The sequence below is a fragment of the Chiloscyllium plagiosum genome, unplaced genomic scaffold, assembly GCF_037043375.1.
Source record: "Chiloscyllium plagiosum isolate Xiang-an unplaced genomic scaffold, Cpla_swu_hap1 HiC_scaffold_3, whole genome shotgun sequence".
Taxonomy (NCBI): Eukaryota; Metazoa; Chordata; class Chondrichthyes; order Orectolobiformes; family Hemiscylliidae; genus Chiloscyllium; species Chiloscyllium plagiosum.
The window spans coordinates 42020026-42084930 of NW_028270141.1; the positions used below are offsets into that span (position 1 = coordinate 42020026).

Here is a 64905-nt window from a genome sequence, read left to right on the forward strand (position 1 = left end):
TATTAATTCACCAATCCAATCTCCATGCTAATATACAATCTCCATGCTAATATACTATCTCCAATACTAAAGGCTCTTATTTAGTAGCCTTGTGTGGCATAAGTAGTACCTTATCGACTGACTTTTGAAAGTCCAAATATATTGCATCTATCTGTTCATTTTTATTTATCCTCGTTGCCTCCTCAAATTGAGCACGATTTCCTTTTTGTGAGGTTATGCTGACTTTGCTTGATCATATTTCTAAATTCCCTCCTATTACATTCCATTTGATGGACTCTAACAATTTCCCAATAACAGCCGGTAAGGACATGTTGGATCTTTTTCTGTGCTGTAGGTCTCTGTGAATCTAAGATAGGTGGACTCTAAGATTTTCCTAATGACAGGCTTCCTATACCAGATTCCACTTTTGGTCAATTCTCTCCTGTGAACTCTGTCACTGCCAGAATTTATTTATGTAACCGCTGATTGCTCCACCATATTTCCTTCTATTCTACTTACAATTATGGAGGGGTAATTATTCTCTTAATGACTGCTCCAATGAATAGAGTTTCTGAGGAACATTTGAGGGCAGATTCATCCACCCCTACTATTTTTGACCGTTAGATTAAAGTATTTTCTAACAATGTGGAAATCCATTGTTTCATAATTACTATTTATCAGGGGATCCTTTCCTTTGACGTTACAGATGAAACTGCCTTACTATGCAATACTAGATCTAAAATAAGACCATAAGAAATAGGAGTGGAAGTAAGGCCATTGGCCCATCAAGTCCCCTCTGCCATTCAATCATGGCTGATGGGCATTTCAACGCCACTGACCTGCACTCTCCCCATATCCCTCAATTCCTTGCGAGATTAAGAATTTATCAATCAATGCCTTAAAGACATTTAACGTCCTGGCCTCCCCACTGGGCTCCATGGCAGTGCATTCCACAGCCCCACCACTCTGACTGAAGAAATGTCTCCTCATTTCTGTTTTAAATTGACCCCTCTAATTCTAAAGCTGTGCCCACAAGTCCTAGTATCCCCGCCTGACAGAAACAATTTCCCAGTGTTCACCCTTTCTAAGCCGTGCATTATCTTGTAAGTTTCTATTAGATCTCCCCTCAAACTTCTGAACTCTAGCGAATACAATCCCAGGATCCTCAGCTGTTCATTGTATGTTAGGCCTACCATTCCAGGGATCATCCATGTGAATCTCCGCTGGACACACTCCAGTGCCAGTATGTCCTTCCTGAGGTATGCGGCCCAAAACTGGACACAGTATTCTAAATGGGGCCTAACCAGAGCTTTATAAAATCTTAGTAGCACCTCACTGCTTTTACATTCCAACCCTCTTGAAATAAATTACAACATTTGCTTTCTTAACCATGGACTCAACCTGCAAGTCAACATTTAGAGAATCCTGTACTAGCACTCCCAGATCCCTTTGTACTTTGGCTTTATGAATTTTCTCACCATTTAGAAAAAAAAGTCCATGCTTGTGTTCTTTTTTCCAAAGTGCAAGATCTTGCATTTGCTCACATTGAATTTCATCAGCCATTTCTTGAACCATTCTCCCAAACTGTCTAAACCTTTCTGTAGCCTGCCCACCTCCTCAGAACTACCTGCCTGTCCACCTAACTTTGTATCATTGGTGAACTTCGCCAGAATGTCCCCAGTCTCTTCATCCAAATCATTTATATTTAAAGTGAACAGCTGGGGCCCCAAGACCAAATCCTGTGGGACGCCACTTATCACCAGCTGCCATTTTGAAAAAGAACCTTTTATCCCAACTCTCTACCTTCTGTCAGATAGCCAATCCTCATCCATACCAGTAGCTCACCTCGGACACCATGGGCCCTCACCTTACTCAGCAGCCTCCTGTGAGGCACCTTATCAAAAGCCTTTTGGAAATCTAGGGAGATAACAACATCCACTGGATTTCCCTGGTCTAACCTACTTGTTACCTCTTCAAAGAATTCTAACAGGTTCGTCAGGCACAACCTCCTCTTACTAAATCCATGCTGACTTGCTCTATTTCGACTCTGCACTTCCAAGACCTTAGAAATCTCATCCTTAACGATGGATTCTAGAATTTTACCTACAACCGAGGTTAGGCTAATCAGCCTATAGTTTTCCATCTTTTGTCATGATCCTTTCTTGAATAAGGGGGCAACAACAGCGATTTTCCAATCATCTGGGACTTTCCTTGACTCCAGTGATTTTTGAAAGATTACAACCAACTCCTCCGCTATTCCTTCAGCCACCTCCCTCAGAACTCTAGGATGTAGCCCATCCTGGCCAGGAGATTTATCAGTTTTAGACCTTTTAGCTTATCAAGTACTTTCTCATTTGTAATGGCCATCATACTCAACTCTGCCCCTTGACTCTGCTTAATTGTTGGGATATTACTCATGTCTTCCATGTGAAGACTGACACAAAGTATTTATTAAGTTCCTTATCTCCCATCGCTAGCCTTTCTGCATCAATTTGGAGCAGCCCAATCTCTACTTTTGCCTCTTGTTTGTTTCTTAAGTATTGAAAGAAACTTTTACTATCATTTCTAATATTACTGGCTGGCTTACCTTCATATTTGATCCTCTCCTTCCTTATTTCTCTCTGTTATCCTCTGTTTGTTTTTGTAGTCTTCCCAATCTTCTGATTTCCTAGTGCTCTTGGTCACTTTATAGGCGCTGTCTTTTTCTGTGATACATCTCCTGAATTTCTTCGTCAGCCATGGTTGTCTAATTCCCCCCCCTGGGTAATCTGTCCTTTCTTTGGGGTGCACCTCTGTATTGTGTCCTCAAGTATACCCAGAAACTCCTGCCATTGTTGCTCTACTGTCTTCCCCACTAGGCTCTGCTTGCAGTCAGTTTTAGTCAGTTTATTCTCATGCCCCTGTAATTACCTTTATTTAACTATAACACCATTACATCCGATTTTGCCTTCTCTCTTTCGAACTGCGGACTGAACGCTACCATATTATGATCGCTGCCTCCTAAGTGTTATCTGACTGGAAGATCTTTTATAAAGTCTGGCTTGTTACATAGCATTAAGTCCAGAATAGCCTGCTCCCTTGTGGGCTCCTACACAAGCTGTTCCAAAAAGCCTGTTCTTCAATTTCCTTCCTAGTGTATGATACTCCCCAAACAGGTCCTCCTTCCTAGCCTTGCCTATGTTGTTTGTGCCAACGTGGACCACAACAACTAGATTCACCACTACTTCTCCACAAGCCGTTTGGAGATGTCCTGCACCCTGGCACGTGACAGGCAACACACATGCAAGGACTCACAAAGGATACTATCTGTCTCCCTAATTATAGAATCCCCTATAACAAGTGCTTGTCTTTTTGCTCCCCCATCTTGAATGGCCTTCTGCACCATGGTGCCGTGGTCAGCTGGCTCATCCTGTCTACATCCCTTTTCCTCATCCATACAGGGAGCAAAAATCTTATACCTGTTGGACAAGGTCGAAGGCTGAGGCTCCTTCACTCCTGAGCTCAGAATCCCCCTACCTGCCTCACTTACAGTCACACCCTGTTGTCCCTGATCATTAACTGAATTTGAATTATTTAATCTACCGGGTGTGACTGCCCCCTGAAATAAAGTGCCCAGGTAACTCTCCCTCTCCCAGTGTGCTGCAGTGTTTGAAGCTCAGATTCCAGATCATTAACTCTTCCAGCAACCAACACTTGCAGATGTGGTCACTGCTGTTCACAGTCGGATCAGATAGCTCCCACATCATACAGCCACAGCACATCACCTGTCCAGCTGTCTCTACTTATTTAATTAATTTATACAAATTTGAGTTAAACAACCGTTAGTACTTCTCTATGGTCTTGTTCAGCTAACCAATTAATGGTAAACTTTTAATCAATCACACGAAACACAAGAAATATTAATTGAAATGCCTTACCTTTGCAATGCACAAGTCCTTTTTTTTGGTTAGAGGTTGGCGGCGGGTAGTGTCTCTGGATTCGGCCACTGCCAAAATATGTACCTGAAACTCCCGAGGTAAGTTTATATGTTTAAAAGTTACCTTCCCGTCGTGCCACTGGAACTCGCAGTCACTCCTCCCACTTGAACCACCGCTGAAACAATCAAAATAGATTTATCTCTTGTTGATTCCACCAATATTGCTCCAGGAAACTGTCAAAAAAGCATACTATAAATTCACCTTGCAGCAGTGCACAGGTACTCGGTGGTTAGCACTGCTGCCTCACAGTGCCATGGAACCGGGTTCAATTCCAGCCTCAGGCAACTGTCTGTGTGGACCTTGCCCATCCTCCCCAACTCTGTGTGGGTTTCTGCCTGGTGTTCCAATTTCTCCCCACAGTTCAAAAATGTACAGGTTAGATTGACCATACTAAATTGACCCGTAGCGTCGAGATTGGTTGGGTTTGTCATGGTAAATGTGGAGTTATGGGGTTAGGGTTGAGGGCTGGGTCTGAATGGGATGCTCTTTGGTCGTTGTAGACTTGAGGGACTGAATAACCCGTCCCTGCACTGTGAGGGTTCTATAACTACCTTGGCCAATTTGATCGGTCCTGTCTATGTGAAGATTAACATTATTTATTTCAACTCCAATAATCTCTTGTTTAATACTCTGTCCAAATAAGTTAGGACTAGTGGTAAAACAGTAGCTTTCTTATTTCAAGGGATTGAAATATAATTGTAGGGAAGTCTTACTGCACTGACCAAGGTACGAGTGACTACATCTTCAGGCTCAACAATCTTCAGCTGCTTCAACAATGAACGTTCCTCCAACATAAGATCAGAAGTCAGGGTGCTCGTTGATGGTTGTGCAATGTACAGCAACATTTGCAACTCCCCTGATACTGAAGCAGTTCATGCTCAAATGCAACACGATCCACACGATATGCAGGCTTAGGCTGACAAGTAACATTCAAGGCACACAAATGCTAGGCCATGACCATCATCAATATGAGACAATCTAACCACAGTCTCATGACAGTCTCATGGTATTAGCATCACTGAAACCCCAGTATCAATATCCTTGGGGTTACCATTGACCAGAAACTCAACTGGACTTGTCATTTAAATACAGTAGCTACAAGAAAAGGTCAGAGGCTAGGAATGCTGTGATGAGTGACTCATTTTCTAACTCTCCAAAACCTGTCCATTATCTACAGGGCACAAGTCGGGAGTCTGATGGAATACTCCTCTGTTGCCTGGAAGGGTACATTTCCAACAATACTCAAGAAGCTTAACACCATCCAGAGCAAAGCAGCACACTTGATTGGCACCACATCCACAAATGTCCACTCCTTTCACCACGAATGCTCAGTCATAGCAGAGTATACTATTTACAAGGTGCATTCCAGATTCACTAAAGATCGTCAGACAGCACCTTCCAAATCCATGACCACTTCCATTAGAAGGCCAAAAGCAGCAGATACATGGAACACCGCTACCTTCTTAGGGGCAACTAGAGACGGGCAACAAATGCTGGCTATCCAGTGACATCCACATCTCTCAAATGATTTATTTTAAAATCTGGAGTACTGAGAGCAGTTTTGGTCTCCTTATTTAAGGAAAGGTATTATTTCATTGAAAGCAGTTTAGAGAATGCTCCCTGGTATGGATGCATTATCTTATAAGCAAAGGCTAAACACGTTGGAACTCCACTCACTAGCATTTAGAAGGATGAAAAGTGATTTCATTGAGACGTATAGAATTCGTAAGGGACTTGAAAGAATAAATACTGAGAGTCTAGGACCAGAGGACCTATTGAAAGTGTCTCTCAAAGTGCACAAATTTAAGACTGACATGGAGGCACTTCTTTGAGTGTTGATGCTGAGGGAACTGTGAAAGCCAGGTTCCTGTGTATATTTATGGCTGAGATGGATTGTTGATCAGTAGGGGTATCAAGGATCATTGGGAAAGACAGGAAAGTGGATGTGAAGAGTGTTGGCTCAGCTGTGATCCGAATGAATGGTCAAGCAGGAATACAGGCTAGAGGGCCTACTCCTATTTCTATTTTATAAGATCTCATTGATTGAGAAATTTGATATAGGCACATTAAGTGTTTGTACATTAGCTTTGCAGGTACTTCATTGATTGTTGCTTACTTGCCCTTTAGCTGTTCATTTATAAAACCTTTCAAATGCTTAAATCTTATCTGTGGACCCAGTAAACTCCTTTATTCACATGTACGGGCAATTTTTTACTGTAATAATTAAAATGACAAGTCAGCATTCTTACTTTTGAACATTTCTATGCCATTCAGGCTGTGGAGTACATGGGACTTGAAGCCTGTTAGGGAAATTGCTTTCCCGAAATCAAATCGGCCTATTGTCAGGTAAGATTGAGAAAATACATTTGTGTTGTACAGAATTGTAGATGCCATGTTTTATGCTAATATTGTTTAAGTATGCTCATGTGTATCCAGTCATTCTAAGAATAAGATTTTCAGATGAACAGAACAATCTCAGCAGGCTATATCCAAGATTCACTTTCTAACAGGTTTCTATTTCAGACCACTCTTGTATTGCTAGTTGTATTTGTCCCTCATTGGCATCTATACCTCCAGTGCCCAAGGTGTATAACTTGTGAAATTCTAAAATTCCTTTCCCACTTCTATTCTTTCTCTCCTTTACAATTTTCTTTAAAATATATTTCCTTGGCCAATCACAAGCTTTACTGAGTTTTTTGAAGAAGTAACAAAGAGGATTGATGATTGCAGAGCGGTAGACATGATCTATATGGACTTCAGTAAGGCGTTCGACAAGGTTTCCCATGAGACACAGGTTAGCAAGGTTAGATCTCATGGAATACAGGGAGAACTAGCCACTTGGATACAAAACTGGCTCGGACGTAGAAGACAGGGTGGTGGTGAAGGGTTGTTTTTCAGACTGGAGGCCCGTGACCTGTGGAGTGCCACAAGGATCGGTGCTCAGTCATTTAGAATCATAGAATCCCTACAGTGTGGAAACAGGCCATTTAGCCTAACACGTCCACACTGACCCACCGAAGATTATCCCACCCAGACCCATTCCCCCACCCTATTACTGTACATTTTCCATGCCTAATGCACCTATCCTACACATCCCTGAACTCTATGGGCAGTTTGGCATTGTCAGTTCACCTAACCAGCCCGTCTTTGGACTGTGGGAGGAAACCAGAGCACCTGGAGGAAAACCATGCAGACCACTGGGAGAATGTGCAAACTCCACAGAGACAGTTGCCCAAGACTGGAATCGAACCTGGGTCCCTACGGCTGTGAGGTAGCCGTACTAACCGCTGAGCCACCATAAATTATATAAATGATTTGGATGTGAGCATAAAGGTATAGTTGGTAAGTTTGCAGATGACATCAAAATTGGAAATGTAGTGGACAGCGAAGAAGGTTACTTCAGTTTACAACGGGATCTTGATCAGATGGGCCAATGGGCTGAGGAATGGCAGATGAAGTTTAATTTAGGTAAATACGAGGTGCTGCATTTTGGGAAAGCAAATCTTGGCAGGACTTATACACTTAATGGTAATGTTCTGGGGAATGTTGCTGAACAGAGAGATCTTGGAGTGCAGGTTCATAGCTCCTTCAAAGTGGAGTCGCAGGTAGATAGGATAGGGAAGAAGGTGTTTGGTGTGCTTTCCTTTATTGGTCAGAGTATTGAGTACAGGAGTTGGGAGGTCATGTTGCAGCTGTACAGGACATTGGTTAGGCCACTGTTGGAATATTGCGTGCAAGTCTGGTTTCCTTCCTATCAGAAGGATGTTGTGAAACTTGAAAGGGTTCAGAAAAGATTTACAAGGATGTTGCCAGGGTTGGAGGATCTGAGCAATAGGGAGAGGCTGAACAGGCTGGGGCTGTTTTCTCTGGAGCGTCAGAGGCTGAAGGGTGACCTTTATAGAGGTTTATAAAATCATGAGAGGCGTGTAGGATAAATAGACAAAGTCTTTTCCCTGGGGTGGGAGAGTAGAAAATTATCAGAAAAGGGAAAAAAAAAATGTGTGTTGATGGTCAAAAAACATACCAAAGAATTAGGTAAAATCCTGAGTTAAATGTCTACCATATTTTTGATAATCGTGCTTTTTGACTTCGTTATATTCTCTTTTTTGTCCTACAGTCTCACGTTTTCCTGCGATGGCCATCATCTCTACACAGCAAACAGTGATGGCACTGTGATAGCCTGGTGTCGTAAGGACCAACAACGGATGAAGCTCCCTATGTTTTATTCCTTTCTAAGCAGTTACGCTGCCGGCTGAACATTTAAATTGGGTTTCTTTATACCAATCACTGTGCACATTTAGAATCTTCAGTGCTTTCGGGATAAGGTTGAGGTTGAGAAATGAAATGTTCCTCTCCTCAGTTGTGTATATATTCTAAATGAGAAAGATCCTCATAAAAGGAGCAATTGATTTTCAACAGAACAAGATGGAATATGGAAACAGATCTGCAGAGCAGCTTTTGTCATTGCGTTCTGTTGCCTTCCTGCCCATGATGGGAATCCTTGACTTGTTGCATATGCAGTTCTTCAATATATTAATGGTTTCAAATGGGCAACCTAAAACTCAGTTCCAGCAGTTTCAATTTGATGTAAATTATGCAATGTGTCTGGTTGATAATTTTACAGAGTGCAATATTTTTTACTTCTGAATCTATATCAAGTTTTGCATACAATGGGCATGAGACCAAGCAGTGTAATGAGGTACAAGAACAGAATCAACTACATATCGGAGCATGGAATTATGATATAAAGCACCTTAAACCAATTTCTATCTGCACACAGCATCTATCTGCGATTGCCTTGAATGTTTTTCATCTTTGTAAGTGCTACCATTTCTCATACTGTTTCTTGAAAATAATTCTGTCATCTGAATAATTTGATATGAATCAAATTGTTTCTTCCCTTTATTTTTCATAAGTAACAATGAGCAGATTGAGAGATCAAGTTTTATTTTGCCAGTGCTTGCCAGATTGCATGAAAAGATACATCTACCTTAAAGCGAATGGATAACAGAAATTCTACACAGAAACTATGTTGGCTTTATTGAAAATACAATACTGGCTGTTTATGGTCGAACTATAACCCACTTGTGTCAAATACATGACTGTTTATTTAACTGGGAAGCACATGGTCCCAACTTTGTCTGCCATTTTCTCTCTGAAAGTTGTCTTTTGATTATTATTCTTAAATATATTTAAAAATAAAGAGTTGAAAAGTATGCATTTTGCAAGTATTTTGACGAAAGTGAGATAGTTTCAGTGATTTTGCTGATATTTAAAACTTTAACAAATAAGTTTTAAAAAAATTATGAAACCATTGTTCCTCAGACTTGGAAAGTGAGCGTTTGCTGTCTTTTGTACTTCCACTCGTTACGTATCTGTACAAACTATTGTGATGAATATTTGAACATTAAATTAACTGTAATCTGTAAAGTCTTTCTGTTCTTGTCTTTTTATTCTACTAATTATGTTTTGCTGATATTTAATATTAAGTTAGTTTAAAAATTCATGAAATCGGTGTTCTGTAGATTTTGAAATGTTGCACCTATTTGCTGGCCCTCGTTGACATTGCTGATCCCCATGAGAAACTTTAATGGTATTTGGATGGGTGATTGAAAGAGTTGCTGAAAGGAAATAAAAATGGCAAAGGGATAAGGGCATCATATGGTTACAAAGATTTTGGTAGACATTTATGGTAATGTCAGTCAACTAATAATCCAAAGCCCCAAGTTTGAGTCCATGGATTTGAATTCCACCAAAGCAGATGGAAAATTTTGTATTCAGTAAAATCTGGAATTACAAGATAGCGTAATGGTAAACATGTAACTAATCATTGTTGTTAAGCATCAATTTGGTTCACCCACACCCTTTAGGGGAAGAAATCTATTGCCCTTACCTCGTCTGGCTTACGTATGACTCCACACCTACACCAATGTGGTTGAATCTTAATTGTTCTCTGAAATTGCCTAGAGATTCACTCAATTCAAGAACAACTAGGGATGGACAACAAATGCCAGCTTTGCCAGTCCTACAAGAATAAAGAGGTGATGGAAGATAGTCCCGTGGGAATATGTTATTTAGAAGAAGAGTGTCATCATTCCTCCACTAGATCTTCATTAAAGCTGTAGCATTGATATAGTCATCCACAATAATCTCATGGATGGCAAGGGCCTTATTAGCATGATAACAAGAATTGGGAATGGGGAGAATCATAATGTCCTTGAGCCACAGAATTTGTTAGTCTTTGGTCCCTTAACTTTCTTCAGTATTATTTCTCTACAATTACTTGCCTTAATTTCCACATTCATATTAGCCCCAGCTACCTTTTATTTCTGGTATGTAGCTTGTGTCTTCTACTGTAAAGGTAGATGCCAAATAATTGTTCAGTCCATCTTATTTCCTCACTTCCCATGATAATTGGTCCCATCTTTCCTTCTGAGAAACTAACATTTGCTACTTCTCTCATTTTTACATATTTGTGAAATCTCTGACCCCCCTGTGTTTAACTCCTGCATAGTTTACTTGTATTTTCTACGTTTACCGTTGTCATTAAATTTTTGGTTGCCCTTTATTGGTTCCTTCAGTACTCCTAATCCCCCAGACTTTATTACTTATCATTGCAAAATTGTAAGCTTCTTCTGGATCGTCTTGCTGGATATTTGGTTTCAAAGGAATTTATTTTTGAACATTCTTAATTATTTCTTTAAATATTTCCCACTTTATTTATCACCATAGTTTTTAATTTATTTAACCAATCAACCTTAGCTTGCTGTTCTCTCATAGTTATGTAAGTGTTTATTTAAATTTGATACATACCAACAGAAGATTACTGTTTCCTAGACAGAACTATAAATGGATCATTTTCTAGTCATCAAGATATAATGAGTGCCATGCCACAAGAATCAGTACTAGGACCTCAAGCTTTTATATTAATTGGTTTGTATGAAAGAACCAAATATTGTTACATTTGTAACAGGTATTGTTACATTTTATAAGATAAAAACAGGTAGGAAAGAAAATTATAAAGAGGATATAAAACATGGAAGACACGTCCATTATAGTAGTAAATATTGATTCCCACTTTTCGTTTTAGTGAGGAGACCTATACAATCAATCATAACCCACATGAAAGGTTCTTCAAATGTGGAAATTGGCACCAAAGACACTGGTTTTATTACTGACTGTGACTTTCCTACCATCTGACGTGTATGACAGGTACAGCAAAATTCAACCAGATCTTTATGTAATCCAGGCCAATACAAATGCTTCTGTATCTTAGCCTGGTCTTCCTTACTCCTAGATAACCTACAGGTCATTCATGTGCTACCCACAATGTATGATACCAGCAACAAAAGCTGGTGAATGTCAGTTCATTTCTCATCTGCACTAACCTGCCAAGGTCTCCATTTCTGCCTTAAGATTTTATCCTTAAGGTAGTAATATTCTGGAATACGTTCTGATTCCTTTTCAGAGTAGGCTTTATGATATAAATCTTTTATTGTCTTGTCTGTTTGTTGTAACTTCATTAGTCTTTCAGAACCAAACATCTCTGCCTGATCCTCTACCTGCTCAGGTTTTTTCTTTACCATTTCATCAAACAGGTTGTCAGCTAACTAGACCTCAACTCCTTCGTCTTTCTCTTTGGTTTACCCTTCTCGTTTTAACTTATGACTGTGGGATCTTGTCACCACACAGTGTGGAAGAATTCCAGGGTATTTTTTTTTAACTCTTTTATTTCCCTGATTTTCTTTCAGCTTCTCCAGTGCAATGGGCATCACTTCCACTTTTGATCTGGCTATATCGTTTCCAAGAACACACAGTATTCCTGGAATGGACACTCTTTCAATCACTCTCAGTATGATTTCCCCAGTCTTGATTGGACTTCCTAACTTTATCTTACACAGGGGAACACTAATTCCCTCTCCATTTATTCCAGATTATCTCACTCTCAGACATTTCCGAAGGAATGCAAATATTTTCATCTCAAACTATTAGAGACTGACGAGCTCCCGTAACCCTCAATATTTTAACTTCTTTACCTATTCCCCTATTCTACCTGAGTAAATCTTCCCCACACAGGTGATGACTTTGAAAAGATCAGATACTATCTTACTGTCCAGCCCCTGACTAAGCTGTGCACTCTGCTGCAGCTCCTCGATTTTTCTCAGGATTTCCTTCACTACCTCAACTAATCCCACTGGTTTAGCAATTTTTATCTCATCATTTTTCCCATTGCCTTTCTTAAACCACCAGCACTGAGACTTTGTGTCCCACTCTGTTACAGTGAAAACACCTGAGGTCTTTCACCTTTTTTTACACCCTCTTGGGTTTCCTTTTTCACTTGTGGTAGACTGCTCCCAGTGTGATCTACTTTTTGATTTTCATTGAAGGATCTACCTCTTGCCCAATTTCTATCCTTCACGGAATGAAATTGCTGCCAGAAGCTCTGTTTTGAATTATACACTAATATATATTCATCTACCATCTCTGCAGCTTTTCTCGCTATTTGAACTTTGTGCTTCTCAAAATGAGTTCTTATCATTTCTGGAAGTGAGCTTTTAAAGGTCCTCCAGCAGAATAGTATCTCTAAGAACCTTTATATGTCTCTTCTATCTTTAATGCTCTCATCCGTCTATCAGGTTTGCTCTGTTTAATTCTTTCAAACTCAATATAAGTCTGACCTGGTTCCTTTCTTATATTTCTGAACCGTTGTCTTGTATGCTTCTGGTACCAATTTGTAGGCACTTGCGTCACGAAATTGGTGTGTAAAAATGGGGAAAAGCTTGGGAAAGAGGAAGATCCTTCATTGAAAAGCATAAAGTAGGTCACACTGGGAATATCTTACCACAGGTGAAAAAAGAAACCCAAGAGGGTAAAAAGGAGGTGAAAGGCCTCAGGTGTTTTCACTATAATAAGTTGGAACATGAAGTCACAGTGTTGGTGGTTGAAGAAAAGCATTGGGAAAGAGAATGTGATAAAAGAGGCTAAACCAATGGGGTTAGTTGAGGTAGTGAAAGAAATTCTGAAAGAAGTCGAGGAGCTGCAGGAGAGTGCACAGCCTAGTAAGAGGCTGGAAAGTAAGATAGCACCCAATCTTCCACAGATTTCACCTCTGGGTAAGGTATACTCAGGAAGAACAGGGGGAGAAGGAAAAGAAGTCAAAATATTGAGAGATACAGGAGCTAGTCAGTCTCTATGAAGAAATGAAAGCATTTGCACGCCATCTGAAATAATAACCTGAGATAGTGATAATCTGTGGTATAGATGGAGAGAGATTTAGTGTTCCCCGGTGTAAGATCAGGATTTGTGAAAGAAGAATATGAAATTTTGGTGGTCAGATCAATGCCAGGTGGCATTTGAAAATTTAAAAGCAGTGTTAACCGCCAGTTTTAGACATATCAAATTTCTTGAAGTTCTTTAGTCACGATTAACACCAGCGATTTAGGGGTTGGAGCTATGTTGATGCAGAAAGCTGTTGTCAGAATTGAAAGGCCAATGATTATTTTTTCAAAGAAACTCAATATCCACCAGGGAAAATACTCCACCATCAAAACAGTTCTTGAGTTTGGCATTGGCCTTACAACATTTTAATGTTTATATTACAAACAATGTTTTGGAGATGGTTGTGTACTCAAGACTACAACCCTCTCACCTTTTTAGAAAGATTTCAGGACAAAAATATGAGACGGTTTTGTTGGGATCTTATGTTACAGGTGCTTAATTTACAAATTGTACACGTGAGTTGTAAAAATGTTCCTGCAGATGTGTTTACATTGGCTTAAAAGAAAACGTACAGATAAGAGAGAACTGGTACAGTGCAATGTTATGTATGTATGCAGAATCTGTATGAAAGGTATAACTTTAGATTAATGACCTATGTATCTCACAATAGTAGCATTGAGATTCAGAAGAAAGAAAACAAAATAAAGCCATTGTTTCATGTGATGGTTCATCTTTTTCTTAACGGGAAGGTATAACGAAATTGGTGTGTAAAAACAGTAAAGTTGTAAAATGGGGGAAAGCATGGTGTTGTCCTTTTAAGAGGTAAAGTGCTTTTTCAGCTGAGAGTTAAACAGACAAGGGGTCTGTGAGCAGATGAGAATCGTATAGATAGTTCTAAAATGGAAATGTGTAGCAATTGGCTTTGTTAATGGATACCTTAGGATTTATTTTGTTGATGAGTTTGACTTTGGCCAATTTATTTAAACCAAGCACTCAACGATTCAAAGCCAATTGAATCGAAAAACTGATGGTGTTGACAGTCTGAAACCAATAAGATTGTGCAAGTTTGCTGCATCATTGGTGGTATTTGTGTTTTTTGAAAATCAGGAGAGCCAACTGCCATCTGAGACAGAAATACCGAGCTCTCTAAAGTAGTTTCCATGCTCTGTTAAAAGCACTATCCATTTATAAAGTTAAACGGCACATTTAGTGAATATTGTTGACACTAGAAAATGACTGAGAAGGCATTTCGGAAAGAGGAAGATGACAGAAGAAGACACAGGAAGTTCATAAGGATCCATTCTGTGTGAACTTTGAGAGACTAAATTTTAATTTATTGTTGTTATTGGATTTTTAGAAGTGAGACCTGTATTATTGAAAGAGCACACCAGTAGGATCTTGTTTTATGTGGGAATAGGTAGAGTTTGGGAATGGGTTGTTAGGAATTCTGTTAATTTGATCACTGTGGGAGTTAGATAAATAAAATGTTACTTGTGAATTGTAGAGTGAGTGAAAGAATTTCATTTCATGTAACCACACCTTTTTAACAGATTGTGGGGGTGAGAGGTAGGTTATACCACTTATCACATTTCTTTATCAGATTACAAGGTAAGATGCTCCCCTCTGGGTGTTTCAGTTTTAATTATCAGAAGGGTGTCAACCTCTGCTTTGGAACACTCAAACTAGCCTATTTTACCTCTTCATATTCTCCTGACACCATCTCTGACAGTGCTATCTGTTATGAAGTGGAGGTCGACCTCCGTCTGACAACTCTGAATACATCTCGCCAGCCCTGCCTACCAACTTGGTCTGAATTCACATTAGAGAAAATGAGGTCTGCAGATGCTGGAGATCAGAGATGGAAATGTGTTGCTGGAGAAGCGCAGCAGGTCAGGCAGCATCTAGGGAACAGGAGAATCGACGTTTCGGGCATTAGCCCTTCTTCAGGAATGAGGAAAGTTTGTCCAGCAGGCTAAGATAAAAGATAGGGAGGAGGGACTTGGGGGAGGGGCGTCGGAAATGTGATAGGTGGAAAAAGGTCAAGGTGAGGGTGATAGGACAGATTGGGGTGGGGGCGGAGAGGTCGGGAAGAAGATTGCAGGTTAGGGAGGCGGTGCTGAATTTGATGGATTTGACTGAGACAGGCTGGGGGGAGGGAAAATGAGGAAACTGGTGAAATCCGAGTTCATCCCTTGTGGTTGGAGGGTTCCTAGCCGGAAGATGAGGCGTTCTTCCTCCAACCGTCGTTTCGCTGTGGTCTGACGATGGAGGAGTCCAAAGACCTGCATATCCTTGGTGGAGTGGGAGGGGGAATTGAAATGTTGAGCTACAGGGTGGTTGGGTTGGTTGGTCCGGGTGTCCCAGAGGTGTTCTCTGAAACGCTCCGCAAGTAGGCGGCCTGTCTCCCCAATATAGAGGAGGCCACATCGGGTACAGAGGATGCAATAGATGATATGTGTGGAGGTACAGGTGAATCTGTGGCGGATATGGAAGTTTCCTTTGGGGCCTTGGAGGGAGGTGAGAGGGGAGGTGTGGGCGCAAGTCTTGCACCTCCTGCGGTTGCAGGGGAAGGTGCCGGGAGTGGAGGTTGGGTTGGTGGGGGGTGTGGATCTGACGAGGGAGTCACGGAGGGAGTGGTCTTTACGGAATGCTGATAGGGGAGGGGAAATATATAACTCCCTCCGTGACTCCCTCGTCAGATCACCACTCCCTCCGTGACTCCCTCGTCAGATCACCACTCCCTCCGTGACTCCCTCGTCAGATCATATATTTCCCTCCCCTCCCCTATCAGCATTCCGTAAAGACCACTCCCTCCGTGACTCCCTCATCAGATCATATATTTCCCTCCCCTCCCCTATCAGCATTCCGTAAAGACCACTCCCTCCGTGACTCCCTCGTCAGATCCACACCCCCCACCAACCCAACCTCCAATCCCGGCACCTTCCCCTGCAACCGCAGGAGGTGCAAGACTTGCGCCCACACCTCCCCTCTCACCTCCCTCCAAGGCCCCAAAGGAAACTTCCATATCCGCCACAGATTCACCTGTACCTCCACACATATCATCTATTGCATCCTCTGTACCCGATGTGGCCTCCTCTATATTGGGGAGACAAGCCGCCTACTTGCGGAGCGTTTCAGAGAACACCTCTGGGACACCCGGACCAACCAACCCAACCACCCTGTAGCTCAACATTTCAATTCCCCCTCCCACTCCACCAAGGATATGCAGGTCTTTGGACTCCTCCATCGTCAGACCACAGCGAAACGACGGTTGGAGGAAGAACGCCTCATCTTCCGGCTAGGAACCCTCCAACCACAAGGGATGAACTCGGATTTCACCAGTTTCCTCATTTCCCCTCCCCCCAGCCTGTCTCAGTCAAATCCATCAAATTCAGCACCGCCTCCCTAACCTGCAATCTTCTTCCCGACCTCTCCGCCCCCACCCCAATCTGTCCTATCACCCTCACCTTGACCTTTTTCCACCTATCACATTTCCGACGCCCCTCCCCCAAGTCCCTCCTCCCTAAATTTTATCTTAGCCTGCTGGACAAACTTTCCTCATTCCTGAAGAAGGGCTAATGCCCGAAACGTCGATTCTCCTGTTCCCTAGATGCTGCCTGACCTGCTGCGCTTCTCCAGCAACACATTTCCATCTCTGAATTCACATTACCCACAAAGCCAGGTCATCTGTTTAGCCAATTTCTCAAAAGAAATAAAAAAGACTTCTACATCTTTTTCATCGAATTTTGGTAATGTTTGACATATTTGTATATGTCCCTGCCAGGACTTTGTCTACAATAGGTTTGTTCACTGTCACTATCCTCCTCACTAAGCTTACCTTCTACCTTAACCTCCATCCTGTTACGTCGACTTTCCTGTCAAATTGCCAACTTCTGAAGTTCAAACTCTTTCCCTTTCTCCCATTTTCTCTCTCTCTCTTTTTCCTCTGCTTGTAACCATAATTCAAACTGTTCAGTTCCCATTCCCTTTTTTTGTCCTCTAACTCCAGTCGTCTTATTTGTAATTTAGTTTTTTCTAACTCCTCTTCACTTGCCTGTTTCTCTGATATACCTAAATGCTTGACCAACTCCTTTACAATTTCACCTTTCCTCGTATCTCTTGTTAAGCCCAATTCTAGCCTGTAAGCTCATTCTAAAAGTGTCGTCTTTTTCTGTCTTTAAACTTTGTTGGCAAGTATCTTCAAACCTCTTTAGCAATGTTAAGAGCCATTTACCCCACTTTTGATTTAACCAACCACAAGTAATCAAAATTAACCAGATTTTCCACTTTTCACGTAAGTTTTACTTAAACATCCAGTTCACTCATCCCCAGTCTGTTTAAATCTGGTGGGACTTTCATACCTTGAATTTGTTCAAATCTGTCCAAATGCATTCAGAACCTGTATACGAACGGATTTGTCTGGATACCAGACATGAAACCCAATCTGTTATGAAGCTGATAACTGAAACCGGAACATCCAGAGAGGCTCACCTCACCTCATAATCTGTTTAAAATAAAGTTGTGATAAGTACTATGACCTACCTCCCCCCGCAAACTGTTATAAAGGAGTGGTTAAATAAAATTAAATCTTTTCACTCTTTCTATAATCAACAATAAAATGTATTTATCTAACTCAAACAGTTAACAAATTAACAGAACCACTAACAAACCAAACAATTCCCCTCTAACTACTACCAATTAAAACAAAATGCTAATAGTATGCTGTTCTAATAAATACAAGTCCCACTAATATAACAAAAATAGAATGTAATCTCTCAAAATTACAACTCGGATATGTCTTCCACAATGCTCCACAGTGTTTCTGCTGATCTTCTTTCAGGAACACCTCCTTGTTCGAATTGTTGCATCGGGAACACCTCTCTCTGCCAAATTCTGGTGTTAGGAATATTAGCTAAGAATGCCAATGTACCTTTCATCAGATGATGGTGGTTACTCTGAGAGCTGAGAGACCTAGTCTCTTCAGATGGCAGCTTGCTCTCTCCAATTTTCAAATGTTGTCTTGGTGATCTATTAATTTCTTTACAATCAGATTAGTTCTAAGTTGTCAAAGCCATCAGATTTAAATTTAATTGGTCCTTAGTCTCCAAGTGCTTGGTTTAAATTAATTGGCTGTATTTAAAAATCTGTTGTCTTAATATAAATACTGCTTTGCCTGCTAACTGTATAGCCTTTCGATATAAATGTTTCAATTCAAGCACCTGCAACTGGCAAGCTGCAGCCTACAGACACTCATTTTCAAATCGCTAAGACTAGAAAAAAAATCATCTTTTTAAAGGGACCACTGCCAGCCAGGTAACACAGTTGGCTGATGGTACTAACCATAGAATGCACCCATGACATCTTCAAAATGTCCATACTACAGAGGTGGTGGTACTGGATGTCTTAAAATGTATAACGGTGGATAAATCCTCAGGACTTGATCAGGTGTACTCTAGAACTCCATGGGAAGCTAGGGAAGTGATTGGGCCCCTTGCTGAGATATTTGTATCATCGATAGTGACAGGTGAGTTGCCAGAAGACTGGAGGTTGGCTAACATGTGCCACTGTCTAAGAAAGATGGTAAGGAAAAGCCAGGGGACTATAGACCAGTGAGCCTGACGGTGGTGGTGCAAGTTATTGAAGGGAATTCTGAGGGACAGGATGTACATGTATTTGGAAAGGCAAGGACTGATTAGGGATAGTCAACATGGCTTTGTGCGTGGGAAATCATATCTTACTAACTTGATTGAGTTTTTGAAGAAGTAACGAAGAGGATTGATGAGGGCAGCGCGGTGGGCGTGATCTATATGGACTTCAGTAAGGCATTCGACAAGGTTCCTTGTGGTAGACTGGTTGGCAAGGTTAGATCTCATGGAATACAGGGAGAACTAGCCATTTGGATGCAGACCTGGCACAAAGATAGAAGATAGAGGGTGGGGTGGAGGGTTGCTTTTGGTGCTACAAGGATCAGTGCTAGGTCCACTGCTTTTCATTTATATAAATGATTTGTTGTGGTTCTGTTTGCCGAGCTGGGAATTTGTGTTGCAAATGTTTCGTCCCCTGTCTAGGTGACATCCTCAGTGCCTGGGAGCCTCCTGTGAAGCGCTTCTGTGATGTTTCCTCCGGCATTTATAGTGGTTTGAATCTGCCGCTTCCGGTTGTCAGTTCCAGCTGTCCCCTGCAGTGGTCGGTATATTGGGTCCAGGTCGATGTGCTTATTGATTGAATCTGTGGATGAGTGCCATGCCTCTAGGAATTCCCTGGCTATTCTCTGTTTGGCTTGTCCTATAATAGTAGTGTTGTCCCAGTCAAATTCATGTTGCTTGTCATCTGCGTGTGTGGCTACTAAGGATAGCTGGTCGTGTCGTTTCGTGGCTAGTTGGTACCATGGTAAGGCCCTGGAGAGTGTTGCTAAGTAAAGAGACCTTGTTCATAGTTCCTTGGAAGTGGAATTGCAGGTAGATAGGATAGTAAAGATGGCATTTGGTATGCTTTCCTTTTATTCGTCAGAGCATTGAGTATAGGAGCTGGAGGTCTTGTTGCAGCTGTACTGGACATTGGTTAGGCCACTTTTGGAATATTGTATGCAATTCTGGTCTCCTCCTATAGGAAGAACGTTAAGAAACTTGAAAGGGTTTCCTCCCACAGTCCAAAGATGTGCAGGTCAGGTGAATTGGCCATGCTAAATTGCCCATACTAATGGTCAGAGGGAAATGGGTCTGGGTGGGTTACTCTTCAGAGGGTCGGTGTGGACTTGTTGGGCCGAAGGGCCTGTTTCCACACTGTAGGGAATCTAAGACATAGGAACAGAAATTAGGCCATTCAGCCCATTGAGTCTGCTCTGCCATTCAATCATGGCTGATAGGCTTCTCAACCCCATTCTCCCACATTTTCCCAGTAACCATTGATTCCCTGGACAATCGAGCATATCTATCGCAGTCTTAAATATGCTCAGTGACCTGGTCTTCAAAGCCTTCTATGGCAATGAATTCCATAGATTCACCACTCTCTGGCTGAAGAAGTTTCTCCGTATCTCCGCTCTAAAAGGTCTTCCCTTTACTCTAAGGCTGTGCCCTTGAGTCCTAGTCTCTCCTACCAATGGAAACATCTTCCCAAACTCCACTCTGTCCAGGACATTCAGTATTCTATAAGTTTCAAATAGATCCCCTCCCCCATTCTTCTAAACTCCATCAAGTATTGACCTAGTATCCTCAAACGTTCCTCATATGTTAAGCTTTTCATTCCTGGGTCCATTCTCATGAGCCACCTCTGAACACACTCCAGGGCCAGTACATCCTGAGATGTGGGGCCCAAAACTGTGCACAATACTCCAAATATGATCTGACTAGAGCCTTATAGAGCCTCAGAAGTACATCTCTGCTTTTATATTCAAGTCCTCTCAAAATAAATGCCACCATTGCATTTGCCTTCCTACTGACTCAACCTGCAAATGTACCTTAAGAGAATCCTGGACTAGAACTCCCACGTCTCTTTGCACTTCACACTTCTGAATTTTCTCCCCATTTAGAAAATAGACCATGCCTCTATTCTTTTTACCTAGGTGCATGACCTCACACTTTCCCACGTTGTACTCCATCTGCCACTTCTTTGCCCACTCTCCCAACCTGTCCAAATCCTTCTGCAGCCTCCTCCATGCTACCTGTCCCCTCTACCTATCTTTGTATCATCTGCAAACTTAGCCAGAATGCCCTCAGTTCCTTCATCTAGATTGTTAATGTACAAAGTGAAATGTTGACCCTTGTTGAACACCACTTGTCACTGGCTGCCATCCTGAGAAGGACCCTTTTATCCCGACTCTCTGCTTTCTGTCAGACAGCCAAGCTTCTATCCATGCTAGCACCTTGCCTCTGACACCATGGGCCCTTATCATACTCAGTAGCCTCCCGTGTGGCACCTTGTCAAAGATCTTCTTAAGGTCCAGGTCGGTAACATCCATTGGTTCTCCTTGGTGTAATCTGCTCAGTCTTCATTTATATTCCTAGCTAGCTTACCCTCTTATTTAATCTTCTCCCTCATTTCTTTTTTTGTTGCCCTTGTGGTCTTTGTAAGCTTCCCAATCCTCTGGTTTCCCATTGTTCTTTATATGCTTTCTTTTTGCTTTTATGCTATCCAATCCCTGACTTCCCTAGTCAGCCATGTTTGTCTCATCCTCCCTGTACCATGCTTCTTTTTCCTCGGGATGAATCTCTGCTGTATCTCTTGAATTACTCCCAGAAACTCCTGCCATTGATGTTCCACTGTCTTTCCTGCTTGGCCCCTCTCCCAGTCAATTCTACTCAGTTCATGCCTCTGTAGTTGCAGTTATTCGGCTGATTCTATCATGCCTGTCTCTCTCTCGAATTCAGAGTAAATTCAATCATGTTATTGACACTACTTTCTAAACTCCCTTATCAGGTCTGCCTCATTACACAACACTAAATCCAGTATTGCCTGTTCCCTAGTGGGCTCCAAAAAGCCATCTTGTAGATATTCCACAAATTCCTTGCAATTCAGTACCAACCTGATTTACCCAGACCACCTGCATATTGAAATCCTCCATGATCACTTTAACTTTGCCTTTCCTGCACATCATTTCTATCTCCTGGTGTATCTCGTGCCCCAGCTCCTGACTACTGTTTGGAGGCCTGTACATAACACCAACTGTTTTTTAAAATCTTTTGTGGTTCCTCAATTCTACCCACACAGATTGTACACCATCTGACCCTACTTCGTTTCTTAGTATTAGTTTAATTTGATTTCTTACAATTAGGGCAAACCCACCCCCTCTGCCCACCTGCCTAACTTTGCGATAGGTTGTCTATCCTTGAATATTCAGTTCCCTATCCTGAGCCCCTTGCAGCCATGTCTCCATGATGCCCAGCATGTCTTACCTGCCAATTTTGATCTGCGCCATTAACTTCATTCCATATACTGTGTGCATTAAGATAGAACACTTTCAGTCCTGTATTAACTGTCCCTCTTCTCATTGTCCTTTGTTTGTCCGGTGAACCTGAAGTTTGATTGCTAACCCTTTCTAGATACTTTCTGGAGGTTTTAATAACCTTTCCTGAGTTCTGCACTCTTACCTCCTCTTTTAATTTGGGTTTGCGAATTTCTCCTGTAGCTGGACCCCCCACCCCCACCCCACTTCATTGCTTTAGTTTAAAGCCCTGTCTATAGCCCTACTTACGCAATTTGCTAGGACTCTGGTCCCAGCACGGTTCAGATGAAGACCGTCCCATCAGAATAGGTCCCTTCTTCCCCAGTATTGGTGCCAATGTCCCATGAATTCAAACCCATTTCTCCCATACCAATCTTTGAGCCAAGTGTTTACCTGCTTAATCTTATTTACCTTGTGCCAATTAGCTGGTGGCTCAGGTAGTAATGCAGGGATTATAACCTTTTTGGTTCTGCTTTTTAATTTAGTTCCTAGCTGTTCATAGATAAAACTAGGGCAGAGGTTCTGCTATGTTGTTGGTATCTACGTGGACCATGACCACTGGATCTTTACCCTCCCACTCCAAGTTCTTCTGCAGCCCAGATGAGATATCCCAAACTGACAAGGATGTTACCAGGGTTGGGGAGGATCTGAGCTATAGCAAGAGGCTGAATAATCTGAAGTTGTTGTCCCTGGAGGATCGGAGGCTGAGGTGTGACCTTATAGAAGTTTATAAGTTCACGAGGGGCATGGATAGGGTAAATAGACAAGGTCTCTTCCATGGGGTGGGGAATCCAGAACAAGAGGACATAGGTTTCTGGTGAAAGGGGAAAATGTTAAAAGGGACCTAAGGGGCAACTTTTTCATGCAGACGATGGTGCATGTATGGAATGAGCTTCCAGGGGAAGTAGTGGATGCTGATGCAATTACAACATTTAAAGGACATCTGGATGGGTATATGATTAGGAAGGGTTTAGAGGTTTATGGGCCATGTACTAGCAAATGGGACTAGATTCGGATATCTGGTTGGCATGGATAAGTTGGATTGAAGGATCTGTTTCTGCGCTGCAAATCTCTATGACTCTATGAGACAAGTCTGGCCACAAGGAGGCAATGTGTTGGACTTGACAAGCCCAGTGCCAGAGGTGTAAGTGAGTGGGTCATATTGACAGTTACAACCCTAACAAGAGAAGGGGAGTCAGAAAGAATCAACCCTGAGGGGCAAGGTGTAAGGTACGTGCTGCCAGTCAGGGAGTAGACAGGGAGTCAGCTGAATCTGCAGAAAGAACAGAAGGTCCACAGTCAGCAAAGTTTCACTTAAACAGCCTGTTAGTACAGGGTAAAACCTTCTGTTTCTGGATTCTTCCCAAAGCAGAGTGGAAGACAGTAAAAATAGAAGTGGATGCAGGCGTGGCAATGTCCCTGATTTTCAAATCCGTCTATTGGGAGAGGTTGAGGGCACCACCATTGAAATGTACCATACTTAGAACAAATGGTGCCTATGTACGGGTGAAAGCGAGGTTAAGAGGCCAGCATGCAGAATTGCCACCTCGTGGTAAATGGTGAATGCTCTGCATTATTTGGACGCTCCTGGTGACAAAACATAGGATTCAACTGAATTTGTGTTAATAGGCTGGTGGACTCTAACATGAGTTTGCAAGAGATGGTGAACAAATACAAAGGTATCTTCAAAGGAACCCTGGGGAACATTACAGCTGGAGCCAGAGATTGGAATAGAACAGGGCAGGGGCCACATGGCCCAACAAGTTCACACCAACCCTCTGGAGAGTAACTCACCCAGACCCATCCGCCTACCCTAAAGCTCAACATTCACCCGAACACTGTGGGCAATTTAGCTTAGCCAATTCACCTACCCTGCACATTCTTTGGATAATTGGGAGGAAACTAGAGGAAATCCACGCAGTCACAGGGAGAATATGCATACTCCACACACAGTTGCCTGAGGCTGGAATCAAACCTGGGTCCCTGGCACTGTGCCATCCAGAGGCTCATCCTGGGAGTCTGTAGGTACATCTGGTACCTTACACCATCCAGCCTAAATTGGAGGCAGAACTGGAACTGTTGGTGAGTTTGGGAGCATTGAAACCAGTAACCACCAACAAATGGGCCACTCCCATCACTCTGGCCTGAAACACAGATGGCACAATGAGGATTTGTGATTACTTTAAGGTTACGGTCAACACAGCCCTGCGTGTAGATCAATACCCCCTGACACTCATAGAAGACCTATTCAGTGGACTGGCTGGGGGAAAGAAATTTTCAAAAATGGATCTGTCACAGAACTACCTACAGTTGGAGATTGCAAAGGAATCTCTGCTGCTGCTGCTGCTACAGAGGAGATCTTTCCACTACAAGTGACTTCCTTTTGGCATCACGTCAGCACCACTGTTCCAGAGGGCCGTGGATCAACTATTAAATGGGTTCTAAGGAGTCCAGTATTATCTGGACAATATTTTGATTATTGGATCCTCTGAAGAGCAGCATTTGCAAAATGTTAAAGGAACCGTAGCTCAGTCAGTCTACTCATGGGATTAAATACTGACAGGCAGGCAAGCAATGCAGACACCTTGACAAGGCTGCCACTACTGAGAAATAAATATGTTCCTAACTGAATCCTAAAAATTATATACTTTTCCAGGATGACAAGGTGCTGGTGTCAGCAAATTAGGTGATGAATGCTACTTGGAATGACCTGGTTTTGAGCCAAGTGGTGGACCTAGTCCTGAGAGGGAGGACAAGTCATAGTAACCACCCAGAATTATGCCCTTGCCTGTGTAGAAGATGGGAGTTGTCTGAATCAGATGGGTGTTTAATGTGGGAAAATGAGAGTTATTATTCCTCCCCCATTAAGTGGAACAGGTGTATCAACAGCACCCCAGTATGGTGCGAATGAAAGAAACAGTTTGGGGCTAGTTTTGGTGGCCAAATATGGACTCCTAGATTGAGGAGATAGCAGGATCATCTGAATATTATTTTAATTCATTGATGGTACAAGAGTATTGCTGGCTGGGCCAGCATTTATTGTCCATCCCAGAGGACAATTAAGATTTGGTCACATTGCTGTGGGTCTGAAGTTGCATGTAGTCCAGACCAGGTAAGAATAGCAAATTTCCTACTCTAAAGGACATTCATGAACCAGATTAATTTTTCCAACAATCGACAATGGCTTCATGGTCAACATTACATTCTTAATTCAAGATTATTATTGAATTCAAATTCTACCCTCTACCACGGCAGGATTCAAACTCAGGTGCCCATAACATTACTTGTGTCTCTGGATTAACAGTCCAGCCAGGCTGTTGCCTCCCCCTTTACGAATGACGCCACCTTTGTTGCCCCTGCTCCTGTGGGAATGGTCTCAAATACCATGACAGTGAATTCACATGGATTTCATGTAACCAGTATAGGGACAGATGTTACTAGTACCTCAGGAGGAGACAAGAGATGCATCATTGGGCAACAACATCCAAACATACAGGGACATATACGTGAACAACATGAACTTAGAGAAGCCCTAGAGACTACACTGGTAGAAAAGGATCCTGAGATGAGGACACAGTCTTTGAGGGATTCGCCATCTCCATGAGCGACTGATCATGTCACTGTAAACTAAAGAAGGGTTACTTTCTTTTTCCATTTTTTGTATATATTCCTGCTGATATATATATCTATATTAGCTACAATGCTTGTATAATAGCTATAATTGTTGTATATTTGTTTATTAATGGGAGTTTTAAAATGGGGAGGGCTGTTATGTATTTGGTAAATGGAGAGTTGGTCAGATGACCCAGAGGAGCAGAGATTGTGCAGAGTCCAGAACTGGCTGTTGAGGTGTGACATCATCAATAGAGTGTTCCTGTTCACATTTACCATTTGTCTACCTTGTACATAATTCCTGGTTCTAAAGGAAGCACCAGCATAACAGTCTGAAGTTTATAAATATCACAGCTGTCACTTATATAAAGTATTTTAACAAGTTAAGCTATAAGTGTAATGCAACATCCCTGTACTCATTTAAACTGCTGCCCACATATAGAAGGATAGAATCTTAAAACTCAGCAATGAATTACTTATTTGCTCATCTGGATAATGTCTGAGTACATTCATTAGCTCCTGGAAGCTGAAAAAGGTTGATTTTTTAAGATAGTGAAACTGGAGAAATGGTAATACAAAGCCTGAGTTAGAGCAGTAGCCAAATCAACCACATGAGGACTGAGGGAAATGTAGAGTCACTTAAGCCCAGTTGCTATTCCTCATCTATCCTCAGTCTGAGAAAGAAATGGGCTATCTGTCTCCCTCCCTGCTTCACTTCCCTCTCCATCCCTCCCAAATTCCCTTCCTGCCCCAGGCCCTCCATCTGACTCCCTTTCTTGGTGCCACTCTCCTTCCCTTCCTTCCTCCCTCCCACTCACTTTCACTCCCTTACCCTTCTACTCTCCCTTCATCCCACCCTCTCTTCTTTATTCACATGCTCCTTCTCTCTCACCCCCCTTTTCCTGTCCTCCTCTGCCTTTCTTCCAGCCTCTGCCATTTTCCCACTCTCTATTATGCCTTTAGTGCCTCCCTTATACTCATTTTCCCTCCCTCTATCTCCCTCTACACTCATTCTCTTTATATCTGTCTCTCATTGACTCTTTTTTTGACCTATCTCTCAACCACTGTTACTCTCTCCCACTATACCCTCTCTCTCCCTTCTTCTCTTCTTCTTCCTTCCTTGTTGATTCTTCTTCTCCCCCACTTCCACTCACTCAGTTCAACTCTCCCTATCTCACTACCTATAATTCTCTCTATATCTCTCCCACTCTCCTTTCCACTGATTCTCTCTCACTGTCCCATCTACCTTTTTCCCATTCTCCCTTCTACCCTCCCTCTATTTCCATCTCATTCACTATCCCTCAAACATTCCTTTCTCCTGGATGTGGGTTTGCTCACTCAGCTGGAAGGTTCATTTCCAGACGTTTTGTCACCCTACTAGGTAACATCTTCAGTGGGCCTCCGGCGAAGTACTGTACGTGATTCCTGCTTTCTGTTTATGTATTTGGGTTTCTTTGGGTTGGTGATGTCATTTCCCGTGGTGATGACATTTCCGGTTCTTTTTCTCAGGGGGTGGTAGATGGGGTCTAACTGGATGTGTTTGTTGATAGAGTTCCAGTTGGAATGCTATGCTTCTAGGAATTCTCATGCGTGTCTCTGTTTGACTTGTCTTAAGATGGATGTGTTGTCCTAGTCAAAGTGGTGTCCTTTATTCATCTGTATGTGAGGATACCAGTGAGAGAGGGTCATGTCTTTTTGTGGCTTGTTGGTGTTCATGTATCCTGGTGACTAGTTTTCTGCCTATTTGTCCAATGTAGTGTTTGTTACAGTCCTTGCACGGTATTTTGTAAATGACATTAGTTTTGCTTGTTGTCTGTATAGGAAGCAATCATCTCAACACCCACAAACAAAGCTGCATCAGAACATTATTTCAACAGCACAGAGGATCTACGCAGAGGAAAACACCTATACCATGCATTCAAAAAGAACGGGTCCCCAATGAACACAGTCTGCCGATTTCTCAGCAACAAACCCAAACAAGCAGACAAAACACATCCAGAAACCCTAGCCACTCTCCCCTACATCAAAGACATCTTGGAAATGACGTCTAGACTACTCAGACCCCTTGGCATCGTGCTAACCCACAAACTCACCAACACACTAAAACAGCAGCTAATGAACTTGTAAGACTCTATACAGTTAACTTGAAAGATCCTATTCGACTAAGCAAAATACATTTCGAGTGTGAATTCCAGTGACGCTTGAGGAACAGTACCTTAGTTTTGGATTAGGCGCTATACAACTTTCCAACTCAATAAGTTCAACAATTCTGGTCCGTATGAATCTATGATTTCAGACGGTAAACTCTGCCTAAATTTTGTTTCCAGATTTTTTTTCCGGTTGTTTAAGAGTGAAGAACAGCTTCTGGCAGTCTTTCATCAGTGAACAAGGTTGAGAGTTTGGTTAAAAATAGAATTAGTATAGAGTACAGTGATAAGCAACAGCCAAGAGGGTTGGAGACCACAAACAATCTCAATGTGCTAAATGAACATTCCAAAATGGTCTAAGATGAGTGTTGGGGTTTCATTCAGGTGACGGTGTTGCTACAGCGTGGAGCAAGAGTCTCTAGACAATTTATGCTGATTTGAGTCCCACGTGGCTTGAGTTGTACAAACGAAGTGTTTGAATTCAATCCGCTTCCAAACAGACCAAGAGGACAGACCAGCCATGGTCATTTCTTTATCACACTTCATAGAGTGAAGGCAAAAACAGCCAGCTCACCTTAGAAAGGGGTAAAAGTATTCATTTTTTAAAAAAAAAGTCTTATATAATAATATAGATTATTTCAGACATGCAAAAAATAACTTGCAATTATCACTCAGATTATGTACAAAACCAGAAAAGCGAAATAATTGAGTGCAAGGACAGACATCTTTTCGCCCTCGCTGTGCGAGTTTCCCCCTTTCTTCTGACGCGTTTGGAACATCCTCAGATGCAGATTTCCCCTGTTAGACTCGTGAGAATCTTCCCCCTCATCACAAACTGACCGAGATTGGTCTTAAAATATCCTCAGAGGAGCCAATAAAATCACTGAGAGAAGACAACGCCGGACAGACGCTGTGTGTTTGCAGAGTAAAAGGGAGCAGCGTGTTGGTGTGTGTGTGTGTGAGAGAGAGAGAGAGAGAGAGATGTACTAATGACCGTGTCTCGCAGCAACTGAGTGAATGGATCACGGCGACCTGCACCGTTGATGCTTTTTGTTAAAGAACAACTGCTACTCTGGCACTTGGATTTCAGTGCGCGAAACGTCCGTGTGTGTAACTAGAACCTGCGAAATAACGGGTAAGCCTTAACTGAACAGGAGAACGAGTTACCCTAACATCTGTCTTTTCATTTGTTCATCTTCGGGCTCCTCGATCGCACTCTGCTCTTCATAAGGCTTCAACTGTTTTGTTTTTGGCCTGGCAATTAATTTAAATGTAGGAAGAAGCTGTTCCCAAAACCCTAGCTGAAATTCCTGCTTCATTTCGCCTCCCCCCATTTCATCTTTAACAATGATGCTGAAAAGCTGGTCATATGATTTCATTTTTTTTAAATGATCAACGAAAAGCTGAAGATTCCAGACAGATGTGGGCAGTTAGGGGTTAATAAGTGGAAGAAATCATCCACATGTAAACTAGATGTGGATAACGATAGAGCTGACAGGTCCTTCCGTCTGTGTTTCATCTCCTTGAGCAACTTGTGTCCCTGTATTCCCAGATGCCGGACCTCCTACTCAGCATTTGTCGCTACCTACCTCAGTATTACAATCATTTATTTCCAGTGATAGGTATAGTACACATGACAAGAATTCAATATTCTTTGGATATCTAGTGCTTGGTTGGAAGTGTTTTGGATAAATTTTGTGAGAAATGGCTCATAGCACTTCTCTGAGCCAGTGTCTGCATTAAGCAACCCCGGATCGCTCATAGCACAGGCCTCTGTCGGAACACAGCTGGCTCTCCCCTGCTTCAGCATCACTGTCAATCTGTCCATTCCCCACACTAACTTGAATTAATGGCTTCTCGGGGCAAGTTGCAGTATTTTTGAACCAGCTTAATGCTGCAGACTGATGATTCAGTGTTGTGAATCTGAACACCCCCCTCCCCCCCCCGAATGTTTAACCATGCCGAGTTCTTTAGTGATGCTGTTTTCCACATTAAAATGTTACATTTTAACATGTTGGATCTTGCCGCTGGCTGATCTTATCATTTTCATTACCTCCTCCCTCCCTTCCCTCAGATCCTATAAAATAACACTGCTCTAACCGAAGAAGTTTAAAGCATAAGAGACCATTTGGACCATGATGTCTGTTGACAGCAGTTAGCACTATCCAGTTACATTCCTTTGTTCTTCCAACAAGCCTGTTTTCACCCCTTTTTAGAATATTTTAAATATATGAAGGTTAAAACAATAAATCAAATAAAAATGATGAGTGGAAGCATGCCAGAGTAAAAGCATGAGATAGATACATAGAGTCATAGAGATGTACAGCACAGAAACAGACCCTTCGGTCCAACTCGTCCATGCCGACCAGATATGTCAACCCAATCAAGTCCCACCTGCCTGTACCTGGCCCATATCCCTCCAAACCCTTCCTATTCATATACCCATCCAGATGCCTTTTAAATGTTGCAATTGTACCAGCTTCCACCACTTCCTCTGGCAGCTCATTCCATACACGTACCACTCTCTACATTAAAAAGTTGCCCCTTAGATCCCCTTTTATACCTTTCCCCTCTCATCCTAAACCTATGCCTCTAGTTCTGGACTCCTCCATCCCAGGGAAAAGACTTGATCTATTTATCATATCCATGCCCCTCATGATTAGATTACCTACAATGTAGAAACAGACCCTTCGGCCCAACAAGTCCACACCGACCCTCCGAAGAGTAACCCACCCAGACCCATTTCCCTCTGACTAACACTATATGGGCAATTTAGCATGGCCAATTCATCTGACCGACACATCTTTGGATTGTGGGAGGAAACCAGAGCACCTGGAGGAAACCCACTCAGACAGTTGCCCGAGGCTGGAATCGAACCTGGGACCCTGGTGCTGTGAGGCAACAGTGCTAACCACTGAGCCACCGTGCCGCTAAATCCATGCCAATTATAAAACCAAACTAAACTAGTCCCATCTGCTTGTGTTTGGCCGATATCCCTCCAAACATTTCCTATGCATGGACTTATCCAAATGCCCTTTAAATGGATTCCTTGGGTGAAAAGATATTTGAGGTGACAGGACGTCTGGAGGACATTCTACAGAGTACAGTTGAGGCAGCTGATGGTATGGTATCTGTGGTACAGTGCATTGCTGTCACTAAATGTCTGTCATCATTCTTCATATATTTCAGCTCAAATTGTCTGAATATCTTTATGGAAACAATAGATAAACACATGAGCAAGAAAGGTGTATAAAGCTATGCTGGTATAGTGAGATGGAGATACTTATCTGGTGCATAAAGGCCAACGCAAACCAAGTGAGTTAAATGGCCTGTTTCTATGTTGTACATTCAGGATAATTCCTTCTAAAAACCACTGTGGACTAACTCCCTAATATCTCTAAATAGAGATAGTAATCTTCTGTGTTAAAACAAATTCTCCTGCCACTTCCCTTGCTCTTTTCAGTGATTTACTTAATTATCTTCCTCTCGATAGCCAAAATAGAAAAAATGTTTTCAGATTGAGTTATTGAATTTGAAGGAATTTGATATCCAATCTACTTTTCAAAAAAAAAAATCTGCTACCAGCTTTTCTCCTAATGAACATTTCACATTTCTCACTTATGGGCTTAGTGAATTTCAACTGTACCATTTACATTGAGAAAGGCATCTAAAACTTAATACAATATTCCACAACAATTGGGCATTTATATAGCTTGTCAAAAGTGTAAGATGAGCCAAGGCTCTTTATGCAAACATGATGACTAATTTGATAATGAGACAATTGAGGAAATGGATGTTAGGGCAGATGACCAAATACATGATCAAAGAGAGCTTTCCAGGAGCATCTCAACAGAATTGGAAACATTTTGGAAGGGAATTTCTGAAGTTGGGCTTAAGGTACAGCTGCCACCAATAGGAATTGGGGATGTGCAAAAGGTAGGAAAGTATGAACATGACATGGTGTGTGTCATGAGACTGGCAGCAGGGTTTTGAATCAGCAGACGTGTTTGGAGGGTGGAAGCTGACTGGGAAAGCATTGGGAGTGGAAATAACAAGGTCATTGACAAGGCTTTCAGAGTCAAACCGGTTGAATATCGGAAATTCCAAGGGTGGAAGTAAGCCAAGTTGGTAATAGAGTAGGTATGTGGTGGAAGCTCCATATAGGGTAACAAAAACACCAAAGATATGAATTGTCTATTTCAGCCTCAGAAGGCAGCTTAGAACAGTGATGTAATTGGTGGCTCAGAATCAAACATAGTGACTTCTGAGTGTGGCCTGACCAACATTTAGTACCAGTTTAACATGACATTTTGGTTTTTTTTGTACTCTTCTTCCCTATTTTCAACTATTGGGATTTGATTTTCTCATAATTAGCTTGTCTTCCTGCTTTTAGAGCATACCTGAAATCCCAAAGTTTTCTCTGCTCTTGTACATTAAATGATACTTTTACAGTGTTACATTTTCTCACATTTTGTGATGAAGAATGAATCACTCACATGTCTCTACATTAATTTTATACAGCATTTGTCCGAACACTCCAAGGTAATTCACTGCTGACTAAGCAATTTTAAAGTGTAGTCTCTGTTGTGTAGAAAATGTGGCAATTAATATGCACACAGCAAACCTCCATGGACAGTGTTATGGGGATGATTACATTATCTTGAGCAAAGAACAATACAGCACAGGAACAGACCCTTTGGCCCTCCAAGCCAGCAGCGACTTACTTTGCCCTTCCATACTAAAACTGTCTTCATTTACAGGATCCATATCACTCGATTCCCTTCCTATTTGTGAGTTCTTCCAGGTACTTCTTGAATGCTGAATCTGTTTTACCGAAACAATTTGAGGTATTAACATTGGCCGGACACTGGCTAGAACTCTCCAACCCACTTTTAAATGATTTCACGAAATTTTTTCATTTACCTTTGATAGTGCAGCACTTGAAATCAGAGTACTGACTCTGAAGTGAATCTGTTTCCAGCACAATCGAGGCTGATAACATAACAACTGCATTGGCCTGTACTCCACAGATACCTTTGCACACCTGATTTTGACTTTTTGTCTCATTTTATGGTATTTGTCAAATCTGAGCAAAATCTTCATTAAAAAATAGAGCAAAGGGAGTGCATAAATTGGATCGCCGATGAATCAGGAAATAGTTTGCAAACCCAATAGCCAGAATGCTCCTAATCTGTTTGCAGTCATCTATCTGCCATTCAATGGGTAATTCAGGAAAACAGTTTATTCCAAGGGGAAGGTTAAACTTGCTACCAAAATTGGTTGAGGCAAAGCTGGATAAGTACATGAGGGAGAAAAGAAGGATATGCTGAGAGGGTTATATTAAGTAGGATGTGAAGAAAATCATGCAGGTCATAATCTGTACCATTAAATTTCATTTATTAATGGAATTGTGGGTGTCATTAGTTTTTATGCCTAGCCCTGGAGAAGGTGATGATAATCCAACTCTAAAACCACAGCAATTCCTCTGGTGAATTCATTCCTATAGTGCAGTTTGGTTGAGAGTGACCCAGCAGCAAAGAGGGATCGGCAATTATATTTCCAAATCAGGATGGTAAGTGACTTGGAAGGGAACTTATAGGTGATCGTGGTTCAATGTGCTTGCTGCCCATCTTCTAGGCTGTAGAAATCTCCGATTTGGAAAGTATTAAAGAAACCTTGAGGACGTGCTTCACAGTCACAATGCTTGTTGCTAAGGGAGTGAATGCTTTATAGTAGTGGTTGGAGTGTGAATTAAGCAGGCTGCTTTGTCATGAATGGTGTTGCATATGAACATACAAAGTAGTAGGCCATTTGGCCCCTGAGTTGTTGATAAAGTTATGACTGATCTAATTGTGGCCTCCACTTTCCTTTCTACTTGCTATACACTTTGACATATTGTCAGCCAAGAAATAACCTACCTCTGCTTTAACAATATTCTAAGACCCTGGCTCCACCTTCTCTCGGAAAGGGAGTTTGAGGTTTTTGACCCTGTGAAAAAGATTCGCCTTCCTTTCACCTTAAGTGGAACATCGCCTTATTTTTAAACTATACCTTTTTTTTCAGTGCCCTCCCACAAGGGGAAATATCATTTTGATCCAGGCTCAGGATCTTTTGATTCAGTAAGATACTACTTAATCTTCTACATGTCAATCAACATCAACTCTGCATGTTCAATCTTTTCTCCTAAGACAGCCCTTACTAGGACTCCACTCAGTGAATCTTTTCTGCACTGCTTCTCACACAGTTTCATGCTTTCATAAATAATCAAAATTTGTACACAGTAGTTCAGATGTGGTCTCACCAATCCCCTGTTAAACTTTGGCAAAATCTCCTTGCAATAAACAACATGCCATCTTTCTCCTTAATCACTTGCTGTACCTGGAAGTTAAATGTGATTCCTGTACCAGGACACTTGCATCACACTGTATCATGGAATTCTGCAATCTGTCATTTAAATAAATGCACTGCTTTTCTATTCTTACTGACCGGGTGGAAAAGTTTCACATTCTCCCACAATAAATTACATTTGCCAAATTTGTACCCATTCAATTTATCTACATGCTTTTATCCTCCTTGAAAACTTACTATTTAATCCATGTCATCAGCAAATTTAGCTAGAATACTCAATCCCTTAACTATTTACAATTAATATCAATAAGCATCTTTAATGGTTTTGGCAATACACTCATACAGGCAAGGGAAGAGTATTAACTCCATCACACTGTTGACCTATGCCTTATAGATGGTGGAATGGCTCTAGAAAGTTATGAGATAAGGTCACTGTGCAGAATTACCTGGTCTTCTAGCTACAATATGTGTGTGGTTGGACCCCAACCGTATCGCTGTTTAGTTTAGGACCAATAGTTACGTTCAGCATGTTAATTAGGAGATTTAATTATGGTAATTACAGAGCTGTTACTGAGCAGAAAAAGGCCACTCAACCTATTGTCACCACTGGCTCTTTGAAAATTTTAGCATGGTGCCAATCCCTTGTTTATCCCTGTAATGTGCATTTTTTGTTGTTATTTCAATAATTATCTAATGCTGTCTTGAATGCCTCAACCACACTTGCCTCTACCACAATTCCAAGCAATGCATTCTATACCCTAACTACACACTGTTTTTAAAACAAGTTTTTTTTTCTCATTTTGCATTTGTTTCTTCTGCAAAACATTTTAAAACTGTGCTCTCTGATTCTTGATCTATTTACAAGTGTGAACAATTTCTCCATATACACACTGTTCAGAATTTAAAAAAATTCAACCAAATCTTTTTAGCCTTCTCTCTGATGAAAACAGTCCCAACCTTTTCAAGCATTACACATCAGAGTATCTTATCCCTAGAACCATTCTTACAAACCTGTTCTGCATTGTGTCCAATGTATTCAGATCATTCCTATAATGTGGTGCCAGAACTGTACACAGTACTCCAGCTGAGGTCTAATCAGTGTCTTATATAAATTCAATATAATCTCCCTACACTTGTACTCTATACTCCTATTCATGAAGCCTACAATACAGTACAGGTAATTGTTACAACACGTGTTTTGTCAATGTGATTAAACTGTAATGTGATTGACAAATTGGGGATACTGTTTCTACAGCATGAACTTTTAAAATGTGTTGCCTGTAGCATGATTACAGCAGCAATACTTTAAATGCTGTTTCTATACAGTGATTTTCTATAATATGGGGTTGCACAAGAATTCAACCATCACATTATAGAAAAACTGAGATTTATTAACGGCCCTCACAATCTGACCTGCTACCTTCAATAACATGTACATATAAACTTGGGTCTCTCAGTTCCTACATATCTTTCGGGATCATATCCTCTATTTTGTTTATCTGTCAACGGTCTTTGTGCCAAAGTGCATCACCTTGTGCTTCTGCATATTTGAACTTATTCTGCCATGTAATTGCCCACTCTACCAATATGTCAATGTCCTTTTGAAGTTCTACATTGTCCTACTCAAAATATATCAAAATATCAAAGTCATTAAGTCTTTGATACTTATTTCTTTTTTTCTTTGTCTTTTTCTTTTTTCTTCTTCTTTTCCTTTTTTTTTCTTTTCTTTTCCTTTTTTTCTTTTTCTTATCCCTCAGCTAATTTTGCATCAACATTGCTACTGTTCATTTTATTCCATGACCAATAACTCTCCTTACAAGTTTGTTGTTTGGAATTCTATCAAACCTTTGAAAGCCCATGCCCACCACATCATCAGCCTTTCCTCATTAACCATCTCCAATACCCCTTCAAGTAAACCCCAACTTAGTCAGACCTAATTTTCACTTTAAAAAAAATTCATGCTGGCTGTTCTGAAGCAATCTATATTTTTCCAAATAACTATAAATTCTATCCCAAAAAATTGTTTCTGGAAAGTTCCCTACCACCAAGTTAAACTGACTAGTCTGTAATTACTGGTTCAATCTTTTTCTTTTGAACACCAGTGTAATGCAGAAAGAGGAAATGGTTAGATTCACTTAGGTGGAAATTGTCATTCATTGGTATTGTGTGTTGGAAATGTTACTTGACATTTATCGTTAACATTGTACAGCTCTTGCTGCATGTGGGCAGGGACTGCTTCATTATTTGAGGTGCCATAAGTGGAACTGCATATTTCAAAATATCCTCAGTTCTGACTTTATGGTGGAGGAAGGAAATAAGGAAAATGGTTGGTCTTAGGAGTTCCTCACAGCAGTGTCCTATGTAATGTTTCAGGACTGAAATGACTGGCTTCTTCTTCCTTTGTGCCAGGCATGATTTTAAACCCAGGAGAATCTAACCCTATCCTGACCCCAATTTCCATTGGCTTCAGTTTTACAAAGTCTCCTTTTTGCCACATATGATTAAATGATGCCTTCTACAATGTCTCTGGAGATCCTGTTCCTTTGCCCATGTTTGGACTAAGACTGTAATGCTAACTGGAGCCTAGTGGTTCCAGAAGTTTCCAAAATGGCCATTGAGTAGATTTATTGTTGGGTAATCGTCACTTGATAGCACTGGTGATATCTTCCCTGAGTTTGCTGATAATTGAATGAAATGATATTAGCTGGATTTGATTTGTCCTGCGTTATGCAAATAGGATGCAGCTGGGCAACTTTCCACTTTTTGATTGAGTAGATGCCCATATTAAAGCTTTATTGCATTGGCTTTGCTGGAGGAAAGGTTAGTTCTAGAGCACAAGTCTTCAGTAATACAACAATGCTGAAAATGTGTTGCTGGAAAAGCGCAGCAGGTCAGGCAGCATCCAAGGAACAGGAGAATCGACGTTTCGGGCATAAGCCCTTCTTCCTGTCAAGTTAGGGCCCATAATCATTGCTGTGTTTCTCAGTTACATATGGAGTGATTCAGATTGATAGAAGATGGTGACCGAGGTTTCAGCCTTACCTTTTTCCTTTGCATGCTAGGCTGTGCCAATATTGAGGATGATTTATTAAGAATCTCTTCCTCCCAATAGTTGTTTATTTGATCACAATCATTCACAACTAGATGTTACTGGACTGCAAAGCTTTGATCTTGTGTGTTGAGTATAGGTTTGGTTAACTATGGTCAGCACATGCTTTTGCTATCTAGCATGTATATGGCCCCTGTGTGGTAATTTCTTCAGGTTAGCGTCTCACTTGTTTTGCTCCTGGCATGCTGTTCTACACTACATTTAAACAATGGCTGATCCCTGGTTTAATGATAGATTGAGGAATTTGCCAAATTTGAGGCTGCAAATTGTGGTTGAATATAATTCTGCTATTGCATCACTGATGCCTAATGTTGGGTTGCCAGATCAGTTCTGAATCTATCCTACCAATCACAGATGTAATGCCACAATGCATTCTATGCAATTCTAATTACCAGTAATAGAGATTATAATTTACCAGTAACAAAAATTATTTATTCCTGCATTAAAGAACTCTAAGTAAAATAAATCTGAGTTTTAATTTTTTTTGTGTTAAAGTTGGGATTAGTCCTGTTGTTTTGTATAGAACAAGAGGGAATTGCCCTCAAGCTGACGGCAGTAAGAAACCTCCATTCCAAAAAAACAGGATCCAATCAGAACTAATCTAAACCCACATCATCTGAAACCTTCTGGGCACCAGTGCTTGATGCACTGATAAAAGGTTATTTAAAAAGAATCAAAGCTAATGGCAGACTCCAGCAGTGCTACACGCCCAGCAAGTGATTCTTCCCCCTCACATGCTGCTCTTCCCTGTGGTGTTAATTGCATCTTCTGACTTTAACACAATTCAAGGCAGATGTTTCCTTTTGAACATTTCTGATGCCCGTTTTAAGCTGACAGTAATTGAGTCTGCAGATTCGATGATGTCCTGCAGGGGTTCTGAGGGGAACTGAGGAGCCTAGGAAAGGGCACATTCACATACAAAGCAATTTCTGTCTGCTCAAATCAGATTTGCCTTTTGTATATAGATAAAATCAGAAGTAGATATAAAATGTACATGCTGAAACACCAGGCCATTCAGCCCAAACGTCCACGACACTATCTATATTTCCTTCACGCAACAGAGAATCATTTGAATCCCTACAGTATAGAAACAGGCGCTTTGGCCCAACAAGTCCACACCAACCCTCTGAAGAGTAACCCCCACAGACCTGTTCCCTATCCGATATGTAACAATGAATAATGTACTTACCTACACATCCCTGAACACACTGGGCAATTTAGCATGGCCAATTCACCTAACCCTGCGGGAGGAAGCCGAGCACCTGGAGGAAACCCATGCAGACATGGTGAGAATGTGAAACTCCACAGACAGGCGCCTGAGGTTGGAATTGAACAAGGGACCCTGGTGCTGTGAGGCAGCAGTGCTAACCACTGAGCCACCATACCACCCTATCATCAATGGGTGTTATATTTTAAATACAACCAACAGATTAATGGCTGAATTAATTCAATAAGTTTAAGCTTACATACAAAAAGGCATTAAAGAGCAGCAGAGGAGGTGGCAATGACTGGAAATGCTTCTCTGCTGAAGCATGCAACTATTTTTACTTCTGTTGCCAGCCATTTTGACTGTGGAAAGGCTATTAAAAAAATTAAGGCCTGAAATTTGATTACATTTGGTTTGAAGTTCACTGCTATGGGATCTTTGATATAGTTCATGGTTGAGAGCTGCAGCTCCACAGTGAACACCTGTACACACATTCTGATGGGAGAAGAACCAGTTCAATGACTCTCATTTTCTTTATAGCCATCTCTAGAGAAAAATAGCATTCAAATATCATATTTCTGCAAGATGAGTCACATCAGTTAGTTGAATTTCTTGATTATGTTGTCAAAGTGAAAAATCTGTCCTACATCTGACCTGGACTTTGAAGACAAAAAGAAAGCAGATATTTCTGTGTTCCCTTCTCACATTGGGAGGTGTACAACCTCAACTTCGTTGCAGCACTGATAAGAAATAAAAGCAGGAGTAGGCCATTTGGTCTCTAGATCCTGCTCTACAATTCAACTAGACCATCATTGATGTACATCGATGCCTTTTTTTTTTGTTGCACTACTCCATATTCCTTGACACCTTTTAACATCTAGAAAGCTATGCATTTTTGTCTTGAACACTATCAATGACTGGCCTCCACAGCCCTCTTAAGGTAAAGAATTCTAAAGATACACCTTCCCATATCACTTAACTCCCTTTTAAATGAAAAACCCTCACTTTAGTGCTAAATGGCATACCTTTTATTATGAGACTGTCCTATCTTGGCAGGGAAAACATCCTTCCTGCATATACCTGTACCTAGTCAAGTCCTCTAAGAATTTGGGTATGCTTCAATTAGGTGACTTATAATTCTTCTAAATTCTGGAGAATATATGAGCCTAGTCTCCTCAATTTCTCCTTATTAGACAATCTTCGCATCCCAGGGATCAGTTTAGTGAACCTTTGTTGCATTCCCTCTATGGCAAGTAAATTTTCCTTGGGCAAAAAAAAATCCCAAAAATGTACAGAACACTCCAGGTGCTATCTCTCCAGGGTTCCTTACAATTGTAGAAAGACTTCTTTACTCCTTTACTTTAGAAATCTTCTTGTAACAAATGTCAATGTACCATTTGCCGCCTTGCTTGTTGCAGCTGCATGTTAGCTTTCAGTGACTTAGGAACAAGGTCACCCAGATTCCCTTACTTATCAACACTTCTTGCAATATCTCTCCAAGTAAGAGATACTCTGCATTTCTGACTTTTCTACTTAAGTGGATAATGTCACATTTTTGCACACACGTCACTTTTTTTATCCACTCATTTAACCTGAACAAATCTCCTTAATGCCTTTTTGTGTCTTCCTTACAAAATTCCTACCTAGTTTTGTGTCGTCAGCAAACTTGGAAATATTACATTTGGTCCCCACATCCAAAACATTGTGATTGGACTGTGATTAGCTAGGGCTCAAGCATCCTTGCAGTACATCACTAGTCATAGCTTACCAACCTGAGAATGACCATCTATTCCTACTGTCTGTCTTCTCCCTGCTAACGAATTCTCAATCCATACCAGGATATTTCACTATCCATGTGTTCTAAAATCACTTACTCATGTTTCATGTGGGACATTAACAAAACTCTTCTGCAAATCAAATATATTGCCTCTACTGATTTTCCCTCATCAGTTCTGCTAGTTATATTCTCAAAGTCAGTTGGTCGAACATGATTTCACTTTCATAACTTCATGTTGGTCGCTGCATAATCCTGCTATTGCTTCAAAAGGTTCCAGTTGTCACATCCTTAGTCATAGATTCTAGCATTAAGCTTGCTATTGATGGGAGGCTAAAAGGTCTGAAGACCCCTGTTATTTATCGCCCTCCCCCTCCATTTTTTTAAAATTTAAATTGGGAGGTTACATTTGCTACTTTCCAAACCATAGGAACAATTTTGGAATTTGAACGATGAACAACATATATAATTCTGAAAAATGTGTTGCTGGAAAAGCGCAGCATATATATAATTCTACAGCCACTTCTTTCCACACTCTCTGATGTAGATCATCAGGTCCAGGGGATTTATCAAGTTTCAGTCCCACTAATTTCTTCAGTACTTTTTTACAAATACTTTTTTTTTTCAGTTCTCTTGTATTCCAGGGAGGTTATTTTAACTTGCACATTAAAGAAAGTTGTGTCTTTAGTTCTTTGACAGAGTTGCTGGTGTTTCCTCTTGTTGGAGAATAAAAATAGTAGGAGTTAGTTTTTTAAAAATCAGATCTCTTATTCAAATCCGATTAGGCAAAGCTTTTTCTGAGGGTCATGGGAACTCTTCTCCTGAAAATATGATGGAAGCATAGCCCTTGAATATATTTAAGGCATTGGGAGGTAAATTCCTATTAAGCAACGGGGTGAAACATTGTCAAGGATAGGTGGGAAGATGGATATGAGGTCATAATCAGACCAGCTATGATCTTATTGAATGGTGGATCAAGTTTGAGGGACCGAATGGCCTACTCCTGCTTCTAGTTCACATGTTCATATTATTCTGATTAGAGTTCCTTACTACTTTTTTATTGCTTTCACAACCTCTAGCCTTATTTGCTGGCACGTACTTACATTCTGTCCATTCCTGACACATCAAACAATGAACCGTTTTCTTACTTTATTTGTCATCCTGTCTTGTTTTTTCTCACTCACTCACTCGCTCAAATTTATTATATCTATTTTCACTTGGTCCCTTTTCTCTGAGTTTTGCCATAGTCATGTAACTACCAGCCTAGTTCTATGACTCTCCTCAACACTAGCCCTATCACAGTTCAGATAAAGAACTAGTGCAGTTCCTGCCGTCCCCATTACTCTTGCCAGTCATTCAAGCATCAAACTGCCAATCTTTGAGCCATGCATTTAATTCTCTCATGTAGTATTTTTAATCAACCTGTCCAGAGAGAGATGTTATGAGTGGCCTCTACAGCAGGTGAGATCTGAACCAGCACCTCCTCGTTCAACAGTAGACACACAACAACTGCAGCTCAATAGCCTCCATTCTTTCATCTTCTTTACTTGACTCCAGTTTACTCGTGGCTCAGGTAATAATGCGGAGATCTATTGCTTCTGAGATTTTGTTATCTCAATTTAGTCCCCAGCTTTGCATACTTTCTAAGCAGAACCTCTTTTTCCTAGTCCTATGTACATCATTGGTACCTACAATGGAGTACAACAACTGGATTCTAGTCCTTCCACTGTATGTTCCTCCCAAGCCCAGAGCAGACAACCCAAACCCTGGCATTAAGCAGGTAGAACTACCTTCTGGATTCTTGTTCTCAGTTACAAAGAACTGTGTTTATCTCCCTGATTATACTGTTCCCTAATATCACTATATTTGAATTAACTCCCTCTGAATGGTTTCCAGAGCTATGGCCAGTTCTTTAATTCACCTTGCAGCCCCTGCTTTCATCCACGTAAGCTGCAAGAAATTTGAACTGTGGTCAAATGAAAGAGGCCTTTCAGCCCATTGTCTGTGTTTGCTCTTTTTCCAAGAAATCCAAATCTAGTCTTAAACACTTTGTCCAGCACCTTGCTGTTCTTCATTTTTAAATATCTATCCACCTTTCCCTTCCAAAATGCGATGGTCTCTGTCACAAACATTCTGTGAAGTAAAGCACTCTTGCTCCAACCTTCCTGGATCCAAACAATTTCCTGTTACCCAAGCCTAAGAAAATAATCTTCCACAATGCATCCTTGATCCAATATGACTTGTATGTAAAACCGTGAACTAAATCCTCATTTGTAAAACTCACAGCACAGTCTTAGTATTAAATGAGATTCTGCGATTGGACAACACTTGCTGGATAATCCCAAATGTACAAGGATTATCATAGAATCCCTACAGTGTGGAAACAGGCCATCATGACCAACAAGTCCACACTGACCCTCCGAAGAGTATCCCACCCAGACCCATTCCCTATAACTCTATATTTCCCCTGACTAATGCACCTAGCCTACACATCCCTGTAAACGATGGGCAATTTTGCATGGCCAATTCCCCTTACCTGCATATCTTTGGACTGCAGATGGAAACTGGATGACTTTAAGGAAACCCACACAGACACTGGGAGAATGTGCCAGCTCCACACAGACAGTCACCCGAGGCTGGAATTGAACTCTGGTTCCTGTGAGGCAGTAGTGCTAACCACCAAGCCACTGTGCTGACAACAAATTTAGGATTGTCAGTCAGTGTAGTACACTTGTGTATACTAGAAGCTATATTATGTAGACAGCATGTTTAGGTACTGCACCTGTTTCTACTTGACCAAATAGGTGACAGATGCTCACTGGTTCATTTCTCACCATAATACCCTGACCAATCGGTCAACCTGCCTAGTTCAAAAATTAAACAAAGTTTGGCTGATAAGTGTAAGTCAGCATTAATCTGTGCCTTCTCCATGGCAATACATTTGTCTGTCAATCAGAGTCAACTTGCTCTGTCCTTTATCATGCAGCATAAATGTTGCTTTTCCCCTTTATTCTTGCAAAACAATATGATAAGTGCAAGACAAAGCAGTAAAATGGCATTTTTCAGCAATATTCAAGTTCTGTGCTACTAAATAATAACAATATTCATTTTCATAAGCTATTATCTGAGGGATTGCAATTTAGATTGACATCTCAATACTTTACATCCCTTGAACTTCAGGACATGTGATTTCATTTGAAGGTTTACAGTGACAGGAAATGTCGAACAACAGCACAACCAGTATTTCTCAGGCCAGAAAAGCGGTAGAACAGCTGAAGATGGAAGCCTGCATGGAAAGAATGAAGGTAAGTGGTACTTCCTGAAGATTCGTAATTGGAAAATTTTATTAAGGTGACAGTACTGAGGCCTTTTGAAAGAAAAAGAGAGCATCACCCTTATTTTATTTGCTTTACAACAATGAAATGTGGGATGATTATACCAGAGTTGATTGCAAAGATATTCCTGAAGGCATAGCCACTAAAACTGGTAAATTACAGTGGTCTTACTTTCTTCAAAATGAAGTTTCAGTATGATTTAGTATGTTCATTTCTAAATATTACTACTTTAACTTTTGTTTCACTTCTGGGAATCAAGATTAAAAGCTTTTTCTTCACTTGCAAAACCTACCAGGCCTTTTCTGTTCCGTGTGATCACGTCCAACCACAGAACTAGGGTGAAGATTGGATTATACCGAAGGGGAGTACCAGGTGGTGCAAACCATGAAAAGTGTGATCTCCTGGACTAATCTTTGTCACCTAGACTTTGAAGAGGAAGGTTTCAGACTTGTTGCTCATAATTGCCTGGAGTTTCTGAACTGCTTTTTCACTGCTCTCAGTAGAAAATGGAAACTGGAGTGGACCATTCAGTCTATCAAGCCCACTCTATCATTCAACATGATCATGTCTGTTTCACTAGCTTGACACCATGCTCCTGTTCTTTACCATTCCCCTTGACACATTTAATCTCTTGAAATCTTATCTGATTCTTTTTCAAACATGTTCAGTGACTTCACCTCCACAGCCTTCAGTGGTAGAGAATTCCACTTCTTGTCACTTTGTGAATGAAAAAAACCTTCCTCACTGCAGTCTGCAATGGCCTACCCCATATGCTGATACAGTGATGCCTTGTTCTGGACTGCCCAGACAGGGGAAATATTCCCGCATTCAATGTGTCTAGCTGCATCAAAATTTTATTTGTTTCGATTAGATGCCCCCTCACTTTTTCTAAACTTCAGTGAATACAAGACCAGTTAACTCAATCTCTTGTCCATTGACAATTCTGCCAGGCCAGATATCAACATGGTGAATGTTTGCTGCACCTTTCTTTATGGCTATTATAATATTTTCTTGGGTAAGGAGACCAAATCTGCACATTTTACGATAGATGTGGTTTCACCAAGGCCCTATACAGCTGCAGTCAGACTGGCTCTTATACTCAACCCTCTTGCAACATACCATTTGCCTTCCCAATTGCATGCTGCACTTACACTGGTCACCAAAAGCAAACATGCAAAAGGACTCCCAGAAAGGTCTTTTGTGGCATAATGGTAGTTTTCCTACCTGTTTTAAGTCAAAAGGCCCAGATTCAAGTCCCCCTCCTCCAGAGGTCTCTCATAACACATCTGAACAGATTGTTTAGAAATACCCGTGAAGACAGTGAGGTCCCTGTATACATCAACCTTTCCCACACGATTACTATTTAAATAATACTGTGGTTCTGTTTCTCTTGTCAAAGTGAACAACCTTTTTTTAACAATCAACATTTTGTTGTATGCTGTGCATTTGCTTGGTCACTCAACATTCTAAATCACCTTGAAGACACTTTTATATTCTTCTCACCACTCTCCATCCCATCTAATTCCAGAACAGTTCTGGCAGATAGGAGGATGGAATGCCAGCAGATTATTTTTTTTAAAAAAACAGAAGAAAATAGGCAATTACAGACTGGTTAGCTTAACATCAAAAGTGGGGAAAATGCTGATTCTATTATAAAGTATGTCATAACAGGACACTGAATTGGCAAAGTCTTGTAGGTGTTTTCTATGTGGATTTATGAAAGAGAAACCATGTCTGAGAAACCTGTAGTTTCTTGGAGGATGTAACTAGTAAAATAGCTAAAGGAAAACTAGTATCATCAGCAAACTTGAAAATATTCCATTTGATTCCCTTATCCAAATTATTGAGCAATATTGGGGATCAGTGCTTGATCCCTGCAGGACCCCACTTATTGCTGCCTTTTACTCCAAGGAAGACTTCCTTATTCTTAATTTCTGTTTCTTGTCTGTGAATCAATTTTGAATCCATGCCAACATATTATCATCAATCACTTGTGCTTTGATTTTGTAAACTAATCTCCCCTCTGGATCTTCAAAGGTTTTCTGAAATCCAAAAACACCACGTCTACTAGTTTTCCTTGAGCTATTTTACGAGTTGTATCCTCCAGGAAACTACAGGCTTCTCAGACATGGTTCCTCTTTCATTAATCCACATTGAATTTGCAAAATCTTGTTGGTGTTTTCTGTGTCCTGTTATGACATACTTTATAATAGAATCAGCATTTTTCCCACTTTTGATGTTAAGCTAACCAGTCTGTAATTGTCTATTTTCTCTCCTTTTTTTAAATAAAATCTGGTGGCATTCCATCCTCCTATCTGCCAGAACTGTTCTGGAATCTTATAGAATTCTTGAAGATGACACTCAGTACAACCGTTACTCCACTTCTTCAGTACCACAGAATGTAGATGATCACATTGGGAATTTTATCAGCTTTCAGACCCATTAATTTCTCTTTTTTTTTAACCAATTTTAATTTCCTTCAATTCCTCCTTCCCAGTAGATTATTCCTCCCTCCTGCCTCCCCCCAAGACTCCTCCTACTGTGGGAATAGGTATTTTCTTGACACGTGACACATGACACGTAAAAGAATGAATAGAGAAAGATTAGGGCCAATCAAGCATAATAGTGGGAAGTTGAGTGGAATCTGAGGAGATGGCGAAGCGTGACATGAATATTTTTCATTAGTATTCACACTGGAAAAAGACCATACTGTCAAGGAGAATACTGAGGTACAGGCTACTAGACTAGATGGAATTGAGGCTCACAAGAAGGAGGTGTGAGCAATTCTGGAAAGTGTGAAAATGGATAAGTCCCCTGGGCCAGATGGGATTTATCCTAGGATTCTCTGGGAAGCCAGGGAGGAGATTGCAAAGCCTTTGGTTTTGATCTTCATGTTGTCATTATCTACAGGAATAGTGCCAGAAGACTGAAGGATAGGAAATGTTGTCCCCTTGTTCAAGAAGGGGAGTAGAAACAACCCTGGTAATTATAGACCAGTGAGCCTTACTTCAGTTGTGGGTAAAGAGTTGGAAAAGGTTATAAGAGAGAGGATTTATAATCATCTCGATAGGAATAAGTTGATTAGGGATAGTCAACACTGCATTTGTGAAAGGTAGGTTGTGCCTCACAAACCTTTATTGAGTTCTTTGAGTTGATCACTAAACAGGTGAATGAGGGTAAAGCGGTTGATGTGGTGTATATGGATTTCAGTAAGGTGTTTGATAAGGTTGCCCATGGTAGGCTATTGCACAAAATATGGAGGCATGGGATTGAGGGTGATTTAGTAGTTTGGATCAGAAATTGGCTAGCTGAAAGAAGAGAGGGTGGTGTTTGATGGGAAATGTTCATCCTGGAGTTCAGTTATTAGTGGCATACCACAAGGATCTGTTTTTGGGCCACTGCTGTTTGTCATTTTTATAAATGACCTGGATGAGGGTGAAGATGGATGGGTAAGTTTTTGGATGACACGAAGGTCGGTGGAGTTGTGGATGGTGCTGGAGGCTGTTGCAGAGGGACACCGATAAGCTGGGCTAAGAGGTGGCAACTGAAGTTTAATGTGGAAAAGTGTGAGGTGATCCACTTTGGAAGGAGCAACAGGAATAGATAGTACTGGGCTAATGGTAAGATTCTTGGTAGTGTGGATGAGCAGAGAGATCTGTGTCCATGTACATAGATTCCTGAAAGTTGTCACCCAGGTTGATAGGGTTGTTAAGAAGGCATGTGGTGTGTTAGCTTTTATTGGTAGAGGGATTGAGTTTCGGAGCCACAAGGTCATGCTGCAGCTGTACAAAACTCTGGTGCAGCCGCACTTAGAATATTGCATACAGTTCTGGTCACCGCATTATAGCAAGAATGTGGAAGCTTTGGAAAGGGTTCAGATGAGATTTACTAGGATGTTGTCTGGTATGAAGAGAAGATCTTGTGAGGAAAGGCTGAGGGACTTGAGGCTGTTTTTGTTAGAGAGAAGAAGGATGCGAGGTGACTTAATTGAAACATACAAGATAATCAGAGTTAAAAATCACAACACCAGGTGTGCTTCCAATTAAACCTGTTAGACTATAACCTGGTGTTGTGATTGTTAACTTTGGACACCCCAGTCCAACACCGGCATCTCTAAATCAAGATAATCAGAGGGTTAGATAGAGTGGACAGTAAGAGCCTTTTTCCTCAGATGGTGAAGGCTAACACAAGGGGACATATCTATCACCCCTCAACTTAAAGCTATAGGACAGATGTCAGAGGTAGTTTTTTACACACAAAGTTGTAGTAGCCTGCAACAGTTGTAGACTCTCCAACTTTAAGGGCATTTAAATCGTCAGTGGATAGACCTATGGATGATAATGGAATAGTGTAGGATAGATAGGCTTCGGATTGCACCGTCCTGTGGAACCAATGTTGAGGACTGAAGGGCCTATATTGTGCTGTAATGTTCTATGTTTTTTTTTAGATTAGATTAGATTAGATTACTTGGTGTGGAAACAGGCCCTTCGGCCCAACAAGTCCACACTGACCCTCTGAAGAGAGACCCTCCGAAGAGAAACCCACCCAGACCCATTCCCCTATGTTTACCCCTTCACCTAACACTACGGGCAATTTAGCATGGCCAATTCACCTAACCTGCACATTTTTGGACTGTGGGAGGAAACCCACACAGGCACAGGAAGAATGTGCAAACTCCACACAGACAGTTACTTGTTAATATCAGTTTGGACAGGCTGCTTGGAATAGCTAGTCTTTTCCTTTTTGACATTTTTTTTTGCATGTTAAGATGTACCTACACAAATCTTCCATATATGCACCTTAATTCTTGCTTCTCCATCAGCAGTTTAGATTCTCCTTTTTATTATATTGCACCCACCTATCCCAATCTTGCCCACTGATATCTCTTTCTTTTATCACCTCCTTCCAATTTTCAGAAGTGTGTCAAGTACACATTGCACCCTTCTTCTGCATCCTCCACTTCCTACCTAGAGCATAGTGTCTATAAAATGAGTTCTAACTTAGAGTAAGGAGTTGTTAATATTATGAATTACCAGTTAAAGCTCTTTTTGGCCAAGGGTAAACATTAACAGAGGCTGATATCAATGTATTCCTGAAAATTTCATCACACAGCTTTCTCTCTTCAACTGCCCTCTTAAGTCTATTTGCCCTTTTCATCTCCAGTAACTCCACAACCAAACGAAATCATATTCGACGGAAAATGGAAAGCAACTTTTTTGGAGATCCATATTAGCTTTCTCCTTTTCATTCTGTATCGAACAGGTTAATGTTTAACTACAGGAAATCGTGGAGGGTTGGCAACTCAACACAGGTAAAGAGGAAGAAAAACTAGATTGCAAAGCAGAGGAGTTCCAGTGACTCATACAGTTCTTTCCATGTCTCATTTGGATGGTAATGACACAGCATTTAATGATACATTACTGTACTCATTAACACTATATATCTTACACTAAGCTATGGTTGAATGCAGACATTTTAATATAACGGTACACCCACCAAGCACTGAACAGTGAGAGAAAATAATTTCAAAAAACTGAAACTGCTTCAGCACACTTTTCTTTGCCTCATTAACCTGCCCTGGTTGTTTGAAAACTACTGTCTTTTAGATCTTATGGCTAAATAGAGATTATACAGCCAGTGGTTGACTCTACAATTTTGAAACTCGCCAAAAAGAGCAGTAAACATCTTAATTAATGCTTTCACACTGCCAGAATTCTACATTGCCTGTGATAGTTTTTTACTTGCATGTTTGACACATCCTTCGATGCTCTAGCTGCGTTTGATTTGCTCTCATTAGGTGTTGACAGACTCTTATTAAAAGATGACAATAGGGATCAGAACAAATAGGCACTTCAAATATATAACACACAAAGCTGCATCTTTTCAGGGAAATGATGGTTTTGATAAGAAGGTTTTCCTACTCTCTCAGAAGCTTCCAGCATAATTATAGAGAAGCTCCCAGGATTTCACACAGGCTTTTTAATTGACAATTCCTAATCTTTCCCAACTATAAGTATTCTGACAGTTCATCAACAAATCATATCTATCATACTCTTTTTTTTTTAATGCTGTAGTGAAAACAAAATGTTTGATTTTATGAATGATGCCCAACAAAATAACCAATTTTATCTGACAGTAACTCATCACCATCTTTTCAAGATAGGATGGACAATAAGTGCTGGTCCAACCAGTAGTGCCCACATCCTGTGAATGAACAAAAAAACCTGAGCTCTCATTGTGGCATTTTTTCAAACTGGCATTGATGTAGCAATGCCTGAAATGTAAAGTGCTTGCCCTTGTCCTTGTGTTCAAATCTATGCACAATGTTGCCTCTCCCCAGTTCTATGACTGCCTTAGTTCACTCCAACTTTCCAAGATTTTGCATGACCCTGATTTCCACAATTGGTATCCTTGCATTTGGCTACCCTACCAAGATACCCAAATTCTTGAATTCCTTTCCTAAATCCCTCTGTCTGACTCTCCTGTTTTGAGTCAGTGTGATGCTGGAAAAGCACAGCCAGTCAGGCAGTATCTGAAGAGCGGGTGAGTCGGCATTTCAAGCATAAGCCCTTCATCAGGAATGTGAAGAGATTATGCTCAAAGTTGACTCACCTGCTCCTCGGCTGCTGCCTGACTTGCTGTGCTTTTTCAGCACCACACCTTTTGACTCCGATCTGCAGTCCTCACTTTCTCTTGTTTTTGAAGCAATCTAAAGCTTTGTAAAAGCTTTTGGTCAGCTGTCCCAATATCTCCTTATTAGGTTTAATCTCGATTTGAATCTAACTATGTTTCTACGTAGCCATTTGATATGCTTTATTGCTTTAAAGGTACTCCATAACACAAGTTGTTTATCTTGCAAATCAGCAGTGATTCTTGACTTTCATAAATGGGGAATATATACATCTCTTATTGCTAAAAAAGATGCAGAAAGAATTGCCAGACTGTCCATGTTGTTTAGATTGCCTCATTGTGAACTATAAAAGTAAGAAAGTTATGCTAAATATAAATAAATTACTGGTCAGGCCCCCATTGGTGTACTGGATTCAATCTGGCAACACCACTTTATGGAGGTTGTCAAGGTCAAGGTGAAACCGTGGACTCTGTGTATTAACCAGGAATGAATTGTGCCCACTCTGATTTGAGAGACCGATGTCAGCTTTCTGCTAATATGTGCTCCCCTTGCTCCCATCAGGATTGGAAGGAGCTGATAATCACGGTTGCAGAAATGACTGATTCGGTCTTAGTGGCTTGTGTGTGGCTATAGATGAGCCCACATGACTGAACAGCCAAACATTGGTGAGAAAAGGAAGCATGCAGTGTGAGAAGCGTTCAGCCCTTCATCCCTTTCTTGGCACTTCGAAAGAGTTATCCAATTAGTTGCATTCTGTTTTAATCTTCCACAGCCGTGCAATTATTTCTCCTTTTTAATTGTATATCCATTCTTTTTTTTTAACATTATGACTACATTCTGCTTTCATCACCGTCAGGAATTATATTCCCAAATTTCACAATTTGATGTATAAATATTATATTTCTTCTCTACTCACCTGTATTTCTTTACTTGAGTCAAAGTGTGGCGCTGGAAAAGCACAGCCTGATGAAGAACTTACGCTCGAAACGTTGACTCTCCCACTCCTCAGATGCTGCCTGACTGGCTGTTCTTGTCCAGCGCCACACTTTTTGACTCTGACCTCCAGCATCTGCAGTCCTCACTTTCTCCTGTATTTCTTTTACCAACTACCTTGAATCTACATTCCCTTGTTAATGATTCTCTACTTTCTCAAAGATTCCTCAATTTTGAATACCTTTATTAGATTATCCCTTAAACTGCTTCAAGTAAAACAACTCCAGTTTCTCCATGTAACTGTATTCTCCCATTACTGGTTACCAAGGTGGTAAATTATCTTCTGCACCTTCTCCATGGCCGCCTTAAAGTGTGATGCTCAGATTGGACAAAATATGCTTGTTGAGATCTAATCAATAATTTATCAACATTCAGTATCACTTTCTTTCTTTTGTAATCCATGCCTCTATTTATAAATCTTAGGATCTCATATGATTTTTAACAGCCTTTTATACTTGTCCTGTCATCTTCAAAGAGGTATGTGAACTCCTAGGGTTCCATGTTCATGCACCCGTTTTAAAATTGTACAATTTTATTTGTATTGTCACTTTTTTTTTCCCCAAAATATATTACTTCACACTTCTCTCCATTAAATTTTATGGGCCCTGTATGTGTCCATTTAATCAGTCTATGCCCTCCTGAAATTTGTTACTATCTGCTTCACTGGATCTCTACTACTGTTTTGTGTGAAGATGTGCTTTTTGATAACACCCTTGATAGCCTGGCTTCAAATTTAAGTTTGTGCCCCCTGTTATGGATTTTCCATCAGAGAGATCAGTTCCTATCAAATCCTATTATGCTCCAAACATTCATTATGATCACTTTGAAATGCAAGGGAATGCAGCCAAATGGCAACCTGTTCTCATAGTTTAACCTTTGAGTATTGTTCTAGTTACATAAACACTGACTGCAACCTCTCAACTTATCTCCCCTCTGTTGGTGATTCAATGCATATCCACACTGCACACTTAGGAGAATTACTAAGAGCACTAAAGGCATAGAATGTAATGTCTCTCGTTGGATTTCTTCAACATTCGTAAACAAGAGCGGCTCAGCAGCACCACTACTGCCTGTACTAGTTGAATCCTTCAAGATTAGTAGTGAGTGAACTGATAAGAGGGAGAAAAACTACATGTCTCAACCTTAACAATCTAACTGTCACAGATGTATCTGTCCATGACAGTGATGATGGAAATGCCCATAAAATCTTGAAGACTTGAACAGTGAAGGCATCCTCAATTGTTTTGCAATGCATTACTTTTAAATGTGACAGATTTGGGACACATATAATGGCTTAAACATGGTATCCATGACACGTTATAGGCCATCAATAGCAGATTTGTATTAAAACAAAATCTGGAATTTCCTGATCCAGTATATCACTCACTTTACTGTTACCAATAAGCCAGGGGACCAACAGTGAATTAATGAGGAATATTGGAGAGCATACCAAGAGCAACATTATGCATGTCTAAAAATGAGAAGCCAACCTGATGACGCCATAACTTAGACTCACTTAGATGTGAAGTAGCAAAAACAGGCCCACAAAGATGCGAAGCAACATATTACAACAATGGTTAAGTGAGCCCTTTTAACCAGATCACTTCAAAGCTCTGCAGTGCTTCTATATTTGGTGAAGAATGGCAGAGGACAATTAACAGGAGAAAGGGATTGCACAAACATCCCCATCATAAATGTGTCAATCCAGCATAAGATGGGGATGAAGTGTTGCAACAGTTTTCAATTATAAGTGCCAAGTGGTTGATCCATCTTAACCTCTTCTTGAGTACCCTGCCATCACAATCAATTTGATTGCATGGTCAAGAAATCATTGAATGCCCAGGATACAGCAATGTTTACAGACCCTGACAATCTTCCGGCCTGCAGTATTAAAGATTGTGTGCTCCAGAACTAGCTTGGCTCCTAGCCAAACTACAATATACAGCTGCAATATTGGCATCAACCAGGCAATGTAGAAAGTTTCCCCTGTATGACTTGTTCACAAAATCAGACAAATGAAATCCAGCATCATAACTTGCTCATCGTGATGATTGATGTGAGATCAAGTCTTTTTTTTTAATGAAACTCCTGTTTGGCAAATTTGTTAGATTTTGTAGAGGATGTAATAATTAGGATACATATTTTTTTAAAAAACTGTAATCATAAAAACAAAAACAGAAATAGCTGGAGAAACTCAGAAGGTTTGGCAGCATCCCTAGAGAGAAAACACAGTCAACATTTCAAGTCAGAACCCTTCTCCAGCTATTTCTGTTTTTGTTTCAGATTCCCAGCATTCATAGTTCTTTTTTGGACCTATAATTGTAGTATACTTAGATCTCCAAAAAAACAATTAAGATGCCAAATTTTAATTTAGAAAATAAGGTCTCATGGAATTGAGGATGAGTAGAGGATCGGCTAATGATCAAGAAGTAGAAATAATTGAAGTATTTTCAGTTTGTCAGGCTGTGACTAGTGGAGCATTGCAAGGATCACAATTAATGCTCTTGATATTACAAATAAATTAATGACTATGATGAAAAAATGAAGAGTAACACCACTAAGTCTGCTGATGATACAAAGGTAGAAATGTAAGCTGCAAGAAAGACTTAGAGACTGCAAATAGATAAATAGGATGAGTGACTGGGTAACCAAATGGTAAATGGTGTATAACATAGCAAAGTATGAGGTTACTCAATTTGGTAATAACAATATAGAAAATCAGAATGTACTTTAAAAGGCACAATACTTCTAAATGTCGATGTTCAGAGGGATTTAAGCACACCTGAACAAGGCACACAAAGCTAACATGCACGGATAGCAAGGAATTAGAAAGGCAAATAGCATGTTAGCCTTGTTTGCAAGGGGACTGGAATACAAGAATAAGTTGCTACAACTATTTGGAGTTTTGATGAGACCATACCTGGAAGTACTATCAGGATGTTGTGGTCTCTGAGGAAGCTTATACTTGCCTAGGAGACATGATGGGTAAAGGTTTCCTAGATTGATTCCTGAAATGTGAGGATTGTCTGTGTTGATGTTGAATAAATTGGACCTTTTAAAGTTTTTTTTTAAAAAAGAGAGACTATCTTATTGAACCAAGCAAGAAACTGAACAATTGTTTAGGACTGATATGAAGTGAAATTTGTTATTCAAAGGATCATTAATCTTTCAAATATATCTGAGTTGTGGGTGTTCTAATTACTTAGAATCTGTTCACAGTAAACTACATCGGTCTGGAGTCACATGTAGGCTAGACCAAGTAAGGACAACAGATTTCCTTATATATAGAAAATTAGTGAGCCAGATAGGATTTTATGGCCATAAACAATGGTTGCATGTTACAATTAGGCCAGCTATCTATTGTAGGGTTTTTAAAAATTATTTTCAAATTTCACTATCTGTCATTGTGTGATTCAATCTGGTGTGCCCAGAATATTTGCCTGGGGTTCTGGATTGCTAGTCCACTAACATTACCACCACACCACCAACTCCTCTGGAATTCATTCATAGGAAGATGGGCATACCTTTACCAGACATACTGCAACAGTTTATGTTTTAATTAGGCAATTCTCAATGGCAATTAGGGATGAACAACAAACGCTGGCGTTGCCATCAAATGCTTAGATACAAAGAATGAATAAAACAAAAAAATGTTAAGAGCAGTTCAGCCAGAATATTCTCACTAATACATCACTCGGGCAAAACCATTCCTAACCCTGGTCTTTCTTTGACATTCTAGGTATCAAAGGCATCAGCTGAGCTGATGGCTTACTGTGATGCTCACCTTAGGGACGATCCACTCATCGCCCCACTGCCTGCTTCTGAAAACCCATTCAGGGAGAAGAAGTTCTTCTGCATCATCCTCTGATAGAGATCAGTTGGGTTTGGGGAGGACAGGGCATGGGATCTGGAGTGAAGCAAGAACCACTGTGTTTGAACAGAAGATCACAGGCTTTGGGATTGTCACATGTGCATGCTATAATTATTGCTCCAGTTCTAGGGGGATGAACCCTACTGAGTGTTTTATGTTTACTATAGTTGTGACAACACAGACTTGTTTCAATTGCACAATCACAAAGGATTTAAAAGTTACTTCACTTTTTAAAAAGAAACATAGGTATTTAGATGACTTTTTCTAACAAGAGCATTTCTTGTTTTGTATGTTAAATATAAAATGTTAAAAGCACAATTGCCTGGTGGCAGCAAGAATTAGTGGCTTTGGAGAGAAGTTATGCATGTCCATTCTATTTTTACAGATTATACAGTGGAGATTGAACAACAGTATTAAATGTGCATGGAAAGAGAAAAACGTAGACAAAGCACATGTTCAAAAACATTTACTATGATGCTGAACTATGATTTGGCAACAAATGTAATTTATTGAGGAAAAGAAATGCTCTTAAGGATAAATCTAATGTATTTCAACGAAACTGACTATGTTATTGACATGCTTCCTACTCTGGTGTTGCTAGAGCCAAAACAAAATCATTGCATAAATTAAATAAGCTGGGGCATGAATGCATGCCTGCAATTTTAGTATGATTTTTACATTTATAGCACAGAATTAGATCATTCAACACAATTAGTCCATATGTGTTTATGCTCCAAGTCCCATTTTACTCCACCTGTTAGCATTTCCATCTACTCCTTTCTCCCTAATGTACTTTTGCAGATTCAACTTAACTGTATCTACTATATTCAACTCGGGTACTCCCTGATAGTTTGATTTGGATTCTAACTTCTCTTAGCTAAAGACATTTCTTCTGAATTCTCAATTGGATCTATTAGTGATTATCCCTTATTCACAGTCATCAGTTTTTGTCTTCTCTATGTCTATCTTATGAACCTTCTGATTTATTTGAATACTTATTATCAGGTGGGCTCATTCCCCTAGAGAAGAGAACTCCAGCCTGTTCAGCATTTCCCCAGAGTTTTATAATTGGAGAATTTCAAGCCTAAAATTGAACCAGACTCATGAAACCTTGGTTTCACATCCGATTCAGGGAATGAGGCACTAACCACATATTTATACCATCACTAAGGCTACCTGCTCCAACAAACATTTCATTGCCCAACTCAGCCCTGTTGCATCTCATTTGCTGCTGAGATCCTCAGCTATGCCTCTGTCAGTCTCTGCTTAACTGTTTGAAAACTCTCCTATCTGTGCTCTGACTTTGAACCCTTCATAAATTTGAGCTTGTGCAACATTTTGCAGTGCCATAATTTGTGGCAGTCCTGCTTATCTATTAGCCCTTTGCTTACTGATCTGTGTTTTTCTCCTGGTTAGTTAGCATCTTGATTTTAAAATTCTCATCCTTATTTTAAAACCCCTCAGTGGTTTCACTCTTACTGGTATAATTTCCCCCAACCACTCAATTGTCCAAATCTTTACCCAGCTCCAATTCTGGTCATTTGAGCTTCCCTCATTTTAACCATTCCATTATTTGTGTCTAATGCATTCAGCTATTAAGGCCCCAGCTTCTGGGTATTATCCCATAACCGATCTTTCACTCTTTCCTTTTAATACAGTCCGTATCTTGGAATGAGTTTTTGGTCATCTGGCCTAATATCTCCTCCATATTAAATTCTGTTAGCAAACTCTCCTGTAAAGTGCCTTGGATTATTTTAGTTTAAACTATTGTTGGCACAAATTGTCTCAAGTGGGGACTGAACTCAGATATGCTTCCTCACTCAAATGGATGAGATTGATATGATCATATGAGAAAGAATTCACTTCAGGTTTGAGACATACAGCATGTCAGTGTTTAGAAAATCTGCAAATGCTCAAACCCTCTCTATTGCATTGGGGAGATAGTTTCTAATAATTTCTGTCCAGTGCATCTTTTATAGCTATGGTATACTAAAACAGGGTGAGAGCCTTGTGATATGAAAATTATGTCTAGGAGTGAGGGAAATCTAAACTCAGGAATACTGAATTTGAGGATCAGTTATCTCCATTTTCTTCCATGATGTGACTATTACCATTCAGATATATTACAAATACCATGAGAATTTAACTTAAATATGAATTTTTGTTGATTATTTTACAATGGAGAGTTTGTTTTGGAAGGAAAGAAGCTGCCCCTTGAAAACACTAAAATTTAATGGAATACATTTCAAAACTGTGTGAATAACTGCATACAATTGAAAAACAATCCCAATTGCACAAATGTTTACACATTCTGAAGTGGTACAATGCTTATTTCAGGATACCACAATGTGAACAGGCCATTCAGGCTTTTAAGATTGTACAGAGAGAAGTAGTAAGGAAGAACCTCGGTATGTTAAAATAATGTAATCATTTATATTTAGATCCATGTTCATACAGCAAAGTGTAAGCCCTACCTCATTTTAAAATTTTATGTTTTGAATCATTCTTGATGCTACGTTATGTCAGAATTAATTTGGAAAGGTGACCCAGTATTGGTCAAAGTAGGTTTTAAGGAGCATTTTAAATCCAAAAGAAAAAAAACTGTGGATCTGAAAGTTTAACAGAAGTTGTTGGAGAAACTCCGTAGGTATGGCATTCTGAAAAAGGGTCACAAGACTGGAAATGTTAACTCTGCTTTTCTCCACAGAACCTGCTGAGTTTCTCCAGCAATTTCTGTTTTTGTTTTGACTCCAAATTTATGAAGGACTGGTATAGGACAAGAAGTTCATAGACTGTAAGATATTGGAGTAGAACTAGGCCGTCATCAAATCAAGTCTGCTCCATTATTCAGTCATGGTTGATTATATTTCTCAACCCTATTCTCCTGCCTTCTTGTAATCTTTGATCCCTTTATTTAGCAAGAATCTATCCGTCTCGGTCTTAAATACAGTCAATGACTTGGCCTCCATGTATTCCATCTACCACTTCACCTACTCTCCTATCTTATCTAGTAAGTTCTTCTGTAGCGTTCTGCTTCCTCAACACTACCTGTCCCTCCTATCTTTGTCATCTGCAAACTTGGCAACAACGCGCTTAGTTCCTTTGTCTAGATCATTAATGTATATTGTGAATAGTTGTAGTTCCTACATTGACCCTTGCAGAACTCTACTAACTGCCATCCTGAAAAAGACCCCTTCAACCCCACTCTCTGCCTTCTGCCAGTCAGCTAATCCTTGATCCATGGCAGTATTTTACCTCTGACACCATGGGATCTTATGTTACTGAGCAGCCTTCTGGAAAGCTTTCTGGAAATTTAAAATGATCACGTCCATTAATTCTCCTTTGTCTAACTTGCTCATTACCTCCTCAAAGAATTCTAACCAATTTGCAAGGCATGACTTCCCTTTGATGAAGTTGTGCTGTCTCAGCCTGATTTTAGCACACCCTTCCAAGTACTTCGCCATCTCATCCGTAATAATTGATTGTCTGAAATCTTATCAACAACTGAGGTCAGGCTAATCTGCCTATAATTTCCTGATTTCTGCCTCTCTCCCTTCTAAACAGGGATGTTACATTAGCCATTTCCAGTCCTCTGTAAACCTCCCTGATTTCAATGATTCCTGAAGGATTACCACCAAAGCCTCCACAATCTCCTCAGCTATCTGCTTCAGAACTATGGGGTGTAGTTCATCTGGTCCAGGTGAAATAGAGTTACAGAGATGTATAACACGGAAACAGACCCTTTGGTCCAACTTGTCAATGCTGACCAGATATCCTAAATTAATCTAGTCCCATTTACCAGCATTTGGCCCATATTCTTCTAAGCCCTTCCTATTCATGTAATCATTCGGATGCCTTTTAAATGTTGTAATTTTACCAGCCTCCACCACTTCCTCTGGCAGTTCATTCCATACATGCACCACCCTCTGCATGAAAAGGTTGCTCCTTAGGTCCCTTTTAAAACTTTCCCCTCTCACCTTAGACTATACCCTCTAATATGCAACATTTAGTTGTATAGCACAGGAACAGGCCCTTCGACCCACGATGTTATGCCAAACGTGATGGCACATTAAACTAATCCATTCTGTCTGCCCTTGGTCCATATCCCTCCATTTCTTGCATATTCATGTGCTTATCTAAAAGACCTTCAAAGGCTCCTATCATATCTACCTCCATCATCATCCCTGGCAACATGTTCCAGACTCCTACCACTCCCTGTGTAAAACTTGCCTCTCCCATCTCCTTTGAACTTTCCACCTCTTGCATTAAATTCATGCCCCATTATTTTAGACATTTCAACTCTGAGAAAAGTATTCTGACCATCAACCCTATCTATACGTCTCATAATTTTATAGGTTTCTAACCAGTCTCCTTTCAGCATCTACCGCTCCAGTGAAAAGGACCTGAGTTTTTCTAGTCTCTCCTTGTAACTTCGATCCTCTATTCTGGGCAGCATCCTGATAAACCTGTCCTGCACCCTCCTTCCTGTAATGTGGCACCAGAAATTAACACCAGTCTTGTACTCCCCTATCCTGGGAAATGCCCTTGGTTATTCACCCTATCCATGCCCGTCATGATCTCATAAACCTCAATAAGATCCACCACTTAGCCTCTGACTCTCCAGGGAAAACCGTACCAGTATATTTAGCCTCTCCCTTTAGCTCAAATCCTCCAACCCTGGCAACATCCTTTGTAAATGTTTTGAACACTTCACAACATCTTTCCTATAGGAGTGAATCCAGAATTGAATGCAGTATTCCAAAAGTGGCCTGAAACAATGTTCTGTACAGCCGCAAAATAACCTCCCAACTCCTATACTCACTGCGCCAACCAATGAAAGCAAGCGTACCAAACACCACCTTCACTACCTTGTCTACCTGCAATTCCATTTTCAAGAAGCTATGAATCTACACTCCAAGTTCTCTTTGTTCGGCAACACTCCTTAGGACTTTACCATTGAGTGTGTAAGTCCTGCTGTGATTTGCCTTACCAAATTGCAACACCTCACGTTTATCTAAATTAAACTCCATCTGCCATTCCTTGGCCTATTTAACTATCTGATCAAGATCCCATTGTATTCTGATGTAACCTTCTTTGCTGTCCATTACACCACCAATTTTGGTGTCATCGGCAAACTTATTAACTATGCCTCCTATATTCACATCCAGATCTTTTATGTAAATGACAAACAAACAGTCCTTGCAGCACATCACTTGTCACAGGCCTCCTGAGTCCAAAAAGTAACCCTCCACCGCCAACCTTTGTCTCCTACCTTCAAGCCAATTTTGTATCCAAATGGCTAGCTTTCCCTGTATTCCTTGTGATGTAACCTAGATAATTAGTCTACTGTATAACTTTGTCGAACGCCTTGCTGAAGTCCATCAAAACAACACCCACTGTTCTGCCTCCTTCAATCTTCTTTGTCACTTCTTCAAAAAAACTCCCATGAAGTTAGTGATACACGACTTCCCATGCACAAAGCCAGGCTGACTATCTCTAATCAGTCTTTCCCTTTCCAAATACATATAAATGCTGTCCCTCAGAATGCCCTCCAACAACTTACCCACCACCGATGTCAGGCTTATCCTCTGTAATTGCCAGTACGCTCACATGTGCCTGCTTTTTCTCGAAGTTCTGGTGTGCTGTTGGTGTCTTCCACCGTTAAAACTGATGCAAAGTACCTATTCAGTTCCTCCACCATTTCTTTGTTCCTCATCACTGCTTCTCTGGCCTAACTTTCCAGAAGTCAGTGTCCACTCTTGCCTCTCTCTTACCTTTCATGTATCTAAAAAAAAATTTACTTGCCATTCTCTTTTTATTTACTAACTACCTCATCCTCATATTTCATTATCTCACCCTTATTGCATTTTTATTTATCTTCTGCTTCTTTTTTTTAAAGGCTTCCTAATACTCTGAATTTCCACTAATCATCACCATATTGTATGCTTTCTCATTTGTTTTTATGCTGTCCCTGACTTGCCTTGTCAGCCATGGTTGCCTCTTTTAAGGAGTAGCAGACTTAAAAATAGATGAAAAAAATTACTTCTCTCAAATGGTCATGAATCTGTGGAATTCACTAAATTAGAAGGTGATGGATTCCAGGACAATGATTGGAGTGGCATGGGGCTCAGTGATTAGCACTACTGCCACAGAGCACCACAGACCAGGGTTCAATTCCAACTTCAGGTGACTGGCTGGGTGGAGTTTGCACATTCTACCCGTGTCTGTGTGGGATTCCTCCAGGTATCCTGATTTACTCCCACATTCCAGAGATGTGAATGTTAGGTGGATTATCCATGGGAAATGCAGGGTTACAGGGATAGGGTGGGTGGGTTGTTAAGTGGGGTGGGTGTCTGGATGGGTTGCTGTTTGGAGGGTTAGTGTGGACTTGATGGACCCGACAGCCTGCTTCCACACTATAGGAATTTTATGATTCTATGAATAAGGTCGAGGAGATGAACAGATTTGTAGTTATTAATGGAGTTAAACATTATGGAGAGCAGGCAGGAACATAAAGTCAGAGAGATGTACAGCATGGAAACAGAACCTACAGTCCAACTCGTCCATGCTGACCAGGTATCCTAAATTAATCTAGACCCATTTGTCAGCATTTGGCCCATACACCTCTAAACCCTTTCTATTCATGTAATCACTCAAATGCATTTTAAATGTTGTAATTGTACCAGCATCCATCATGTCCTCTGGCAGCTCTTTCCATACACGCACCACCCTCTGCATGAAAAAGTTGCCCCTTAGGTCTCTTTTAAATCTTTCCCCTCTCATCTTAAATCACCTTAATTCCCCTACTTCAGGGAAAAGACCTTCCTATTTACCCTATCCATGCCCATCATGATTTTATAAACCTCTATAAGGTCATCCTTAGCCTCTCAGTGAGACACTCTTTGGAGGGTCGGTGTGGACTTGTTAGGCCAAATGGCCTGTTTCAAAACTCCAACTTTCCAGGGATAATAGCCCAGCCTATTCAGCCTCTCCCTGTAGCTCAAAGCCTCTAAAGATGGCCTAACCAATGTCCTGTACAGCCACAACATGATCTTACAACTTCGATACTTAATGCACTGACCAATAAAGGAAAGTATACTAAACGCTGCCTTCACTATCCTATCTACCTGCGACTCCACTTTCAAGGAACTATTAACCTGCACTCCAAGGTCTCTTTGTTCAGCAACACTCGCCAGGATGTTACCATTAAGTGTACAAGTCCTACTCTGATTTGCCTTACCAAAATGCAGCACCTCACATTTATCTAAATTAAACTCCATCTGCCACTCTTTGGCCCATCTAATCAAGATCCCATTCTACTCTGACGTAACTTTCTTTAATGTCCACTATACCTCCCCAATTTTGGTGTCATACTTCCTATGTTCACATTCAAATCATTTTTATAAATGATGAAAAGCAGTGGACCCATTGGGAATTGATGCCCAGATGAGATCACGCATGATTGTATTAAATGGGGATAAATTGCCTAACCTATCTCCCTAAATTTTTTAAATAGTTTATTTACATGGAGGATAATCTGCAGATGGAGCAAGATGAGGTCAGGATGCTGGACTTGTTTAATGATACTACAATAAGGAGATACTGTGGCCTGTGTTCTGAAAACAGGAAATCTATTGGAAAATGGGATCTCCTTCCACATCTGATCATCTGAATTCTTTTTGATCTAAAATGAATAGGAATAAATATATAATATTCAGTAATACATATCTTTCAGTTCTTCAATGTGGTCACACTGTATCTGGATGCTAAATATAAAATGATTAAAAATTAATTTGAACGTTTAACTTTTGATCTGGGGATCATGCACTCAGATAACTGTGTATCCAGCACTCAGCACATCTCACATTATACAATCCAATTTGCTCACTGTCCCTTTGATATATTATAGCTTTGTTTTACACCATTTCTTTCACTTTTTTTTTAAAAAAGCTTTTTTTGAAGCTATACTTAGAAGTCTTTGCACCTGTTCTTGTTTATAATAGATATGTATATTTACAATACTCAGTATCTATTGGCCACTGACCTTATTTGTCTGTACTTAGTGCAAAGAACAGATCAGAAATAGACACTTGAAGGATGTGCGAATTCTTTTTGAATGAAAAACATTGATTCACCAACCTTCTAGGGTTGTCTTGGATTCTTTAAGAATGAAAATTTAATGTCTTGTGTACTACTGTGAGCCATCATAGACCACTGAAAAAGAATTGTGTTTTAATTGTTTGACATTAATTGTAGAGACAGGAAACAGATTGTTTGTTGAATGGATGGCATGGTTAGAGTTGGAAGATTCTGTAATGAATTCTCCAGCAATATATTCAATTGGAGATGGTAAACTAATGTGTAAATATATCTTCAAAAATAGCTTTTTTAAAAAAAAGTGAAAGAAATGGTGTAAAACAAAGCGATAATATATCAAAGGGACAGTGAGCAAATTGGGTTGTATAATGTGAGATGTGCTGAGTGCTGGATGCACAGTTATCTGAGTGCATGATCCCCAGATCAAAAGTTAAACGTTCAAATTAATTTTTAATCATTTTATATTTAGCATCCAGATACACAGTGTGACCACATTGAAGAACTGAAAGATATGTATTACTGAATATTATATATTTATTCCTATTCATTTTAGATCAAAAAGAATTCAGATGATCAGATGTGGATCAGATCCCATTTTCCAATAGATTTCCTGTTTTCAGAACACAGGCCACAGTATCTCCTTATTGTAGTATCATTAAACAAGTCCAGCATCCTGACCTCATCTTGCTCCATCTGCAGATTATCCTCCATGTAAATAAACTATTTAAAAAATTTAGGGAGATAGGTTAGGCAATTTATCCCCATTTAATACAATCATGCCTGATCTCATCTTTGCATACCTTGTAGGAGTTTCTTCCCAGGCCCTGCTATAGCCAGTGTTTTCTATAATGAACCCGATACTGGATATTAGTCTCATAGATCGTCTCTACACTGCCTTCAGCCTTTCAATGTTCTACCTGTTTCTCAGATCACAACTAAACTTGGACCAGTCACCCAAGATGTGGTCTGATGACAGCATTGTACAAGTTTGGTCACAAACTCCCAGTGTAATCAATTGCTTCAGAAAGGAAGGCCCAATAGGAAATGTCAAAACCATAATATTTCTAACCAGAAATTTAGAAAGCTAGTAATGAGAAGTGACTTATCCTCCTCAAATTGTGTACATCTCCCTTTTTAACAATCACTCTTTCTAATATTCATAAATATATAATTCTAAACTTTAATTTAAAAATAGTTGTGCTCCCATGCTCAAGTTTTGTGTTGACGATATTTCTAAAGTACATTTTTTATTAAATGGCTGGAGATTCAATATCAATTTTGTGCTACCTTACAAGTAATGTTCCTTCTTTGCTGCACAGGAACTCAATAATTCCAACAAGCCTTGCACGATCTAGCCACTTTATAACCAGGCAAAAACAAAATTCAAGGGGTTATGTATTTATGACAAAACAACTGTACAGAACTGGAAAAATAAAAAGAGGGTGTGTTGCTCCCAAGACAAATTTCCATCTCACACACTGTTTATAAATAGAAAATTCACCTCATAGCAACCAGGCAGAGAAGACTTGCCAGTCCTTCACTTATAAGACACTGATTAGAGTGGATTTTCAATATCTTTACCAGTTCCTGATTGTCAGCCTAATATCCAACTGAAAATCTTCCGAACCATTCAAAGAAAACCTAGAATGGAATGCAGCTCCCGAA

The 64905-nt window shown here is 40.4% G+C and overlaps 2 protein-coding genes across 5 annotated transcripts in view; both read left to right on the forward strand.

Moving 5' to 3' along the window:
- Nucleotides 1-9386, forward strand: part of lyst (lysosomal trafficking regulator) — a 360509-nt gene extending 351123 nt beyond the window's left edge. For all 3 annotated transcript variants that reach the window (XM_043680014.2, XM_043680023.2, XM_087978632.1), the window contains 2 exons: nt 6231-6302; nt 8074-9386. In XM_043680014.2, coding sequence (XP_043535949.2) covers nt 6231-6302; nt 8074-8212 — 211 coding nt within the window. In that variant the 3' untranslated portion in view covers nt 8213-9386. The remainder of the gene's footprint in view (nt 1-6230; nt 6303-8073) is intronic.
- A 19312-nt stretch (nt 9387-28698) lies between these two features.
- gng4 (guanine nucleotide binding protein (G protein), gamma 4) lies at nt 28699-55702 on the forward strand. Of its 2 annotated transcripts, none has more exons than XM_043679983.2 (3): nt 28699-29010; nt 43494-43618; nt 55012-55702. In XM_043679983.2, exons 2-3 carry the CDS (start codon nt 43532-43534, stop codon nt 55138-55140), a joined length of 216 nt encoding a protein of 71 aa, XP_043535918.1. In that variant the 5' UTR covers nt 28699-29010; nt 43494-43531; the 3' UTR covers nt 55141-55702. The 2 variants fall into 2 exon arrangements, with proteins under 2 accessions (XP_043535918.1, XP_043535909.1); XM_043679974.2 differs by having other exon boundaries at nt 28706-29010; nt 43515-43618.
- Nucleotides 55703-64905: the final 9203 nt, after the last annotated feature.

What these genes read in the sequence shown, in the direction of transcription:
- gng4 (XM_043679983.2), top strand. Translation starts at nt 43,532, where the DNA reads ATGTCGAACAACAGCACAACCAGTATTTCTCAGGCCAGAAAAGCGGTA. An exon ending in CCTGCATGGAAAGAATGAAG is followed by an intron (nt 43,619 to 55,011) that starts GTAAGTGGTACT and finishes TTGACATTCTAG; the next exon opens with GTATCAAAGGCATCAGCTGA.